General features: G+C 44.0%; 1 non-coding gene across 1 annotated transcript; it reads right to left on the bottom strand.

The window, feature by feature from the left end:
• Nucleotides 1-55,325: 55,325 nt before the first annotated feature.
• On the bottom strand, nucleotides 55,326-55,515 carry LOC144480073 (U2 spliceosomal RNA). Its single transcript, XR_013495611.1, has one exon. It is a non-coding gene; the product is annotated as a U2 spliceosomal RNA (small nuclear RNA).
• Between the last annotated feature and the right edge of the window lie 16,574 nt (nucleotides 55,516-72,089).

The following is a 72,089-nucleotide window of genomic DNA, read 5'->3' as shown; positions in this document are numbered from 1 at the left end:
CACCGGAATTTTCCCATCCCGTCCGCCATGGGAATCATAGTGGGCCGGACACAGACCATGCAAAAGTCCATTGACCTTGGGCGGGATTTTCCGTCATTGGGCCGAGCACAGCCGGAAAATCCCACCCCTGTTTCTGCCGCGCCATGGGACTTAGTCCCGGAATTGAAGTTTCCAGCCAATATTTCCTATTAAAGAGCAAATATTTGAAGGTTCAAGATTGTTTGGGGAAAGAATACTTACGTGCCTTCTCATGCCAATATCTATTGTGTTGCAACATGGAGGTGATGTTTCTCTCTGAATGATTTTGGAATCCCCCAAGGGGATATATCTCGACTCGTAATCTGAAGTAAGAATGCATGAGATAATAGGAAGCTATTGGTTTTGGTAAATTAAAGCAGGATCTGCACTCTCTATCACAAACAATTAACAGGTCTTTAATTTAGAACTGGTGGCAACCTTATTAAAACAATTAACAAACTGAATAAACTCCCCAATAGGAGGCTGTTCCAATTACAAGACACATTCAGGAATAATGAAATAAATCATTACAGAATATAGTCACTCTCAAATAATATAATACTTGTGACTAATGAGTAAAAAACTTTAAAATGAACTTTACTTTAAACTTCCCAAAGAATCTTTTGTGTAAATAAAATACCATTAGCTGTATCAAAGTAACAAATTCCTAGCTGAAACGAGTAATTATCCTGCTTTTACAACATCTGAGCTAATTTTTTACCAGACACACCAACTGCCTGCAGAATAAGGCTGAATTCTAAACATTCCCCTTAAACATAAAAAAAACTATTTATATCAATTGGACTACTATCATCACAATAGAAAATGTATCAAAACAGGCAGTAGGGATACACACTCAGATATTTTATGGACAAACATCCATTTTAAGTGTCTGCCAGGACTGGGTACAAAAATGGCCTACCTAATATTGGCTCAGATCGGTACCCTTGCCCTGCATCACATTGGTTACCCACCCTTGGGCCTTGGGTCTGTTTTATGAACAAAAAAAGAGTCTACATTGCACCCCATCGTCTGATACGCGAAAACTTTAACACCCGTGTGAATTTTCTGTCACGTCTTCACATTATAAAATTTTTAAGTTCAAATGTGTAAGTAAAACTGTCTGTGGAAAAGAAATGAGATAATTTGCATTTATATAGCATCGTTCATTACTTCAGGATGTCCCAAAACCTGTCCCAGCCAACAAATGACTTATGAAGTGCAGTCACTGTTGTATTGTAGGGAATTGCAGCAGCCAAATTGTACACAACATAACCCTCATACCACAGAGAGATAAATGGCCAAATCGAGTTTGTGTGTGCAGTGTATAAGGGTGTCCGGTAATGTAATTGAAAATTGCAGCAGTTATTAGTTTCTGATTTCCACAACAGGAGATGATGCAAAGGGGATGTCTGAGATCTATAGGGCAAAGGGAAGCACCATTCCCTTTGTAACCTTTTCATCTTATTGACTATACAACAAGACAAGAGGAATTTGTCCTTTTGATATGCTGAGTGGTCACACACAGATCATTGTTCCGTCTGCATATGAATAAATGTTTGCGGAAGATAATGATTTTATGTTTTAAAATAAGCAGCATCTTGCCTAGATAGACTAAAGTACCACAATGTATTCCTCTCTTCCCTGTTACATTAAATATTTTTGCCCATTTATCATCCCATGCCCTCTGCACTCCCAGTTCAATTATGCCTGCACACTGAAATGCATTTTATATTGCTTCCAAGTATTTGCCCGGTCTTATTCATTCTTGAGTGGCTGGCGTGATGAAAAGAAAATTAAACAAAATGAGTTAATTATGTTTTGTAATTATTAAAATTACAATTAGGACTTGTTTTTTTTCTCGCAGGCAATTCACCATCATTATGTGAGCTGGAAAAGCCAGAAGGCTTTTTTAAGGTATCACCATAAATCTTGAAGAGCCTTCGCATTTTTCAAAACTGCAAGAGTAAATCCCCAAAAAGTCATCAATATGTTCTAGTCTTAGGACATAACATTTTAATTAATACAAATTAAATTATTAATGGCATATTTATCAGTCCTTTTGGACAAATATATCAAAATATCTCTGGCGTTTTGCATTAAATAAGTACCGAATGACTGTTTGATCAATGAGATCACGTCTTGCCCAGAGGTATGTTTTATTTACCGACGTGAAACCTTCACATATAAATGAAAAGAATGAAATATTTACAAACTTTAAATTATGCATTTAAGCTCCTGGTATTGTACCACAGCTAATTTATACACAGGATTTCAACAGCTTTTTAAAAAAAACTGCGACATATATGCACTTTGTTCTTTTACTTTTTTTCTGTTCAGTTAAGTGAAAGATTATAGCTTCCCGAACAGAGCACAAGAACTCAAAAGATTGTACCACGCGGGCTTTTGAACCTGTTCCACTATTCGACATGATCTTGGCTGAATTTGGGCTTCCCTATCCATTTCCCATATCCCTTTATTCCCCAAGAGACCGAGAGGAATTGCTAAAGCCGTGGTTAGCACTCATTCTTTTTGCCTGTGCGATGGGCAGCACGGTGGCACAGTGGTTAGCACTGCTGCCTCACAGCGCCAGGGACCTGGGTTCGATTTGCGGCTTGGGTCACTGTCTGTGTGGAGTTTGTATATTCTCCCCGTGTCTGCGTGGGTTTCCTCCGGGAAATCCGGTTTCCTCCCACACTCTAAAGACGTGCGGTTTAGGTTCATTTGCCATGCTAATTTGCCCCTTAGTGTCAGGGGGATTAACAGGGTACATGTGAGGGGATAGGGCGGGTGGGATTGTTGTTAGTGCACACTCGATGGGCCGAATGGATTCCTTCTGCACTGTAGGGATTCTATGTGCTGAAAATCACATGGACTATGGGAAATCATTGTGTCTTGGTGTTAATTGGTCCTTTAATGGTCAGCAGGCTTGCATTTGATTCACGCGCGTCCGCTAACCTTGAATTTGCGCGCATGCACGATAATATCGGGAAGCATGCCTGTTATTCAAAGAAATATTATGTTTCGTTGGGTCGATCGCACGCCCGACTGTAATCGTAAAATCCTGGCCTGTTTCACAAGTACTTTCTCCCATTTCTCTTCATCTAACCCCATCAGAATAACTTTCAACTCTTAACTCCATCAAGTACTTAGATTTCCCTTAAAAGCATCCATGTAGACCCAGGGGGGTGGCACGGTGGCACAGTGGTTAGCACTGCTGCCTCACATCACCAGGAGTGAAAAGAAGCCATGGAGGCTCCCCCAGGAGGCCTGGGGTAAGGTGGGGAGGTGCCCCCAGGGCATTGTCAGCTTGGCAGTGCCAGCCTGACCCCCTGGCACTGCCCAAGGGGCAAAGCGGCAAGGCCCATGGGGCACCTTGCAACTGCCCACTGGGCATCGGGCAGTGCCAAGGGGATGAGGCCAGAGGGGATGGGGACTAAGATCTGTGGGGGGGGGGAGGGGGAGGGGTGGTCACTCTGCACTTGGGCTTGGTGACAGAGGGAGGAGGCCAGACATCGGGTGGGGGGGGCGGGGTCAGCCTGCTGGAGTGGGATTCGGGAGAACGGGACTCCCGGGGCGGGGAGATTGAAGCGGCCTGGAGACTGGGAAGGGGTTGGGTTGGGGCTGGCTAGGCCATGTCCGGGAGGCCAGCGGTTGGGTGGTGGTGGGTGTTCGCACGGCCAGCGATGCGGGGTCACAGGGCTGGCCAGTGATCTTACTCTGGAAAGTAAAATAACATAAATATCAAGATACCATTGCGCTAGACTGATTTGCGTACAATGCATGATTGTGAAAACCAGATTTGTGAAAAACAAGTAATATCGCAAAAGAAATTACCAATTATTTTCCAATAAGGGGCATAATCTGACTTCAATAGTTGAGAGTGAGAACATAAAACCCAAATTAATGCGAAAGTCAAGCATAACCCAAACGCACAATCAAATAGTAATGTTCTGAAGGAGAATAACGTTCAGCATTCATAACATCGCTGATTTACATTTATTTTTCACATTGTCCTTTGCGTTTTTCTTTAGAAATGCAGAAGCCTTTAAGTGCATGATAAGATCAATTGATACAAGATAACATTGAAATTACTTTCACCTCAAGTAAAGAATCGCATTGTAATAATTTCTCTGCTAGTATATCAAGGCTATTTTAAAAAATCTATTTTCATAATCTGCACATTAGAAAGCAATAGCATGTCACACAGCTCTGTAACGTAAATTCCAACATTTTCAGCAAACAAAACCTTTTTTTTGCCAGAGGAAATGGGCGAGGTATTAAATGAGTACTTTGCGTCAGTATTCACCAAAGAGAAGGACTCGGTGGATGATGAGTCTGGGAAAGGTTGTGTAGATAGTTTGAGTCATGTTGAGATCAAAAAGGAGGGGGTATTGGGTTCTTGAGAAACATTAAGATAGACAAGTCTCCAGGGCCTGATGGGATATACCCCAGAATACTGAGAGACAAGGGAGGAAATTACTGGGGCCTTGAGAGAAATCTTTGTATCCTCACTGGCTACAGGGGAGGTCCCAGAGGATTGGAGAATAGCCAATGTTGTTCCTTTGTTTAAGAAGGATAGCAAGAATAATCCAGGTAATTACAGGCCGATGAGCCTTACATCAGTGGTAGGGAAATTATTGGAGAGGATTCTTCGAGACAGGATTTATTTCCACTTGGAAATAAGTGGGCGTATTAGTGAGAGGCAACATGGTTTTGTGAAGGGGAGGTCGTGTCTCATGAACTTGATTGGATTTATCGAGGAAGTGACGAAGATGATTGATGGATGTTGTCTACATGGACTTCAGTCAGGCCTTTGACAAGGTGCCTGATGGCAGACTGGTGCAGAAGGTGAAGTCGCATGGGATCAGAGGTGAGCTGGAAAAGTGGATACAAAACTGGCTCGGTCAAAGAAGACAGAGGGTAGCAGTGGAAGGATGCGTTTCTGAATGGAGGGCTGTGACAAGTGGTGTTTCTCAGGGATCAGTGCTGGGACCTTTGCTGTTTGTAATATATATAAATGATTTGGAGGCAAATGTAACTGGTTTGATTTGTTTGCGGACGACACAAAGGTTGGTGGATTTGCGAATAGCGATGAGGACCATCAAAAGATACAGCAGGATATAGATCAGTTGGAGACTTGGGCGGAGAAATGGCAAATGGAGTTTAATCCGGACAAATGTGAGGTAATGCATTTTGGAAGGTCTAATACAGATAGAAAATATACAGTAAATGGCAGAACCCTTAAGAGTCCATAGAACATAGAACAGTACAGCACAGAACAGGCCCTTCGGCCCACGATGTTGTGCCGAGCTTTATCTGAAACCAAGATCAAGCTATCCCACTCCCTATCATCCTGGTGTGCTCCATGTGTCTATCCAATAACCGCTTAAATGTTCCTAAAGTGTCTGACTCCACTATCACTGCAGGCAGTCCATTCCACACCACAACCACTCTCTGCGTAAAGAACCTACCTCTGATATCCTTCCTATATCTCCCACCATGAACCCTATAGTTATGCCCCCTTGTAATAGCTCCCTCCACCCGAGGAAATAGTCTTTGAACATTCATAGTATTGATAGGCAAAGGGATCTGGTGTACAGGTACACAGGTCACTGAAAGTGGCAATGCAGGTGGAGAAGGTAGTCAAGAAGGCATACGGCATGCTTGCCTTCATCGGCCGGGGCTTTGAGTTTAAAAATTGGCAAGTCATGTTGCAGCTTTTTAGAACTTTAGTTAGGCTGCACTTGGAATATAGTGTTCAATTCTGGTCGCCACACTACCAGAAGGATGTGGAAGCTTTGGAGAGGGTACAGAAAAGATTTACCAGGATGTTGCCTGGTATGGAGGGCATTAGCTATGAGGAGAGGTTGGAGAAACTTGGTTTGTTCTCACTGGAACGACGGAGGTTGAGGGGGGACCTAATAGAAGTCTACAAGATTATGGGAGGCATGGACAGAGTGGATAGTCAGAAGCTTTTTCCCAGGGTGGAAGAGTCAACTACTAGGGGGCACAGGTTTAAGGTGCGAGGGACAAGGTTTAAAGGAGATGTACGAGGCAGATTTTTTACACAGAGAGTAGTGGGTGCCTGGAACTCGTTGCCGGGGGATACGGTAGTGACTTTTAAGGGGCATCTTGACAAATACATGAATAGGATGGGAATAGAGGGATATGGTCCCCGGAAGGGTAGGGGGTTTTAGTTCAGTCGGTGCAGGCTTGGACGGCCGAAGGGCCTGTTCCCGTGCTGTAATTTTCTTTGTTCTTTGATTGGCAGTATTGCAAAACAGTGTTGCAAGTTACTCCATCAATGGTGTCATGTCATGTGACTTGATGGGCTGAACGATGTTCTTCTGCACTGTAGGGATTCTATGATTCTTGTGAAAAATAATCTTAAATCTTTGTTGTGACCAACTGAGGAGATTGGTTCGAGGGGAACTCGTTCCCTCCTTCTCACCTGGTCCTGACAATGTATAATGGCTGGCTGAACTGTACAAGAACCATAAAGGGAGCATGACTAAAAAAATAGTTGAAGAAGGGAGACAGAAAGAAAAGGAAAATGGAGACAATCACTGAGCCATTGGGACTAATACATCTTTTAAAAAAATCTTTTATCTGTGAACAATACCGTTGGAAATTAATTCATAGAGATATCGCAATATCATATATATATATTTCTATATTTGTATTGTAAAATCAGTTATATACCTGTGGAGATGCAGATCCAAAACTCTCTTATCATTTCTCAAAATTTGAAATAATATATGATTGATCACTTAGTCAATCAATCTTTCTTTGAATTCATCTGTTTCAAAATTGCTTCATTGATGTAGTTTCAAACCAATAATAAATCTAATGGTGAAATAAAATTCTCTGGTTATTACCCTTAATTAAAAATATTTTTATTCAGCTAAAGGCACAAGATTCAGTCAAAGTCAATGTTAATGAAATTGAAAATTAAATTGCATCACCGCAGCTTTCTTTATCAGGAATTCATATAAACATATTGATTCCTCCAGTTCAAATTTCTAAATAATCTTTTTTTGCACTATTCCTGAAATCCTACTGAAATAGCGTCACCTTTTTATAAAAAGAATACAGGGGTTAAATATTGATTTGTCCTGTCATATTTTTATTGATGATTAAAGTTTTGGATGTTTGGCATTCCTGAAAAATAAAGGTCGCGATTTTCCAGGCCTGTTTGCCATGGGAACAAATCCCATTATGGCTGCTAACTCTTACGAGAGGGCCATCATGGGGTTTGCACCAGGGAATCTCAGAATGAGGTATTCCCTGTTCCCCCACTGACAATGTAATCAGGCAGTCACTGGGCGTGAACCTGATTACCATCAATTTTCATTGATTTAAATATTCCTAAATGGCCTAACACTGTCGCTTCCGGGGACATCAGATGTTGCCCCCCCTGCTGGCGTGAAGCCACACAGTCGGGAGTCACGACTGCCCTCCAGCAGTCGAGATGATCACGTCAGGGGCGTGGAGGCCAGTGTAGCCTCCAGGTGGTCAGGGACATGCCAGGGCACTGTTGGGGGCACTGCCAAGGAGCAGGGCAATGATAGCGGGGGGAGGGGGGGTGAGGGGAGGAATTGCTGGTGATGATGGATGCGAGGAAGAGGAGGTTGCCAGCCATGATGGATGAGTGGCAGTGGGGAGAGATTGCCAATGATAATGGATGGGGGGGCAAGGGGCGGTGGGTGGGTTGCCAGCATGGCATGATGCGGGAGGGGGTGGTGGGGGGGGGGGCGGGGGGGGGGGGGCGGCTGACTGATGTCTAATGGGGGGAGGTCTTTCTCTTAACTTTGAGATCGGGGTGCCATTTTTAAAGGGCCAGGCCTGTGGAACCAAGCTTGCCAGCAGTTTTAGGTCCTACCCCTCAGGAATTACTGGGCATAAAATCCCCGTCCCTCTGTTTTCTTTTGACAAAGTGTTAGGAAATCTGGAGAGAAAACTTGATTGCTTCTTTGGGGTATCGGAACCTGACATTTTGCCATGTTTTGGGAAAATTCCGCCCAAAGTCTTTAATCATTGGGCTGAAATTCCAATTAATTTTGAATTTGTGATCCATTCATTTTCTACCTACTACCAGTGTTGTCAGATCAACTGCAGTTTGGTTCAATTGAATCAATTAAAAAATACACGATTTTGGGAATGTGCTGTGCCTAAAGTAATTAATAACTAGAACCTCGATAGTCCATGCGGCTTTTGGTAAAGCAATTAAGTATACTTTCTTAAATCATAACATCTTAACCAAAAATATTAATGGCTTCACTCTTGCACAACTTTCAAATTTGCCAATTTCAGTCTCTAGTGACAGTGATTTACTTCTTTTTCCTCACGTTTCCTTCCTTTTATCACCTCCGTTCTTGAGTGCTGAATTATGTAAGGTATAGTGCCATTGGTACCAGTTTCTCACAAGTATTTCCTCCAACTGAACATGCACCAAGTGTGATCCTAGATCTTGGTGCAAGCCCATATATGTGGAATTTTCAGCCTCAGTCTTTGGGTCACGAAGCCAGACACACCCACCAAACTGACCACACTCACCACTCCCCGGATCAACTTAATCACCATGGTGATTTTTGCGATTGCACCCATTTGCAGTTTTTAGAGTTGGCCCTTAACATTAGGTCGCCCTTTTTAGGGATGGCACAGTGGCACAGCACTGCTGCCTCACAGCACCAGGCACCTGGTTCGATTCTTGGTTCGTGTCACTGTCTGTGCGGAGTCTGCACGTTCTCCCCATGTTTGCATGGGTTTCCTCCGGGTGCTCTGGGATTCTCCCACGGTCCGAAAGACGTGCTAGTTAGGTGTCTTGGCCATGCTAAATTCTCCCTCAGTGTACCTGAACAGGTGCCAGAGTGCGGCGACTCGGGGATTTTCACAGTGGCTTCATTGCCGTGTTAATGCAATCCCACTTGTGACCAATAAATTTAAAAAAATAAGAGTGTTGATGCCAGTTTTGGGAACCTTACTGTTATTGCTGAGATCAGTTAATTTAACAACGATTAGAGATGGATCTTTGACTCTTCCTGGCCTGAGTATTTTTAAGGCCTACTATAAGGGCAGGATTAATCTGGCTGTAATATCACACTTTGGGTATTATATATAACCATGAAGAAATGATAGATCTCTTCTACAGTCATACCTCTCAAACATTCAATAGCTTGGTGAGTAATGAAAAATATTGAACGTGGATTGAGGTAATCCTGCTTTTTCACTCAAAGTTAGAACTAAAGATTTCTACAAATAAAACACCACAAAGGAGAGCCTTAAAATATAAGAGCTGGGATGACCCTGAGAAGTAGATATTGATATGAATGATACATTACTGGAGACCTCTGACCAACTGCAAGTTGATATAGCAGAAACCCTTCCTTTACATGTATGCAATGGCATTGTGTTTAGGGCTGGGCTGGGGGAAAGTGAGGAGACCAAAAATTCCCATCTAAAGGCCACGGACCTTTTGCTGGTTCGTCAAAATTTTCATCCATCCGCAATGATTCCTACAGAATGTGAGATAGGAAAATTCTGGTCTAGGTGTCCAGGTGGTGACTTGTGTGCAACCAATGGCCCCTTATGTTTTAAAAGATTGTATATTTCTCAATAACACAGAATCATTGAATTCCTACAGTGCAGAAGGAGGTCATTTGGCCCATCAAGTCTGCACTGACTCTCTGACAAAGATTCTTACCAAGGCCCTCTTCCCCTAACCCCATACATTTGCCATGGCTAATCCACCCAAGCTACACATCTTGGGGCACTAAGGGTCAATTTTGCATGGCCAATCCACCTAACCTGCACATCTTTGGACTGTGGGAGGAAACTGAAGCACTCGGAGGAAACCCACGCAGATACGGGGAGAACATGCAAACTCCGCACAGACAATGACCCAAGGCTGGAACTGCTGGGAGGCAGCAGTGCTGACTACTGTGTCACCGTGCCGCCCTTATGTGATTATGTTGATCCACTAAATTGTGATCTGAAGAGATAATGAGATTACTGAGGCAATGGAGCTGGACAGGAAAGTTGTAGCCATGATGCAGAGCATCCCTATTTGCTCAGGAAGTTAGAATCATAGTGTCATACAGTGCAGAAGGAAGCCATTCGACCTATTGAGTCCGCACCCACCACAATCCTACCCAGTCCCTATCCCCATAACCCCATGCATTTACCCTAAATCGTTCCCCTGACACAAAGGGGCAATTTAGCATGACTAATTCACCTAACCTGCACATCTTTGGACTGTGGGAGGAAACCGGAACACCCGGAAGAAACCCACGCAGACATGGGGAGAATGTGCAGACTGCACACAGGCAGTGACCCCAAGCTGGGAATCGAACGCGGGTCCCTGGTGCTGTGAGGCAGCAGTGCTAACTAACCACTGTGTTACCGTGTCACCCAAGTTCTTTTATAGCCTGCTGCATTGTCACTGATGACAGGTTTCAAAACTATTTTCCTTTGCATTCAATGTCGGCAAGTCCACCAGGATCAACAACCAGAACAGGAGCACAAACATTTCTAAAATGGTCTTTTTTTTTTCCCCCTCTGCCTCTCAAATTCCAATTGTAATTCTAATGCATGTCTTCAAAAACCTCCAACTGAGAACGAGATCAGCCAGTGAATGACCGAGCTATCATATTTAAAAGTCTATTTTGCAGTGTTTATTTATCTTTAGAGCTGTCACTCAACCAAGAAATATACCAACAGCCCTGGCTGCATAACCCTGACAGCAGCCTACACAATGATGTACAATCAGAGCACCCGAACACCGAGTGATAAAGCTGAATAAATGACAATCAAGGCAGTGCAGTGTTTGCAACGAACAGCATCTCCATTACCATGGCAACAACTTGGCTGCTGGGATTCCAATGCAGAGCTCCAAACACCAGGGGAATGTTGGGATGAAATGAAGGCTGGCAAGATGAATTTTCTCCATTAAAGTGAGTTTATTCTACTGATGTAATGGGGTGACCTTTCACACCAAGGGGGGTGGCAATCTAAAGTTCAAAATAAAGTTTTGAACAGGATTAAAACTTCAATAGATTGCGGCCTGAATTTCATGCTCCCCTGCTGGTGGGGACCCCTGGCGTGAACTAGCACGAACCCGCTGGGTTCCCTTCCGGCCCTGACCTCTCAGCTATTTTACATCGAGTTGGACAAGGCCTCAGATGGGGGGCTACCCGCTCTTGTCCCATTGAGGCTCTTAAGCGCCAAGTATTGACAACTTAAGAGCCATTTCCCTCCCAGCCTCCATTTTGAGGCTGGCGGAAGAAGTCCCTCGTATGGGGGAATCCTGAAAATAATTGGGTTTAGGCCTTCAGACGGAAAGAGGGATGCTGCCATCAGAAGCCCCCTTGTAACTTCAGGCACCTCGCCCTCCTTAAGATTTGGTGGTTGCTGGACCTACCTCAAACCCCCCCTCCTCCCCCAACTCCCGGCCTCTCCCCTGGCACCCCACTGTCCACACTTCCAACCCTCCCTCCCTGAGATCCTGAAAACAAACCTTTTCCTCCACTCCTGGGACATAAGTTCCAAGAACTGCCTAAAGTTCTACTTCTGTTCGCTGGAGCTTCTGTCACTGCAGGGACTAGCGAACTGCTGGCCAATCTGATTGACAGGCAGCTCTCGATGCACAGAATATCTACAGTACAGAAGGAGGCCATCCAGCCCATTGAGTCTACACCTACTGTCTGAAAGAGAATCCAGGCTCACCCTCCTGCCCTATCCCCGTAACCCCGTGCATTTACCATGGCCAATCCACCTAACCTATACATCTTTAGACACTAAGGGGCAATTTAGCATGGCCAATCCACCTAACCTACACATTTTTCGACACTAAGGAGCAATTTAGCATGGAAAATACACTTAACCTGCACATTTTTGGACTGTGGGTGGAAACCCACACAGACACAGGGAGAACGTGCAAACACCACACAGACAGACTCCCAAGGCTAAAATCGAACCTGGGTCCCTGGTCTAACCACTGTGGTTCCGTGCCGCCATAGAGTGACCGACCTGAGTACTTTCTGGGCCTACCTGCTGAAGAGATAATCCCTGAATCCCCAATAACTGAAGGCAGGGCATGTCATTACTTTGCCTTCAATCCTTTCTAGAAGGTGAGATGAGGGTTTGATGGGATGGGAAAATTTAGGACCCTCCCCAAGCTGCCAATACAAGCTTGGTGGAGAGGAAGACCTGCTTTATAGAGCTGCTGCCAATCTGATTGGTTCCTGAATGTGGGTGAAATCCTGGCTGAGACCAATTAAGACTCATTGGAGTGTGAAATGGCTGTGGAACAGGATTGTCAGCAGGGTTGGGTTCCCTGTGACTCTTTGGATGGTTGGATGGGAAACTCCACCATCTGAATTTTCCTGGCCTGCATCTTTCTCAACAACATGATTATGTCTATCCACCAAACGGTCTTTTAGTGCCTTAATTCTAGAAAGTAGCAGTCAGCTTGATCAGAACCTCATCCAGATCATAAACACCACTTTCTCCACCATTCCCTTTAGCGGTAGCAGTATGTAATATCTACAAGATCCACTGAAGAAACAGAAACCTCTAAATTTAGCTGTTAGAAAGGGAATGGCAACAGAAATATGAGAAAACAACCACTTGCAGGTTTCCCTCCCAAATGCACACCATCCTCACTTTTTTTAAAAATTCGTTCATGGGACATGGGAGTTGCTGGCTGGCCAGCATTTAGTGCCCATCCCTAGTTGCAGGGCAACCGCTGTGGCTCTGGAGTCACATGTAGACCAGACCAAGTAAGGATGGCAGATTTCCTTCCCTAAAGGACATTAGTGAACCAGATGGGTTTTTCCAACAATCGCCAATGGTTTCATGGTCATCTTTAGACTTTTAATTCCAGATATTCCTTTTATAATTCAAATTCCACCACCTGCCGTGATGGGATTCGAACCAGGGTCCCCAGAACATTAGCTGAGTTTCTGGATTAATAGTCTAGCGATAATACCACTAGGCCATTGTCTCCGCCTTGGAATGATGCTGCTGCTCCTGCACCGTCGCCAGGTCTAATTGCTGGAACTCCCTCCCTAACAGCACTGTGGGAATGCATACACCACATGGACTGAAGTGGTTCAAGAAGCTGGCTCACCACCACCTTCTCAAGTGCAATAAGGAGTGGGGAGAAAATGCTGCTGTTTTTCGCAACATTCACATCCTGTGAATGAATTTTTTTTTTAAAGTAATTGGAGAATTCTAAGTAAAGGAGACATTCATGTTATCTTATGTTTTCGGGAACGGTTTTAGGATGTGTGGGTATATCGGTGTGTGTGCATGCATATGTTTGTCGGTGTGCGTGTCCATGTGTGTGTGTATCTCAAGATGGTGAATGACAATACTATGATTAATGGAAAGCCTTTCAGGGGAACAAGGATAATGATGGTTCTAACATACATCAATCTGCAGTTGAAACTTAGATGTTCAAAAGTTCTCAGAACAAAACTGGACATGGTCAGAGCAAGACAATTTCGGGTCTGGTCATTTCAGAACCTTGTGGTGCCAGTCAGGTTGCATATTCATCACTCATTGTTTGATGATGGAATGAGCATAAACGTTGCATATTTTGGGCAGAATTTTCCCATCCCACCCATCACGGGAATCGTAACGGGCAAGGGTGGATCATACAAAGGTCTGTTGACCTCAGGTAGGAATTTCCAACCTTGGGGCGAGCGCGGCCGGAAAATCTCACCCTTTAACTTCTTTGTGCTGTGCTGTAGTTTCCTTAATCAGTTAATAAAACGATATAGTTTGGAACAGGAACCTTTAGCCTCTCGAGTATCCCGAACCAAATCTAATCTAAATATCTTTCTGTAAGCACATATTAAATTTATATCTATGGCAGAGATATCAGTGGACCCATTCATTGCAGAGTAGACTTGCTTTGGGGACAGTGTTCTTCTCTCCTGCTCCCTCTGATAACTGGTGTGGTGTTTGTCCTTTTAATTAAAAAACAAAAAAGACAGTCACCAAACCATTCCACCTCAGCATTTCTTGTGGCTATGTAAGCCCAGTTCGCCAACTGTGTTTCATGCAATGATTATTATTCCAATCAGACTTTGTTGAAAGGGGGCTATGAAATGTCTAGCACAAATTTCTAAGCCTATCACTGAATCATCGAATGTCACAGCTTATTCTGGTCTGCACTGGTGTATATCTACAGGAACTTGTGCCCAGTCTGTCTTACTCATGCTTATTCTGCTTTTTTTTAAGCAATTATCTAGTTTACTTTGAAAATAATTCACAGCCTCTACCTCAACAATGATTTGTTGCAATGAATTTCATATTCTACACCCAATAAATCACCTTCTCATATCATGACCATTCTCTTTTTCCTATCTGCTTGGCTATGAGAAACAATTTTATTTGCCTAATCATCAACCATCAGAATCTTGAAGCCCTTGGTCAGATCATATCCAATTTCTTAGCTTTAGTGAAAAAAACAATCGGTAACTTTTCAACTCGATGCTTAAGACTAATTCCTGTTAAAATCTCAGTGAATCTACCTTACACCTTTCCCATTTTTTTATATCGTTATTACCATTGGGTGCCCAAGACTGCAAGTTCTGCTCCAACTATGGCTAATTAAGGTCCAGAACAAGCTCAACATGACCTACCTGTTTTTGTATTCTGTGCATGTATTTTGTGCAAGCATAAGGATATTGTTTATTTTTATATCTAATTACACTGCCATATATAATAGCCTGTGTCGCTGCATATTGTTAGGACCAGGTTAGGTGGCTGAGCTGACTCCTCCCTTTGTTCCATTCCTTAGTTGGTTATAACAGAGCTTGATTTGAAAAAAAGATGTAATATTGACAATTCAACATGCACTTAACTGTGTACAGCTCGGTGCAAGCCAGCCAGATTCCTGAAGTTTTATTGCTAAAACTTACTCATGTAAAGGTACAAAATGTATTAACAAAGAGTTTAAAATGCACAAGTATGTCCAAGATGGGGAGGCGATGGCCTAGTGGTATTATCGCTAGGCTATTAATCCAGAAACTCCGCTCATGCTCTGGGGACCCGGGTTTGAATCCTGCCACGACAAATGGTGGAATTTAAATTCAATAAAAAATACCTGGAACTAAGGGCTCTCTGGTGGGGGGGGGGGGGGGGGGGGGAGGTGGGTCAGATGGCTCTCTGGTTGGGGGGGAGGGAGGTGGGTCAGATGGCTCTCTGGTGGGGGGAAGGAAACGGCTGAGATGGCTCACTGGTGGGGGGGAGGGAGGCTGGTCAGATGGCTCTCTGGTGGGGGGGGGAGAGAGGCAGGTCAGATGGCTCTCTTGTGGGGGTGCGGGGGGCTAAGGAGGTCCACTGCCACTCTGCATGTGATCGATGGGGGGGAAGGGGCATCCGCTGCCACTCGGCACATGGTTGGTGGGGGTAGAACGGGGGGGGTCCGCTGCCATTCCATGTATGATCGTTGAGGGAGGAAGGGGACAGGGGGCTGCGATCGGTCTGGGTAGTGGGGGTGGGAGGGGTGGGGAGATAAGGGGGTCGGTTATGTTGTGGGGATGGGGCAATGTCTGTGGGGGCCGGGGGGGGGGGGGGGGTTAGGTATTATCCGGCCCGGGAGCGATGTGGTAGGGGAGCGTTTTTCTGGGGTTTTTACTGCGCATGCACAGTTGAAGGCTCCGATCGGAGCTGCAGGGTTTTGGGTGCGTTAAACGCCACCCACAGGCTTCTGAAGCGCGATTCAGAATCACTGCTATTTTTTCAGGCAGTGTGTGCATCGGGGCGCCTGAGAATGGGTCTAAAAGTAGGATCTAAAACATTCCCTGTTTCAAGTCCACCCAGCACTCTGAACTAAAATGGTAAAATAGGATGCTAAGAATCCACTGATAACCATGAAACCATTGTCAATTGTTGGAAAAAATTCACTATGTTGGGATCATGGTAAACTGTCCTGAAGTGGCCATTAGTTGGCTATTTAAGGGCCTCAATTGGGGCAAGGGTGAACTGCCCAGCCAAGGCCTTGTCCGCCCCATTTAAAATCACAGCATCATTGGGTCAATAAATGCTGCCCAGCCAGCGACACCCACGAGTGAATTAAAAAATGTCCTTTAGGGAAGGAAATCTGCTATCCTTACCTGGTCTGGCCTAAATGTGACTCCAGAGCCACAGCAATGTGATTGATTCTCAATTGCCATCTGAAATGGCCAAGCAAGCCACTCAGTTGCATTAATCAAGGGCAACTGTGGTAGCGATTTTACAACAGGCAATAATTGCTGGCCTGCCGGCAACACCCATGCCCTACAAATGAATGAAAAAAAAACTACCCACTCTTGCAAAGACAATGCACACACAAGAGAGAATGATTAAGATTGTTGCCCTTTCTATCCCTGACAGTTAGTTCAAATCTAGTATATTATACTCCCAGGAACTGGGTCACGTGACCGCTCTGTGGTTTCAATTTGGGTTTAACCTCGCCACTGTCTCCGAGAGATCCATAAATACTGTGGCCGAAATTATCCGGTCTCGCACGCCCCATTACCGCTGCCAGCGAGAACGGAAAATTGGGTGCTCAGCCAAACCTCCGCTCACTGCAACGGGACTGGAAAATTCCAGCTGAAGTTGAAGAATTCTGGCCTGTGTCTCCAAAGATGGTTCCATAAGTAATTTTTAAAAAGGAATTTGGCATATGTTTAGAAACATTCAGGGTTACAACAAAAGGGATCCAAGACTAAGCACATAATTCTTTCAAAGAGCCAGCACAGGTCCAAAGGACTGAAGGGTCTCCAGCTGTGCTGTAAATTTCTATGATTCTATGACAAATCACAAGTGTCTTTCAAAAATGCAACTGAGTAGCTGCTGCAGGCTGGTGTGCCTTGCTTAGTAAAAATCTTCTTTTCAAAAAGTTCAATAAATACATTTATACATATCCAGCTGATGGTATTGTAAAGTAATGTGTTCTAAATAAAAATATCACACTTTTCTACTTAGAATTCTCATATTTCATTATCTTGCAAACCTAATCACAGCTTCTTTTGTTGAAACCATCTCATGTGGTTACCATAGCTTCCAAGTCCAAATAATAAATAAGAATGATCCCAACATAGATCTCTGTGAAATATCAGTCAACATGGCCTTAGGTTTCCACTTCCAACCAATGGGTTATTAGGTGGATGGAGCAGGAGATTGCAGAGACAGGATTCCCTCAGCGGCCCCACCTGACCCAATGACGCAGAGATTTTAAATGGGGCGGACAAGGCCTTGGCTGGGCAGTTCACCCTTGCCCCAATTGAGGCCCTTAAATAGCCAACTAATGGCTACTTCAGGACAGTTTACCACCCAGCCTCAATTTTTAGGCTGATGGAAACATTGAACCTCCAGGGGGAAGGCCAGAATGAATCAAAGTTAGATATCGAGCGGGAAATGGGGAGAGGCACCTCTATCCAAAGCACCCTTCCGACTGGATGCGACTTCCCCTTAAGGGCCGGTGACCTCTGGACCTCCCTTTCCTCGATCCGGTCTCTCCCCTGACACCGCAATTGACTCCACTTGCAACCTCCCAGGCCTTCCCTACCCTCCCCACTCTTAGACTCCTTACACTTAACTTGTCCTCCAATTCCCTCACTCCGGCTCAGGTAGGTTGGTGTAGTTCCTTTTGTAGCTCATCTTCCGTCCACTGCAGCAGTGTTGCGGCAGGGGGTCAGAGAGCAGTCAGTGGGCAGAATTTTATGAGATTTTTTCGAAGTGTCCAGCTAGTGAGAAAATGGGAAAGTGCCTGATTCATTTTTCAGCTGAGTTTTCACACCCAATCTTATGCAGTCAGTCTTTGAAAATATGGGCGAGACCGTTTCTAGCTGCTGAAGGCAGTGGGTGGGGCCTAATTCACCATCCAGCCAGCAGTTCAGATCAGAGCCACTAACTGCGCATATGCAGGGAAAGCGGGAAAAAAACAACTCTGCTGACAGAATACAGCCTCCCCGTCCTCCCCACGGACATTGGAGACCCCCCCCAACATTATTGACCCCTTTACCTCCCCAGTTCCCCATTTCTCAGATGCTGATCTGGTCAGGTTGCTGGAGGCAGTGGAGGCAAGGCGGGACACACTCTTCCCCCCAGCAGGACGTTGTCCCAGAGGAAGGGATGGAAATGCAGCCTGGGAGATGCTGCCTCCTGTGTTAGTCCCATTGGAATTCTGGCTGTGGGCTAAATTCTCCATTTTGCTGGCAGCAGTGGTGGGCCAACAAGATTGGAATATCCCGGGCCTTTTCTTTTATCATTCCGTGCAAATGTAGAGGGAAAGTGCTGTTCCTATACAGAAGAGAAAGGACCAACCTACAAAAGAACAATGATCTATTTGCAAATAGAGACTTAGAGTACAAAAACACACTTGTTAGCATTTCTAAACCACTGGTTAGGTCTCAGCTGGAGTATCGGGTCCAATTCTGGACACAAAACAGGAAGGATATCAAGGTCTTGGCGAGACTGCAGGGGAGATTTACTAAAGTTGTACTAAAACCAAGCAAGTGTAAAAGTGTCTTGGCAACCCACAGATCCATATGAGCTGAGTGCCTGCAGCAGAGTTCCCTTTTAAATAATGCCTTAAGCAGGAGGCACAAGATTTTACACAATGGCTTGGCCTTTGGACAAGCTTTTGACCAACCCAGCTCAAGTGACTTTGGGGTCTTAATTACATGCAACCTGGAGAGACTCACATGATTCTGACAGAAATGCGAACAAATCAGCTTTAATTGTCTCTCTCTCTCCATGCTTATTGCCAGGTAGAGTGTGCTAAAATCAAGTTTTATCACATAGATATTTATTTATATTTACATAATCTCCTGCTTTTTTTTAGGAATTTTTTCCATTAAGTAGCTTTGATTGTAGTAACCTTCTCACCCTTCTGAATGTTTTATGCGTTGATCTCTCTAGTATGAGATTGGTTCTCAAAGTTGAATGAGCAATGGTCAACTATGTTTTAAAATAAACACGATTCACATGTTTTACTTAAATAAAAATATAAATGTAAAATTGCCACAGTCCCAGATGACCATAGGCTGTTGAGTGGGGAGAGCTGACCGGTGGTGATTTAACCCAAGGGATTTAACCCCTCAGGCGAGGGGCAAGGCTGAAAAGACAGGGCCTTCATGAGCAACCTCAGCCAGTACAGGAATTGAACCTGCATTGTTGACATCTCCCTGCATCACAAACCAGCCATGCAGCCAACTGAGCTAACCGACCCCCAAATCAAAATATAGAACCATACCAATAACAACTAAATTAGCTCTCAAATCCCTGAAGTGATTGTGTATTCACAACTTAAACTTGGACACTGCCTGTGAAGTAGGTCAAGATTAAGGTTCAAGGAGTCCTTTCAAGGTTAACCACTGGAAATGTGCCATATCCACTATGGATTGGGATAAAAATAGACAAGAAAGAACTACCGAGGGATATCAAATAGTGGCGTTTCTGCCTTTGATTAGCAAAGAATACAGGCTGCTAAGATCCAAAGGCAAGAGATGGTGGCCTAGTAATTATCCAGAGGTCCAGGCTATACTCCGGGGACATGCATTCAAATCCCACCACGGTAGCTGGTGGAATTTAAATTCAATTGATAAATTTGGAATATGAAACTATTGTCAATCTTTGTAAAAATCCGTCTGGTTCATGAATCTTCCGTAAAGGGAAGGAAATCTGCCATCACACATGAGAACACCACCCACCCAGGTACGCGGCATATACTCATGCGACTCGGCCAATGTTGTCTACCTCATACGCTGCAGGAAAGGATGTTCTGAGGCATGGTACATTGGCGAGACCATGCAGTCACTACAACAATGGATGAATGGACACCGTGCAACAATCACCAAGCAGGAGTGTTCCCTTCCTGTCGGGGAACACTTCAGCAGTCAAGGGCATTCAGCCTCCGATCTTCGGGTAAGCGTTCTCCAAGGCGTCCTTCAAGACACACAACGCAGAATTGCTGAGCAGAAACTGATAGCCAAGTTCCGCATGCATGAGGACGGCCTCAACCTGGATCTTGGGTTCATGTCATACTATCTGTAACCCCACCATTTGGCCTGGGCTTGCAAAATCCTACTAACTGTCCTGGCTTGAGACAATTCACACCTCTTTAACCTGTGATTATCTCTTTCTCCACTCGCATTGTCTGTACCTGTAGAGACTTGATTACCTGTTAAGACTCGCATTCCAACCATTATATTGCAATTGAGTCTCTGTCTATATATGCCGTGTTTGTGAACCCAACTCTCCACTCACCTGATAAAGGAGCAGCACTCCGAAAGCTTGTGATTCCAAATAAACCTGTTGGACTTTAACCTGGTGTTGTGAGACTTCTTACTGTGCCCAGCCCAGTCCAACGCTGGCATCTCCACATCAAGGAAGACTATGATTTTCAATTGATGTAAAAAAAACTTGTTTCAAAATAAGTCTATGCTTGTTGATTTGAAATGACTTGATTAAAATTAATGCGCTATTTGAATTGAGCTGAAAGGGACTGCTCTTCAGCTTAATAAAACTGCTTAATTTGAATGCTCAAATGAATGCTCAAATCATGAAGACGTGCTTTATGCTAAATAATGACTTTTTTTCAAAAATCCACTGGCTGGAAACCTGCATTGAATTAAAGGAAGCATATTCGTCAAAAACACAGACTAAAATGATTTGAGCTCACAGCCCACGATAGTCACCCTTTATATGCATCACTCCATGCCACACATTCCAATTCATTGGAGTGGAGTCAGTCTGCAAAACCCAGGGAAGTGTGAAGAACTCACATCTCCGTCTCATTAGCAAGACATCTGTGGCAATCACGTGAGGTATTCACCTGTCGGTGACAGGCCATTAAGCCTAATTGCTTAAACAAAGGGACCCTGGCTAGGTTAGCTTCTACACAAGAGCTAATCACATCATTTTTGGAATACATGGACAATTCTTTCATTTTTAATCCCGCTGACAGTTGGAGAAAGAAGATTATGTGACACACCAACCCTTTGTATGATTTAAGCATGTTTTCTTGATAGAACTGAGGACAAGCAGCAAAGGGAGAAGACCAAAGTGGGGTCCCCCCGGCCTTCTTTATTCTCCAACCCACCTGGCAATCTTTGGGCTCTGTTTGCTAATGGTGATTGAAATAACTTCTCAGAGGCCACTGACCCTTCATCAGATTCCCTTTATTTACAAACTCTATCCCACTCCTAAGAGTGCTTCAGATGCAAAGTCAGAATCCGGAGTGTGACTAGACCTGATACTCCTCAATAAATATACAGATGAGACTCCCTGATAAGGCAGGGAATCATTACCTCAATCAAGAAACTCATACGCCAAGAGGCCCACCTCACGGGCCTCTCTGAGATCATTACAGTGATCATCTGAGATGTCCTGCAACAGACGCTGATTTCTTAAAGAGTCCAACCTAGCATTACCATCTCCCAAAAAAAACCAACTCAGTTGTCTACAACTTAAATCAGAAGTATTGAGACCATTGAACTCAGCCTGAAGCTGAGGTTGGATACTCTTTACTTTTTTAGTGGGCTCTAATTTGGCCAACCTATATTTTACTATTTTATTTGGGATTGGTTGTTAAACTCCAGAGAGCTTGTCCAATTTGCTCTTTACTTAATTACTCACGAAATCCCTTTCAATGAAAAAGCTTGTTGTAGACAAATGAGGGGAGGACAATGAAGGGAGTCATTTGATCCCTTTTCTTCTGTTAATTACAGCTATGATACTTTGATCTGTAACCTTTTGGTCGCAACTCAGTTACCTTTGATAATGAAAATCGAATTAAAATTTAAGAACACAACTCAGCAATGTCAGAATTATCAGATCATTTTCACAATTGCCAGAAATAAGAAAGTTATAGCATTATAGAATCCTTGCAGTGCAGAAGGGGGTCATTTGGCCTATCAAGGCTGTACTGACAACAATCCCACCGAAGCCCTATCGCCATAACCCCCATGTATTTATCCTGCTAATCCCCCTGACACTAAGGGGCAATTTAGCATGGCCAACCAATCTAACTCGCACATCTTTAGACTGTGGGAGGAAACCAGAGCACCTGGAGGAAACCCACGCAGACTCAGAGAGAATGTGTAAACTCCACACAGACAGTCACCCGAGGCTGGAATTTAACCCGGGTCCCTGGCATTGCGAGGCAGCAGTGCTAAACGCCTGTGTCATCGTACCTTTTCCAGTAGTGGTCCAGTTCATAGACAAGGAACATGACAATCTCCTCCTGACCACTATTCTAGTGGAAACAGAAAGTGAAAGATGACTCCCATCTTTCTCCAATGTGCTGCCATTTGGTGGTAGATGCAGGTCAATACCCATCAGTGCAGTACAATATGACTTCCAAAACTCAGGAATGTCACTAAGTGGGGACCAGACAGTATCCCCAGCAGAGGAAGAGAAATCTGAGCAAAAGTCACAACAGGTGCTTTTCATTTACCAATTGTGCTTTTGTTATATAACCTATCAGCATAAAGGGACTTGGAACAACTTTGTATCATTCAAGCTGTCCAACATAAAAAATAAAGACTTGCATTTATATCGTGCATTTCATGGCCTCAAGGTGCTGCAAAGTGTTTCACCAGCAATGGAAGACTTTGGAAGGATTGTTACTGCCGTAAAGTATATTTGTTAGGTGTCACACACGCATGTCCATGCATGAGGGGAGGTGCTCTAAATTTTAGTATCCAATATGACCAGGTTACCCCAACATATATGTAGATACTTCCACAATCCAGTGCTTCCAACAGCAAGCTGCACCTAACACGAGCGGCAGGTCAGATCCACAATTTCTTAGTCGTACCTGAAGTAATGCACATCTATTCAATCATTGTTCCGTGGTGGGTATACAGGGTCACAAAATTATCCCTTATATATACGCATACCTGTTAGGCATATTAACAAGAGTTGGAGTTGCACGAGATGATTCAGATTCCGTGATAAGATTGTGAACACATAGGGTGGGATTTTAAGACTTCAATCGTCCTAAAATCGCAAACAATCCACCCGAGGTCAATGGACCTTTCCATGGTCCGACCCTCACGTGCTCCGATTCCCAAGGCAGGCGGGATGGTAAAATTCCATTCGTTGGGTTGGCTTGGGGCAATCAGTCAGCTGAGCCTTTCAATTGAAAATGACACAATTGTTACTCTGCCTCCACTAACTTAAGGCACTACCAAAGATAGGTCTCAGCAGAGAGAATATGTTGAGTGAGAGGAAGCTAATCTTGGGAACCTTTCACCTATTTTGCAGTTTTGGATTTTGTACAGAATTTGTAACACTGAGGGCATAAATTGTCATTAGAGGAAGGAGCTAATGAATGGAAAAGCAACATTGGGGACAAAGTGATCTCCAGTCTGCCATACTTGCCAGAGACATTGTAAAACATTAGCATATCTAAAGGTGCACCTTAAAAAAACAGTGCATATAAAGAAGAATTGACAAAAATAAAGTCATAATCAGAGTTCAGAATGATCAAACGCAAAGAGCTAACTTAATTCTAAGGTGATGGTTTAATTTGGAGAACATTAATTATTTAATAAATCATATAGTCACATATTTATTAGAGTGTCCCTTTTGACAGGACTAGAATCATTAAACATATAAATCAGCAGCCTTTGAAACAATCCATCTGGCCCTGGTGACTTATCAACTTTCAAGGATCCCAACCCTTTGAGTACTTCTTCTCTCTTTATCCCATCCAATATCTCAGTGTGTTCCTCCTGGACTATTATATCTGTATCATCCCTTTCCTTTGTAAACATGGAGACACAATATTCATTTAAAACCTTTCCCACAGCCTCTGCAACTACACACACGTTCACTTCTTCATCTCTAAATGGGGCCACATTTTCTTTAACTAATCTTTTACCATTAATGTATTGGTAAAATGTCTTTGGGTTTTCTTTACCTTAACTTGCTAATGCTTTTTTGTGCTGTCTCTGATTTCCTTATTTCCTTTTTTACTTCATCCCTGCACTTCCTATATTCGCCTAAGCTATCTGCAGTGCTTAGCTATTTGTGCCTATCGTACGTACGCTTTCTTCTTTCTGTTTGATCTTCCCCTGCATTCCACTAGATGACTGAAGGGGACTAGATTTGGCAGCATCACTCTTATTTTTGGAGGAGCCAAATCTACTTTGTACATTTAGGATCTTGCTTTTTAGTGCTTCCCACTGGCTTTCCACTGATTTATCCTCCAGCAGTGCTGTCCAAACCATCTCAGCCAAGCCCCTTCTCATTCCTGCAAACTTTTCCTCTCCCCCACCATGTTCAAAACTTTTATTGCTGTTTTATCTCTGTTCTTTTCCATGGTAATGCTAAATCTAACTGAATTGCGATCACTATCCCTGATATGGTCACCGCGATCCCTTCACCCACTTGCCCTTCTTCATTCTCCAAGACTAGTCTAGAATTGCTTCTCCTCTCATTGAGTTTGTCACTAATTGGTTGAAAACATTTTCCTGGACACACGGCATGATTTTTTACTCCCTCAGTGCCCCTTATATTGTTTGCATCCCAGTTGAGATTGGGATAGTTAAAGTGTCCTACTATTATTGCCCTCTTGTTCTTACGGGCAGAACTTTGCCTACATATTTGTTCTTCTATCTCCCCATCACTGTGAAACAATGGTCATAACTTTGTTACAATTCAGATGACTAATCATTGTGTATACTGTGAGTCATGAATCAATTCTTCCCAACAGTGAATTTGTTAGCTAATTATAAGAAATGATTTTCAGACTAATCAACAAACATTTCCAACATCAAACTGGTTGCAGTGCTTAGCTATTTGTGCCTATCGCATGCTTTCTTGTTTCTGTTTGATCTCCCCCTTTCAACCAATTGCATTTTGTAGCCAATCTCAGTGCCATTATTATTTTGAAGCATTCCAAAGAAATGTATCCCTCAATGATCGAGATCAAAGAAAATCTGTTACCCACAGCTATCTGGAAATATTCCTCGCTGAGCTACAGAAACATTTAGGTAACTTGTATTCATCCTTGCACTGCCAGAATACAATATGGATTTGAAAAAACTGAACTCTCAATGCTATTAACCTCAACACAGGTTTCCCTGCTATTGACTTATCATAATAGCACAAAATAGCTGCTGAATCTAAATAACAGTGTTTCATCCACGTTTGAAATGGGTGAGGTGACAAACTGCATAACTTTGCCAAACAGGTTCACCCTGTTGTCATCATATTGCAAGTATAAATCTCAGATCTTCGCATGTAGAGTGTGGTACACAGTTGGTGGACCATAATTCACACAGCTGGATAACTAGCCTGAAATAAAAAACAGAAAATGCCGGAAAGAGTCAGCAGCCGCGTCTGTGGTTGCCTAACTCATTCTGCCAGTGTCAAAGAAACTGTGTAGACGTACATACATGCAGCTGCTCTGGATAATATGTTATGTTAGAAGTTAACACTGGTTGTCTTAACATTTCATCAAATTTCCAGGCTGGTGGGAATGCGACGAATGGGAACATTTTTAGCTGGGCTTCTCCCCAGCTGGAGTTATACTCTTGCACATGCCTCTATAGCCTTTACGTCAGTGCATTTCAAGTTCCAATTGCTGTTACCAGTCCTACATTATACTGTTGGCTTTATGTTGATTGACACCCATCTCACACTAACGCAAAATCAGTCAGTTGTATAACAATAAGATTAAATATCTCAACCATTTAATTTTTCTGTGTCTGGTAACAAACCATTATATACATAGCATTCTTATTTGGAACACAATAACATGTTTAGTACTTATAAAGCTGGAAGAAGGTAGAAGTTCATGTTGATTTTACAATAAATATAATTTTGAATTAACTCAACAGTGGCATCTACAAATGGAAATATTTTGAGGATTCTCTTACTGATTCAGTTCAAAGGGGTTTTATTGCAGAGCTGCAATTAGCTCAATCTGGAGGCTGATCTTTGCCTTGATTAATGATGCAGCCATATAATCAAATAGGACTTGATGTTCTATTGCATGAAAGTCATCCACACCCCTACTGTAAGAAAGCAGATCACATTTAAGTAAATACATAATGACATAAAGGCTGAAATTCTTTGGTCCCGCTGCTGTGATTGGAGATTTGGCGAAGTGGGGTAATCAAAATTGGAAAAACCGGGCCAATCAGAGCAAGAGTAGACTAAACCCCCTCTCAAGCATGCTCCTCCATTCAACATTGGGTGGCACAGTGGCACAGTGGTTAGCACTGCTGACTCAGCACCAGGGACCCTGGTTCGATTCCCAGCTTGGGTCACTATCTGTGCAGAGTCTGCATGCTCTCCCCTTGTCTGCATGGGTTTTCTCCGGGTTCTCCTGTTTTTCTCACAGTCTAAAAGACGTGCTGGTTAGGTGCATTGGCCAATGTAAATTCTTCCTCAGTGTACCGAACAGGCGCTGGAGTGTGGCGACTAGGGAATTTTCACACTAACATCATTGCAGTGTTAATGTAAGCCTACTTGTGACACTAATAAATAAACTTAAAAATATATGACTGATCTCCTTCCTCAATGCCACCTGTCCCTTGCTTCTCTGAGAGGCTGAAAATCTATGTGTCACAGCCTTAAATATACTCAATGATGGTTGATCCACAAGTCTCTGGGGTAGACAATTCCAAAGATTCACAACCTTGTCAATGAAGATATTTTTTCTCATCTCAGCCCTAAATATGACGGATTCCCCAGCCAGAGGAAACAGTCTCTCAATGACTATGCTGTTAAGCCCCTTCAGAATCTTGTATGTTTCAATGTGTTAAGAAGTCAAAGGTACTGTTGAGGGATTTATATTTTGTATTGGTAAAAAATTGAAATAAGTGGGTTTAATTTATTGTTTTGGTGTCTGGAAGAGTAAATCCTATGGTTAGATTCATGCTGGACAAAGGTATTTGTATATGTGGATTTGACTAAGTTCCAACTGTGATTCTATCATGATTAGGGTTGCAACATGAAGAGTAAATAAGCCGAGTGAAGGATAAGTTACAGGAGGCCACTTTCCAGAGGGAAGTGATATCTTTTATTCTTAGTTTTTGCTGATTTTTGTGGCCGTTGGAGACAGGACACGAAGGAGCGACCATCTCTCAACTCTGCCAGGAGAAGTTGGACAGGACAAGGGAGTTGCAAGAAGGCAGCTTTCCCAAAGAACAAATTACAATCCAGATAACTAGGGAATTGGGACAGAAGGAATGTTTCAAGATGATTGAAGTTAAGAAAACTGAGAGCAACGTTTTGTTGAGATGAATTCAAGGAAGAGTAAACAAAGTATTCTGAGTTAAAGAGACAATTGCAGTAACCAGATTTAAAGTGCGAAAGCAGACTCCAGAGGTAAATCAAAAGTTTGATGCCATTTGAACAGAGTCTGGGAATTGAGAGTTAAAGCAATTGTGAATGGCATGTGCAGCAGTCATGACAAAGAAGGGGATGGTGTGAATCCTAGATGCTAGAATAATTGTCAAAAGTGGAGTAGAAGCTTTGGTTAAAGGAGTCATTTGGAAAACCTGGACTGGACTTTGGTGCACAAACCACTAATGGAAAGCAGTGGAGTTTGGAAACTCTCATGTGACAATAATCTGAGGAGAAATCCACTGCCATTAACTTGGGTTCAGAGTGGAGTGTGTTTTTAAAGAGACTATGGGGCCGATTTTACCAAATCGGCTCTAAAGTGTCGGGTGCGGTCGTAAATCAGACCCGCGCCTGGCAGCCGCGCTCCAGCGCCCCCATACGCATTTTTTCGGCGCGGGTCTAGTGGGCGGGGCCTAGCGCTTTTGCATCTGTCGGAGCACCGAACTGCGCAATCTGACAGAACGTGCCCAGGCGCAAAACAGAAAGCAGAGAGTGGAGAGAGCCTCTCTGCCGTTCATCCTCTGGTCAGTGGGGGGGGGGGGGGGGGATGATATGTCACACCCCTCTCCACCCCCCCCCAGGGGATGATCCGTCACACCCCCTCCCCCCCCCCCAGGGGATGATAAGTCACACCCCCTCCCCTCCCACCCCCTCAGGGGATGATATGTCACACCCCATCCCCCCCAAGGGGATGATTAGTCACACCCCCTCCCCTCCCAACCCCCCCCCCCCCAAGAGAGTGATGTGGGCCCACCCCCTCTCCTCATCCCCCCCCCCCCCCCACCAGAGTTCCAACTGGGCCCGCCCCCCCTCCTCCGGCAGACGCCAGCGGACCTGTGTGAATCCCGGTCACTCCAGCCGTGGCTCGAAGTCAGTGTCCAGGAACGTGCTGCAGGCTGTCGAAGGACTGAAGGTGAGCGGGAAGGATGGTGGAGGGAGACCACGATCGAGGTACGTTAGGGGGTGTGCTCTGCCGGGGGGGCCTGCCTCCCAGAGGGGCCCAATCCCGGGGGGGAGGGGGGAGGTGGGGGTCTGCCGAGGTGGTTAGAGGGGGTGTCCGTGAAGGGTGGGCCTCGGCGATTCCCCTGCCAAATAAAAGTACAAGTTGGACTTTTATTTATCAGGTCGGTAAAGGCGCGGATGCGAATTGGGCCGAACGCTGGTAAAGGGGGAATTGATGGTCAAGTTGGGGCGCGCCTCATTATGCCGATTTAAATGCATGCAAATGCATTTAAATTGGCCCGCTGGTCGATTCGAGCGCGCACCGGATCGGCGCCCGGATCAGCTGTTGGTAAAGGCGCGATTGGCCTTGGGTCGGGTCTGGACCGCGTTTTAGGCCCGACGCCCAACTTTATCATGATTTCACGCCTTAAAATGTAGTTTGTAATCCATGTTAACCTTAAAACCTGCATGTATTTGTTAAATTAAGGGGGGAGTAAAAGAGTATTGTATCATAATCCAATTTTTCAAGTTAAATGAATGTCTATTGTTTTGAGGTTAAAACTAATTAGGGATCCTGTGACTGTTTTATGTTTTCTCCATGTTTCAAGAAAAAAGGAAAAGCCACGGTTCCATCCTGAGATCTTCCTCTCCAGTTATAACATCAATTGAGATTGTAACAAATGAGGTTAGCTATCATTCTTCTGAACTCCAGACTGTATAAGCCCAATATACTCAGCTGATCATCCTTCTCATTCCAGGAACTCTCTGGAGAATCTGTGCTGTGAGACCTTCAATGTTTTCCTTGGGTATAAATTTCAAAACTGCACACAGTCTGGTTGGTGTGACCTCACCAACGCCCTGATGAATTCTGATGAAATCCAAAGAAAACTTAGGCCCGGTCAATGCACTGATTATAATTTTCTTTATAGGGGGTTACTGAATAAGTTGCTATTCATTAACACTGTACAGCTTATTTCACCAACAACTGGCTCCTTAATCTGTGGGTCCGAATTAATAAAGTCGCAATGCGGTGACCAAGTGTAGAATTATGCTAAAAATGTTGTATGTATCAAGTATTATATAAATCAAACATATATCACCTGTGTGCACATAATAGAAAATATTAAACCCTGTAAAGTATATAAATGATGAAAACTCAAGTGATTTGTGAATCTGCATGTTTATTCTTTTACATGCAAAATAACTAGTCATTTTGAAAGCTGGTATGCAGAATGCCTGTTTCTACACTTCTCTCTGAACACAAGTGTGGTTTTATAATTGGGTCTGAAGTTTAGGCAGATCCGAGTATCAGGGCACAGTGATCCTTCACTCTCCTCTCATATGCCTTGCTCTTTTGTCTCAAGTTCCTGTTTGCTCTCATTTCAGAGGCTTCTGGTTTCCTACTTCCTACCTCTGTACAGCAACATGGATATGTAAAAAAGCGCTTGTTTAAAGTTACAGTTCTCTGGTAGACATATTAGCTGGAAAGTAAGTGGCCATCTTACTCGTGATTAATCTATGCTTCTTTGTTGCACAATCCATCCACCTAGTTCTCCAGATTTATTGTCAAGGTACCAGTATGGGAATCTAAATCCCTTGGTACTGGGGGAACGGTGGGTTTGAGTTTCTTTGTTGTCAGTCATAGGGGCGGCTCGGTGGCACGGAGGTTAGCATTGCTGCCTCACAGCGCCAGGGACCCGGGTTCAATTCAGGCCTTGGGGGTGACTGTCTTTGTGGAGTTTGCACATTCTCCTCGTGTCTGCGTGGGTTTCCTCCGGGTGCTCCGGTTTCCTCCCATAGTGCGGGTTAGGATGATTGGCCAGGCTAAATTGACCCTAGTGTCAGAGGGACTAGCAGGGTAAATATATGGGGTTACGGGAATAGGGCCTGGGTGGCCTCCTTCTGCACTGTCGGGATTCTATGAAAGTTGTGGGGGTGGTGGTTGAGTGAGAGGCTCAAAACCTGTTACCGTTGTCCCTCTTTGCATTGCTCATTTAGTTTTACACTTTAGGTTGGCACCATCAGCAATTTTTATGTTTCAAATCTGAAAATCTCTGAAGTGCATAAGAGAATTGGGCAACACAATTAAAGGAAATGTATTTTAGTTTTGCACTGGTGTTCACAGTAGAGCTTGTGTGCAAAAATATGGGTCTGAGAAAATGATCCTTGGTGCTCTTGGTATTGCTGCATACTAAATTCCTCCTCCTCATGTTATTAACATTCAGTGTTCCATGAACATGGCTTGCTGTAAGACAATTGGGAAACACCTAAGTTGCAAAGTGCTTCAACACGTCACGCACTAGCTTCATTAAGGTAAATGAAATTCCAGCATTTAGTGAACAACAGACATAGCACACGAGGCCCCTACCCTTGAGTTGGATCTTTGCTCTCACAGATGCACTGCTATTTTTGGAGACTGTTGTAGCTGCTAGAAATTATTTCATTCCTTCTTGATAATATTGCTGAGTTGTCAGAAGGGAAGTCAGTGAGAGCTCCTTGAAACTTTACCCCATCTATTATCTGTATGTGGCTCACTGGAGAACTGTCAAGTATATTGCTTACGTAGGAAATATAAGTATTCCTTTGGGCATCACTCTGCACTTCTGGAGGAAGAACAACATTTTGGGTGGCATGGTGGCACAGTGGTTAGCATTTATGCCTCACAGTGCCAGGTTCACGGATTCAATTCCAGCCTTGGGTCACTGTCTGCGCAGAGTTTGTACATTCTCCCCGTGTCTGCGTGGGTTTCCTTCAGGTACTCCAGTTTCCTCCCACAGTCCAAAGATGTGCAGATTAGGTTGATTGGCCAAGCTAAATTAATTAGTGTCAGGGGGATTAGCAGGGTAAATGTTTGGGGTGACATGGATAGGACCTGGATGGGATTGTGGTCGGTGCAGACTCGATGGGCCAAATGGCCTCCTTCTGTACTGTAGGGATTCTATGAGGTATGCCAGTGGAAAGGTTTGTACCTTAGGAGAGAAATCAGGATCTATCATTTGCGATTACTTTTACAGAAACAGGCAATTATGCTGAAGGAGGAAATTTTCCAGAAAACCATATTTGTATCATCAAACATATTTACATATTGGACTAATTGGCACCACTCATAACGGGCCAACAATGCAGAGGGGCACCCCTGGATGGATATTCGATCGGGTCCCCCCCTGTACAGCTGAGAGACTCACGAATTTCAGAAACTACGGAAGATCCCTAATCTGCCTAGCAACAGCGCGCAGCTGCATTTTAAACTGGCCAAGGACGATCAAGATCCCTATGAAACGAGACATAGAGTGGGTTATCAAAACCAAGCTATCACTGAAATATTACCAATTCGGCCAAGGCAGACATAAAAATCTGATAAACTAAGAGATAAGGATAAAAGGTTAAGAATGAAATACTCCAGACACCCAACAGGACAGGATGACATTAACACTCAATCTCACAAGCAGGAAACACAGACACGGAACAATAGGATCAATTCAAATAAGAGGACACATAGAGATGATAATGGGAAACGCATTTAGACACCGGGGCAGGACCAAGTAATCCCATTAACACGAACACACACCATACAAATGCTAATCGATGAAACTTCCTAGGGACTTTTGAAACTGACAGACCACTTTATACATTGTGTAAAAAAGCATAATCAAATGTTCCCGCGCGAATTTGGATCCCTATAAAGATCCAGAGCTGATGTGATTTAATTGAGATCAACGTGGCCAAGCCACTGTTTCTGAGCTGGCTACGGGGGTCTCCCTGGGATCCCAGTAATTGTACAATAAAGACACGCTTTGAACCTTGATTTGCGACTCAACTTCTATTCTGCACTGGTAAGGGATATTTCCCAACAACAAAATGGCGTAGTCGGCAGGATTTTATATCTGACTTCTGACTGATGGCCACAGTTTGAAAGTCGGGATCAAATTTAAACGAATCTGATACAAATCCAGAGCAGTCAAAGGCGAGTGCAGGTCTCCGTTCAAAGTGAGGTACCTTTAAGGGTTAGGGTTTGTCTGTTTTAAGTATTGTTGTCTTGTAGAACTGTATAATCTTGCCTAAGTTTTTAAATTGAAACAGAAGTCCGCACTAAAGAGGTACAGGTCAGAACGACCGCGTGGAAGAAGGTAAGTAACTTTTAACTTTAATAGGAGTAAAGGACCAGAGGTAAAGATAACAGGTTTTGGGCTATTTGATAACAGGAATTAAGACTAATATAAAGATAAGTACCGCATGCAGAACTAATTGGTGTAACTAACCCAGGATTGTAAATGAAACCGCTGTCTGTGCCAAGGCAATAGGACAAGGGAGTGCTTGACTCAAGGTGCCCTACCCTAAACTGGACGTTAAGAGGAGAAATCTCCCACGCTAAGGTTGGGTTTTGAAGCGGGCGCTAAGAGGCACAGGCACTCAGGGTGCAAGGCACGGACAGTGTAAATCGGGTAACAACACTGACTCTGAAGGGACGAACAACCTCAGAGTCGATACAGTTACTAACTATAACAGGGGCTTTGATAACAGAATACATGTGTGTAAGTGTTGAGGAAAAGGGGACCCGATCCATCCTGACCAAGAGACACGACGACGGAGGATCCATTAGGGACCCGGGCGGAGTTTGATAACCTTGTTCGTCTGTAGGGAACACCACAGCCCATAGCAGGATACCCGGTTTTGGGGTAACGGATCAACCCTGCTAGTGGGGGTGGTGGCCGAGCGGGAGGCGTTGTACTTAGAGGGGCTGGGAACAGGGGCGGACAAACCCACTAAACAACCAGCACACATCCCAATAAGACAACACAAAATAGTCCAAGCGTGAGGTGTCAGGAATAGTTGGGGGAGCCCAGGGGAAAGAGACCCACTGGAACCTCACTACGAGGCCCTACAGCAATACAGACGGTGCTGGGGCAGTATCAGTGACAGGAGATAAGGGAGAGAGTTGAGGCACTTTTACTGTAGCAGCCAGCATACGGGGGTTGCAGGACTGCTAGACAGAAAAATGGCAGACCACGTTGTTAAGGGAGAAACTGCAGTAGCTCTCATTTTGAAGTATCTGTTAGCCAGAGAAGCGATTGTTGCAAAGATGAAACGGAACGGGTGGAACGCATCACAAACTTTAGAAGATCAAAGAAAGTGGGTAGACGGAGTTAAACGGGACAAAACAAAAGTAATGGGAGTAATATTAGTGACCCAGTTAGCTGGACTAATTGAGGAAGTAAATGCCTCAATGGAGGAGAGACACAAAGAGACAGAACAAATTAAAGTATTACAGGAGAGAGTGAGGGAATTAGAACACAGAAGACACACTGCGGAGATAACGCAGAGATCAGAGGAAACGGACCCTCGGCGCCCATACGAGTCAGTGCAGAAACATACAGCCACTCCAGCATCAGAAGAAAACGTAGAAAATTATAATCTAGCGCCAGTCACGAGAGGAGGGACGTTAGCACAACCAAAGGCAACCTATAAGCCTTTTACGCCAGGGGAAAGGCAGCGGATGGATAGGAGAGATCTTAGTTTTTGTATTTCAGTGTGTTTGTGAGATCTGGTAGCTTGTCGAATGTAGGTGGTTGTTGTTGTAATTAGATTGAGAGCAGGGAGCTCTTTGTTCCTGTGGAATGTTTGCTACAGGCAGTGGGTGCAGTGTATTGCACCTTGGTTTAGCCTCAGGGGGCTGGGAGAGTGTTAAAACTGTTAAAGATTAAAGTGATAGGATTTCTTGAATTTACTTCTGCTTTGAGTTAATTACAATTTGGAAGAAAGAAGAATAAAAGCGATTGTCTTAATCAATGTTCTGTATTCTCTTTGAATGTTTTACACTCATCCCAGTCTGAAATGATAAGTTTGAATGAAAAAGGATGTACTGTGGAATGACTTTTGGAAGCTTCCATGTGTGTGTGTGTGTGTTTAAACAAAGTGGTTGCGTGGATGCTTTGTTGTTGTTTGTTTTAATGTTAAGAAAGGATTTAAACCTTGGAAGGAAGCATGTGCTCTTTCCTTTGTCTTGAAGTAGAAATTATAAGAGTTAGTTGAGGGGTTAAGAGAAGAAAATAAGTTATTTTGTGGAAAGGTAGAAAAGCAGGAACAAAAGACTGAGGTCTATGAATTAGTTTAAAGTGTATCAAGTCAGTGAAATACAGTATTAATCGCAGAATATCGCGATTTGCGAACGTCAGATAGTTTAGTATTCTGAACTAGTTAAAATTATGTACTGCCGTCGGAATTTCATGAGCCATCAAGGTTCAAGGTTTGCCAAATATAAAAGCACTGCAAAGCTTAAAACCTAGCCAGTTAAGAAACCAAAATGTTCCTAATCAAATAACTGGTATGTATTGTACCTGCTTTGATTTTGATTCGGCGCCTGTTACTTTTCCTAGAGTGCGGGGGTTTCGATCTGGAGCTCAGTTTAAAAAAAAGAAACGGCTTAAATTAAAAGGGTTTGGATATCACGGGTACGATGTGTAAAGTGGTATGATACAACTGCCGCTTGATTATTTTTATTATACAGTATAGCACTGCCATATAGACACAAGAATAACATCAAATCCTGAAAAGCCTTAACCAACTTTGTATGATATATTCATATACTATATTGGGCATTGATAAAGACATAATTATTTTGTGAAGTACTGTGGTGTAGCGCTTGCACGCAAACAAATGATCAAATTAGAGATAGTGTAAGAGTACTCATATAAAGATCGGAACTGTATGGCATGTGATTTTAATGGGGAAAGCGATGTCTTTTGATAAGACTACATACAAATGAATGGATGTATCCGACAATACATCCGAGACCTTAGCACCCAATTGAAGGGGATGCGCCAGTCCGTAATTTCTAATCAGGCACAGGTCGACGCAGAGGGGGACTCAGAAATATTACCAGAAGTCCCAAAAGCCGGGAGCCGGGTATTAACAAAAGTGCTTCCTGCAAAACCAGGATTTGCCCCAAGATGGCACGGACCTTACGAGGTCATTGTTAGCGGAGATACCTGTGCCTGTATAGATATAAGGGGACAGGGGGTCTGGAAACACTGGACCCAATTAAAACTATATGAGGACAAATGAACTAAAAAATACCGTTTTGCTCATTCAACTTCCACAGGAACCAGGACCAGATCTACTATCAAGACGTCGGAACCAACTACTTTTAATTTAATTGCCTGTTTAGTTTCTGTATATACTGTAATTGTAAAATACTGTTGAAAAAAAAAAGAGCGATATGGGAACAGGGACATATCTGATAATAACCCTGACCATTGTAAATACACTCCAACATATGGGGGTTAGGGGAGCAGAACCACCAATCATGGAAGGAAACCTATTCCTGAAAACACACATCCAGATCTATGGGAATAGGACCGCTTGTTACCCCTCAGCGCGATCAGTAAACTCCCTATTCATCGCAACACCAGGGTGGCTCCCACAAGAGTTATTCACTATTGACACATCGGGGGCACCCTGCAAAGAACATATTGGGTACTTTAAGCAAGGGATACAAGGAAGGTGTGTAGAGCTCACTGAGCCGGGAATTCTAAGGGGGACGGGACCCCAACCGGAGGAGACACTTGGGAACTACCCACAATGTTTTAAGGGAGAGGGATGGGGGTGCGTGCATGCCTTTGTCCCTAAAAATGATTCGTGCGCTGAGGCACATTGTGCTCTCCAGGAGTGCCGGGTCCGGGAAGGACACTTCACTTGTGACTGCAAGCAACAAAAATGCATTGCAGTCACCGCGGGTAGGCAGCTTATGTGTGGCAAGTGCAACGGCACCCACGTAAGCTCAGCCTCAGGGACATATCCATTTGATTCTCACCAAGAGGTACAATCAAGTGGACAGTCCAGGGGGAGGGAAGGTTCCACAAGATGGGGCCATGCGGTCAAACGACCCCGGGGTAATGCATGTTATCGGGTTAAAGACGGGTACGTGTTTTTATTTTAAAATGTATATATGACGGCCACAGACAGGCCTCCAAGGTTCTTTTCCGTAGGGACAATCAGACCTCTCACGGTTCCATGCCCAAGTGAAGGGCATGTCCAGAAACGCATAGTGACCAGGGCCATCAGCGCAGAATTTTGCTCCGACTGGCAGGCCCCTGTCACACTAGGGTCTTCTTTAGGATATGGATTTCTGGGGACACTATCCCTGGGAGGCGCCGCAGGGGTGATCAGTGCCAGTAATAGGAATTTCTTCATATGTGGACTGACCATTTTAGGAAACAACACCCTACAAGCATTAGGCGCAATTAACCAAGAACTCGCAGAACTCAGACTATACACACAACAAACGAGATATGCGGTGGACTATCAGCTAGCCAGACAAGGGGGGGTATGCACCATCATCAAGGAAAAATGCATCACATACGTACACGACGAGACACTAAACATAACAGCAGCCATGTCCGGGATACAAAAGCAATTGGATAACTTTAAACAGGGGTTAACAGGGACTGATGGGTGGTTAGGATGGCTGTTTAACACAGTTTGGGGAGCATATATTATGAAGGGATTAATCCTAGTAGTAGCCATCCTGTTCACACTCTGCCTTGGCCTAACCTGTATTAAAGTGATATGTGCAAATATTACATCAAGAATGCTACCCACTGCCAGTATCCAGATGCAAGAACTTAACAACGACACAGAAGAAGAGGAACAACGGCAAGGACAACAGCTGTACAAATCACTGTTCCTCTGAAGGTCGTCCATGGGGGGTCAGCCATGAATGGCACCCCCTGGACGAGAGGAGGGACTGAAGGAGGAAATTTTCCAGAAAACCATATTTGTATCATCAAACACATTTACATATTGGACTAATTGGCACCACTCATAACGGGCCAACAATGCAGAGGGGCACCCCCGGATGGATATTCGATCGGGTCCCCCCCCTGCACAGCTGAGAGACTCACGAATTTCAGAAACTACGGAAGATCCCTAATCTGCCTAGCAACAGCGCGCAGCTGCATTTTAAACTGGCCAAGGACGATCAAGATCCCTATGAAACGAGACATAGAGTGGGTTATCAAAACCAAGCTATCACTGAAATATTACCAATTCGGCCAAGGCAGACATAAAAATCTGATAAACTAAGAGATAAGGATAAAAGGTTAAGAATGAAATACTCCAGACACCCAACAGGACAGGATGACATTAACACTCAATCTCACAAGCAGGAAACACAGACACGGAACAATAGGATCAATTCAAATAAGAGGACACATAGAGATGATAATGGGAAACGCATTTAGACACCGGGGCAGGACCAAGTAATCCCATTAACACGAACACACACCATACAAATGCTAATCGATGAAACTTCCTAGGGACTTTTGAAACTGACAGACCACTTTATACATTGTGTAAAAAAGCATAATCAAATGTTCCCGCGCGAATTTGGATCCCTATAAAGATCCAGAGCTGATGTGATTTAATTGAGATCAACGTGGCCAAGCCACTGTTTCTGAGCTGGCTACGGGGGTCTCCCTGGGATCCCAGTAATTGTACAATAAAGACATACTTTGAACCTTGATTTGCGACTCAACTTCTATTCTGCACTGGTAAGGGATATTTCCCTACAACAATGCTCAGACATTTCAGATCAAATTTGCATTCACTGGCTGGAATTCTCCAGCCATTCATGCTGGTGGGATTCTCCAGTCCTGCTGGCAGCACAGCCCCATGAGTTTCCTGCCGGCATGGGGTGACGTCAATGGGAATTCCCATTGACAGCGACGGGACCAGAGAATCTAACAAAGTTTATTTAAGAACACAGTTAAAATATAGCAAAAAGAATTCGCATAACTTTATTCAATTACAAGATTCAAACATGACACAGTCTAATTCTTAACAGCTAGCTATCTCTGTTGTTCCAAGTTAAACATCATCCCACAGACATACACCCTTCTTCAGACTTGGCACAGGAACAAGTACCTTGCTGGATTTGCATTTTTTTTAAAACCGGCTGTGAATTGGTCTTTTGAATATTGGATCAAATCTGTAAGGCTCCCCAGTCTTGGAACTTTCAGAAAGCTTCTGAAGGGAGAGAAAGAGAGAGAGAGGCAGAGAGACATTGCCTTCTTCTACCAGCTCCTGGCAGCAACTGAGAAACAAAAGTAAAAACTTGGAATGCGCTGTAAACAAATAGCTGTACCCAGGGATATCACCTGACCTGTCAATCATCCCCAAATCAAGCTCCACTCAGCAATCCCAGGGGACACTAAAAACCACAGGACCCTGCATTAGTCCAGATTAAAATTTAACATGCCCGTCATTTATACTGCCTCAGCAGCAATGAAAGATACTGGTTACAGACAACAGGACACCAATAAAATTCTAGGGTCTGCTTGAAATATCCTGCAGAGAAACATGATTAAAATACATTTCTTAAAGACACAATATCATCACATTTTCAGCTAAGCATGAGGCAGCCACTGCATAAATCATATACACGTGTCCAAACAAAACATCATTCTGTTGCGTAAAACCATTACAGACGAACTCATAATTAAAATGGTGATGTTAATTCCACATCCCCATGAAGGAGGATTGTAAGGAAAGGGTAGAAAAACATGAGTTCTTCAGCCTTGAAAGAAGGCAAAACTGGCTGTAGAGTGGAAGAGAATAAGGAACTAACAAAGAATAGAAATAATGAGGGCAATTCTTCTGGCCCACTGCGCTGCTCGAGTGGTGCAGCAGGCCAGGAAACATCAATAGGGGGTCCATAGCATGACTCGCGATCGGCCGGATGCCAGTCGCGAGTCGCCCAAGCCCTTTTCTTTTTCATGTAATTAGCCTTGCCAGTAATCAGCGGGGCGATTGGGGGAGGGGGGGCGGCAGGGGGTGGCAGGGGTGCTCGAAAAGCCTGGAAAAATAAATCAGGAGGCCGGCGTTGCGAGGGGCCAGTGTGCTTGCCCTGATCTTTCCACTGACAGAGAACTGATGCCGGCCTCTCCAGCAGGATGAGGCCCCTGTGGAGCACAGCGTGCAGGAGATTCATTAAACTAAATAGCGCCCAAAAATCAGGCTGGAAAATCTCCCGTTTTCCTGCCCATTGGGCACTTTCTTTTTTTGGGGGGGAGAATCGCCCCCCTCTCATATGTCCAGTCCCATAAATTCAATTGCAAGACTTATTTTTAAGACTAAAATCATGGGTGAAATGTTCTCAATTTAATCTCTGACCAAAGGCCAGGACCATTTGCTAATGGGGAACTCTGTGACAGCTGGAGAGGGATTTGCCAAGGCCTTTGAACTGAGCCACAGCATTAACATCCGTTCTTCAGGTTTCACGGCCAATCAGGAAGGCTGGGTGGGATGACGCATCTCATCTGGAAATGGAAGGATTTCTAATTAAAGAGAACTCATGGTGAGTTTCAGTGGCTTACCAGCACTTGGAGTTTTGAGTTTGCATCAAGAACAAAAATGGAGAGGAGAGCTTAGTAGAGCTGCTCCACAGGTTTCTCACTCATACCTGGAAGTCCTGCTGTGGGAACCGAGGGATTGCAATGAGATGAGCTCTCCCAAGGATGGAAGAAAGAGGATATCCTCTTCAACCAAGATGATGTGGATGAAAGTTGTCAAGTAAGTCAGCAGCAGGTGTGTGGTCCCTCCAGCCTGAAGTGCAATAAGAGGATCCAGGAACTCAGAGGACTTGACAGGTGGATGGCAAAACACTTTCAGGTGGCACACCCCACGTTCTTGACTTTCCCAGCATTCTCCTGCAGAGCATTCCTTGCAACTGCACTCATTCCTCTCACAAATAGTCAACTATCAACATCCTGGAGGTTACCATTGACCTACGGTGAGTAACTCAACTCTTGACTCCCCAAAGCCATCCATCATATACAGGGCATAAGTCATGAGTGTGATGGAAGACTCTCCACTTGCCGGGATGAGTGCAGCTTCAACAATATTCAAGAAGATTGACACCATCCAGAACAAGCAAGCCCACTTGATTGGCACCGCATCCACAAATATTCAATCCCTCCACCACCAATGCACAGTGACAGCCATGGGTAACATCTACAAAATGGACTGCAGGAACTCACCAAGGCTCCTTAGACAGCTCCTTCAAAACCCACAACCTCTAACATCTAGAAGGACAAGGGAGTTCCCCTCCAAACTACTCATCATCTGGACTTGGAAATGTATTGTTCTTTCTTCACTGTCATTGGTTTAAATGGAACTCCCTTCCTAACAGCACTGTGGATGTGTCTACACCACATGGACTGCAGCGGTTCAAGGTGGCAGTTCACCACCATCTCTGCAAGGACAACTAGAGATGGGCAATAAATGCGGGCTTAGCCAGCAATGCCCACATCCCAAGAATGAATTTTTAAAAATCAGACTCACTCTCATCCTATTGTCCTCTTGTACCCATGTCTCACAATCATTCTCACAAATATTGTCTTTGCCTCCTCTCCACACAAATCATTACAAAATCTCACAAACATATCTCTTCACCCTCTCCTTATGGGATAAGAGAGCACTCAGCCTTGCAAGAGAAAGAGAACCATTATGTCAGACATCCCATCACCAAGCCCGTCGCCAATAGACCAGGAAAATTCAACCCAGTGTATCTCTGCTGGCCCTTTGAAAGAGAACTTGATCCCCGTGCCTATCCTTTGATTCCCCAAATCCAGCCCTGCTCAGGTATTGCTCCAGTTCCTTTATCACATGGTATTCTGTTGAATATGTCACGTGACTGAATTTGAGCTTATCCCTTATCTAAAGGCCTTGTGTTGGGGAACCGTTGGAGAGGAATTTCCAAGATTTTTTTCCCCCAAACTGGCCTGGGTTTTACCTGTCTTTTTTCTTGACAGGATCACATGCGGGGAGATTTTGAGGCCACATTCTCTGTGCGCCGGATTGGCGGCAGGGGCTCAAGATCCAGCGAAATTCGGAGATCGCGAATGTTGTTGGCGAGACAGTGATTTCCGATTTTCACCTGCCCTTGTCGGCGACGTAATCAGGTTCACGCCCGTAATGGGTGAGAAGCTGATTTTCATGAATTTTTTAAAATTTAAATATGTTTAACCAGTGATGATCAGTGTGGGGGGGGGGGGGGGGGGTGCTGAGTGGGAGGAGGGAGATGTCGTTGGGGTGGAATGGGGGGGGGGGGGGGGGAGGGCATGGGGGAGTGGGCTCTGATACCTCCTTGATGGGGTGGGGGAGGGATATTTTTGACTCTGATCGGGCTTTGCCAGCGTGTTTGGGCCCTGCCCCTCAAAATGGTGGCATGAAATAGACCTCCCTGCCTTTTTTTAAACAAGTCCCACAAGATCTGAAGGAAAAAAACTGTTTTTCTGGAAAGAGCCAGATCGGCTTTCTGTCAGATCCTGACCCTTTGTCATTTTCTGATTCTGCCCATGGTTTTTGAGTGGGATGAAGATTATATTGTGATACCCAAGGTATCACAATTATGTGGGATAGGCGGAATAGGCCAGAGAGTGCTTTTCTGTCAATCATTTTTCATATTGTAAATAGGGCAAAATAATTCTTTATGTTGCTTCAGACCAGTTAAGAGAGTTGACTCATTAATCAAGGTGAGTGGAAGGGTGTTTTCATTGCATTTCTCAGAGAGGAAACAACAATGATTTAAAATTGATGCTGAGAAAGTAATGACACAAGAGCATCAGTTTTGAGCAGGTTAAATCTGCCAGAAGAAGCTGATGATGGGAATTATGAATCGTGATATTGTGCGTTGCAAAGGGCAAAAAAATCATTCAAGGCAGTTCAACAACTGAGAATAGCAATCAGACCCCAAAACTTCTCCTATCTCACTGAATCTGATTTGTCAAATAGAGACATTGAAGTGTTGATGTGGCCTCAGACAAGCTATATTTATTACTTGGAAGAAAGATGCAACGCTTGATGAAAGAGCAAGATAATCTCTGCCTCCAGGCCACTGTCTCATATTCTTAACTCCTGCTCACTATACATGAGTGGAATATAAAATATGTCTCAACCCAGTTGAAAATGTGTTCAGTCTTACTTGGTAAATATTAGTTTAGATATAAGATATTCTTAGGAGTTCATATTAGTGTGTGTGTGTATTTAGTGTGAATTTGAGCATGTTAGTAATTGTTTATATATATAAAGCTAAATAGAGGGATAGAGATTGGTCCCTAATGCATTCTTTTTCCAGATGGAAAACAAGGTGGGGAAATGACCAATTGCATAGGGTCACAAGGAGATTGGAAGAAAATGTCCAACACTCTATTGGCCATCACCAATTTCTGGGCAGGACACCTATAATGGGCATTACAACCCTTTCCTCTGCTTATGAGGAGATGGATGCCTGGTTTAGGATCCCTCTATGCAATGGGCTGTCCTGAGCAAGAATAGGAACTAGGCTAGAGCTGCTCGTCACCTGATGTGATGCCCCCTAGCAAGTGTCTATTGCTAAAAGGACAAGTTCATTTTTATTTTTACCTTTGTCGTGGAGCTGGGGGGTACCCCACATAGTACTCCCAAGGGCTATTAATAAATTGTTGCTACATATCCGAGAGTTTCGTTTGTAATATTTAATGGCCTAGAATTTGCTGAAGTAGATCCATTTATTAGATTTTTCTCCTCACCTTTCATCTAAATAAAAATTGGTATTGCACATTACTGGATGTGCAAGTTGTGGCTTTTAGGGCATCAGCAAATGACAGGACCAGCTGTCTATCCTGAAATAATAGGATTTAATGAAAGAGAAAGAGGGCAGGTGGAAAAAGATTTTGAGTAAGCTGGAGTCAAATTGGATACAGAAAGAGAAATATAGAGGAAAAGAGAAATATGGAGCAAAAGAAAAAATTGACTGTGAGAGAAAAGGGATAGAACAGGTCAACAATTAAGAAGTTTAACATTCTAAATTTTGAAAACCTCCAGGAACAATTTACAACCAGCTGGAGTGAGACTTTGTTTTAATTATCCGCTTCATGAGCAGAAGGGGTTGTGTGGCATTGCAGAAATATAAATCTTGTCATTAAAAGAGTACTTGTATTGTTAAGTTCCATCTCTAACTTTCTACAAGTTTTAAATCTTTTTAACAGAGTGCAGATACTGTGTTATTGATATATATTTTATGTTTCTGCAGAGTGTTTAAAGTTGTGTTTTTTTTTTCTCAAAGCAGTCAGTATGTCTGGAGGGAATATAGCAGATGCCGGAAAGCAGGATAATTACTCATTTTAACCCTGTGGCGTTTACTTAGAATGAAGGTAATTTCTTTCTGTTTATAACTAGAGAGGCCCCATGGGTTTTCTTGATTAAAGTAATGAAAGGTGAGTTCGGTATACAGGCTCATATAGATATGTGATACTGGAAGTGGGAGGAGCTAGGATTGTAGCAGTGATAAACAGATTTCTGTGTTCAGTTGCTGGAGAGGGCTTTTAAAGATAAAAGCCTACAAGTAGTCCGCTCTCTGAAAAGTGTCTCTGGAGCCATCACAAGTACGGTACAGTAGCACAGTGGTTCGCACTGCTTCACAGCTCCAGGGACCTGGGTTCGATTCCCGGCTTGGGTCACTGTCTGTGTGGAGTTTGCACATTCTCCTTGAGTCTGTGTGGATTTCCTCCGGGTGCTCCGGTTTCCTCCCACAGTCCAAAGATGTGCAGGTTAGGTTGATTGGCCATGCTAAAATTGCCCCTTAGTGTCCTGAGATGTGTAGGTTAGAGGGATTAGTGGGTAAATATGTAGGGATATGGGGGTAGGGCCTGGGTGGGATTGTGGTCGGTGCAGACTCAATGGGCCAAATGGCCTCTTTCTGCACTGTAGGGTTTCTATGGTTCTATGGACAACTGTTACCACAAATTAAAGCAAATATGCCCAAGTTTGCTAACTATATTTAAAGTGGGGTTTAAGTCTGTGGGGGAAGATTGTTGCTTACTTGGAGCTGAAATAGTGATAAGTTAGAAATTAAGAGTTGTTTATTTTCATGTTTAAAGATTGTTCAATGGTTAACTTCTTCATTTTGTTGGAGTTATGCTTAAACTGTGTTATGAATAAAGCTTGTTTTGATTAAAGATCCCTAATTTGTCAGTAGAATTACTCTTGAGGTGAAGCATCCTTTTCTCACATTTGTGCCAAAATAGAAAAAAATGTTGGTCTAGTCTGGCATCATAATACACCTTGGGGTTCAGGTCCAACACCCTAACAAGAGCAAGTACAGTAAATTCTTGAAACTTGCGGGGAGATTGATGATGAGGCTGCATTTTTGTAAGGATAATAGTGAAGAGGAGCAAATTGTCCAGTTATTTATAGCAATTCACAATTCATGCCTCAACTCAAATTGCTGGGTTATTTACGAAATGATGGCATCCTTCTTAAGCTCACAGTTATTTTCCAGAAAATTCCACACCAATATTTCTTACATAATTTGCTCTCGATGGTTGATTCAGGTTAAAGTTAATTATGAATATTATTGAACTACTCACAAGACCGCAAATGAAGTACACATTAGGTCAGCTATTTTAGCTCATCCATCTAGAAAAACCTTCAGACCCTATCAATATCCATTTCATCTTAAATAATTTTTATGTTTTTCCTCCATTATTCTATCCAGAAGTGTGTTCTATGTGTTAAGTAGTCCTTGCATGATGAACAACCTCTTGTAATCAGTGCTAAATTTTCTTTAAACTAATTTGAGCCACTGCCTCCCTGACACCATTGCAGGACAAATTACATTTTGTATTGACTCATTCAGGGGAAAAAAACATACAATGCTTTCTTAAAGATAAGGGTATATAACATGGAGGGCTCATACACATGGAGAGGAGTTGGAACAACTGTTTTGAAGCCATTATGCATATCACTAGTTGGTCATTAAGTTAAGAAATAACAATGGAGTCATCCATAATTTTATTTCTTAGAAGAGAGCAAGTTTAATTCTAAAGTTTCTCAAATTTCTCGGTCTATCCTGATTGACTTTTAATTGCATATTGTATTTTTTTTTCAAAAATATTGCTGCAATTTATGGGCAAGTGCCTATCACATTTATAAAACATAATTTTTCACTTCCACTATTTTCGTGAGAAATTACCTTTATTTAGATAAATATTACTTGTGCTAAAATAGTGGTCAGAGCAGTGTGAAAGGAAGGTGCAAGGTGCAGCTCTGCTGTATTATTGCTGTGACAAAATGCAAAGTTCTTAGCTTAAAAATAGAACCTTTTTGAGAAACATGTTACCCTCAAACGTGCTTTGGCAGCTGCCTGTGAAGATAATTGACTTGAATACTTCAGCACTCCATGATGTCCAGAAAAGTAAAGTTAGTTATTAACAGACATATACATCTGGTGAAACAATCACTAAGTATACCAAAGTGCTGGAAACACAGTGCTATTAGTTGGTGGCATAAATGAATCAGGTTAGCTCAATGCAGCCACCACATATCAGACACAAAGGGTAACCATGTGGCCTGCTTTGTGTATATTATGGAGCTGGCTGTCCATTGTCATGTAATTTATTTACAATCACAGGAATAGTCATGTAATTTGTTTTATTATCATAGGATTTATTTCTCAAACACTTTATGGATAAAAGCAGAAATCTTGGACATTTTCATATTGAATGGCTTTTCATCCTCCTCGAATTTAATCTCCATCTCAGATGACTTTGTCATCTATTCTTTTACTTCACTGCCTCCTATCCTGCCTGTTTAAAGTTTTAAAGTGTATTTCTTAGTGTCACAAGTGGGCTTACATTGACACTGCAATGAAGTTACTGTGAAAATCTCCTAGTCGCCACACTCCAGTGCCTGTTCGGATACACTGAGGGAGAATTTAGCACAACCAATGCACCCTAACCAGCACATCTTTCGGACTGTGGGAGGAAACTGGAGCACCCGGAGAAAACCCATGCTGACACAGGGAGAACGTGCAAACTCTGCACAGACAGTGATCGAAGCCGAGAATCCGAACCTTGTTCCCTAACGCTGTGAGGCAGCAGTGCTAACCATTGTGCCGCCATGCCACCACTGTAAACTCTCCTATATTCACAGACGGAAACCCTTTTGATTTTACCATCTCCCATGGCCTCTGCAGTGCCATGGTATCAATATCTGACAAAGCCATCTCCAACACTTGCATGTATCCCTCAACAAACACATTTTCTGACCTCTTCTAACTGTACTTCCTTCTGCAACCTTTCTTGGGAAAAAAGAACTCTCCGTCAGATCATTTACAAATGCACTTTCAAACTCTGAAATGCATAGAATTGATGTTACATTCATCATATACCTGCAACTTTGGATTTGCTCACTCATTCACCAATAAGTTTGATGCCCTTATCCTCAGCCAATATTTCCTCTCTCCCACCTCAGTTGTTACTCTTGGCATGACCTTCATCTTTACTCCCTCAAGCAAAAGAGATCCAGACTTGATTGTGTCTGACGCATGATAGATTTTGTTATCAATTACTAGATGCAGCTGGAACACATCATTTACTATTGGGCCTCGTTTTTATCTATCAAAGCCATCTGCTATCTCATCATTATGTTGGAGAGCAAATATAGCTCCTTGTTACTTTTTCCCCAATACGTAATTTTCTTAAACTTTTTCCTGTCCCTCTCCAGTGTTGTCTCCAAGGAAAGGCATTTATGGACTTCTTTGTTACATAGGGCAAAACCATCCATTCAATTGGACGTGCTGCACTCTCCCCCAAACCAAATTAAGCAATATCACTGCCCTGAAATCGTAGCTCTAAACTTGCATCTCTCTCTGGTTTCTGTCCCATTTTTCCTCCTCTCCTCTCCAAGCTCATCTTGAGGCCTGGCTCCCTATCCCTTGATTCCATTCCCACTTAAGTGCTGAGGACCCAAGGTTCCTTCCTGCCCCCTGCTAGCTGATCTTCTAATTGTTTTCCTCTCCTCAGCTACTGTCTCCCTCCCTTTCAAAATTGCCACAATCTCTCTCTTACTGATCCCTCTATCTTAACAAATTACTGCCTCATCACCAGTATCCCACTCCTCTCCAAAGCACATCAACATGTAATCTCTTCTCAAACTCATAGACCCATTTTTTCAATTTTCCACTTTAAAGCTCACCAATTATGTTTCCATCCCCACCACACATTGAAATGACATTAGCCAAAGTCACAGATGTCATCCTTTGTGACTGTTATCATAATTCATCCTCTCTCATTCCCCTTTCTCTTCATTACCCTTTCTATAGTCTTTGACGTGCATGGCCACATTAACCATCTCTCCTTCATTATCAAACTTATTATGAGGGTTCGATCTTGATTGCACACTTACCTATCTGATCATGTCTAAAATATATCCAACAATGATTTCCCCTTCCATTTTCATCCAATTATCTCTGGAATTCCCCCAGGCATCTGCCCTTCTTGCCTCCCTTTTCTCGCATGCTGCTTCTTTTCAGTATAATCCTTAATTAATGTTTGCATAATGGCAATATCACTGGACTCGTAATCCAGAGGCCCAGGATAATGCTCTGGTGACATGGCAAATGATGGAATTTAAATTCATTTAATAAAAATCTGAAATTAAAAGCTACTCTAATGGTTAAAATGAAACCATTGTCAATTGTCTTAAAAACCCATTATCTGGTTCAATAATTTTCTTTATGAAAGGAAATCTGCCGTCTTTACCTGGTCTGGCCCACATCTGACTCCAAACCCACAGCAATGTGGTTGATTCTTAATCCACTCAGTTGTATCAAACTGCTATGAAGTCTAAACAAAATGAAACTGGATGGACCACATGGCATCGACCTAGGCACCGGAAGTGACACTGGCATACCCAGCCATTGACTTGTGCCAAAATTGGGTGAGCTCTTCCACAGACTAGTCAAGCAACAGCCTGACATAGTTAATCTCATGGAATCATACTTTATAGATCATGACCCAGACACCACCATTACCATTCCTGGGTATATTCAGTCCTACCAACAAGGCTGACCCACCAGATATGATGCCACCGTGGTATATAGTTGGGAGGAAGTTACCCTGGAAGTCCTCAACATCAACTTCAGACCTCCATGAAGTCTCTTAGCATCAGGACAAACATGGGCAACGAAACCTCCTGTGATTACCACCTATCATCCCCCCCCCCCCCCCCCCCCCCCTCAGCCGATGAATCAGTATTCCTCGTTGTACTCTGATTGGGGTCTTCAATGTCCATCACCAAGAGTAACTCAGTAGCATCCACTACTGATTGAGCTGTCTGAGGCCTAAAGGACATAGCTGCTAGACTGGATCTGCGGCAGGTGGTGAGGGAACCAACAAAAGGGAAAAACCTACTTGACCTCATCCTCACCAATCTACCTGTCGCAAAGCACCTGTCCATGGCAGCATTGGTAAAAGAGACCACTGCAGTCCTTGTGGAGGCAAAGTCCCATTGCATTGAGGATACCTTCCACCATGTTGTATGGCAATGCTAAATGGGATTAACTTTGAAAAGATCCAGCAACTCAAGACTGTGCATCCATGGAGCACTTTGGGAAAATCCCCTAGTCGCCACACTCCGGTGCCTGTTCAGGTACACAGAGGGAGAATTTAGCATGGCCAATGCACCTAACCGCACATCCTTTGAACTGAGAGAGGAAGCTGGAGCAGCCAGAGGAAACCCACACAGACCCAGGGAGAACGTGCAGACTGTTCACAGGCAGTGACCCAAGCTGGGAATCGAACCCAGGTCCCTGGCGCTATGAGGCAGCAGTGCTAATCACTGTGCCACCATGCTTCTGTCACATCTACTGCTGAAAACATCAGCTAATGCTGCAACACCGCCAGACGTGACTATTCCAGCTTTTTCCTGGCCAGTCTCCCATCCCTGTGCTCACTGATATACTTTGGCTTCTTACCCATTGCACTGCACCCCTGCACTCCTCCCCAACCCTCCCACCCCTGCCATGACTGAAATTTACACTGTTGTGTTTAAATCTTTTTATAACCTTGCCTCTCTCTATCTCTGTAACCTCGTTGAGCTCTGCAACTCTTCCAGAATTGTCTGTTCTCACCAGTTTGACTTCATGTGCTTCTCACTCTTCCTTTACCCCTCCATCATCTCTTAAGGCCCAATGCTCTAGTTCCAAACCCCATTGCCTCTCCACACCCCCTCTTCTCTTTAAGACCCTTCTTAAAAGCCACCTCATCAAACAAGCTTTTCAGCACCCCTCCCAATATTCTCCTTTGGTTCAGCATTCATTCTTTTCTTGCAACTCAGTGATGAACCACGGGACATTTTAATAAAAATGTTATCGAGGTGCAGGCAGCTGTATTGCAGGTTATTGCAAGTCTCTACATAATTCCAAGGTTATAACCACTGGAGATTAGGTGAAGGTTGTCCTTCTGAAGAACAGTTCTTTTCATGGAAAAGATGTGCACAGCAAGTCAACAAAATAATCTTGATTAACTGGTTTGCCTATTTAACCCTTAATTGAGTGGTTCAGAGCTGCTCTTTAATCTGATCTGACTTCCAACAATTGATTGTTATTCCCTGTTTTATCTGTGATTAAATATATTTGGTAGGTAAGTACCCACAGTGCAGCTCATATTGGCTTCTTGTGAAGTGCATGAGGGAAATTCTGCATAAATATCATACTGGCCAGATGCACTTACTCATGTTTATGCAATTCTGGCTCCTGCTATGTTCAATGCCAATCACTTTAGTTCACACTGTGGCTCAGTTGGTTAAAGCACTACACTGAGGCTTCATTTGAAGCAGTTTTTTAAAGCGGCATCTCGGCCTTTTGGCTAAGATGCAAATGAAATCAAGGCTTGGAGAGGGTGCACTGCCTGCTCCAATCAGCTTGGATCATGTAGATCAAGCCCAAGACAGGGAGTGGGAAGCCTGTCTTGTCAGCTTGGATCTGGAATGTCTCACTTGCTGAGACTTGGAATTGAACTTTGATTGGATTTATAAACAAAAAAAAACTTGTCTTGTAAACAAAAGTTCCTGAGTTCAAATCTCAGTGATGCCTCGGTCCAATTGGCCAATGCATGGGATTTAAATTGAAAGCATCTAAAAAAGAATTGGTAATCTTACATAACAGTGATCAACATGGGTGGCACAGTGGTTAGCACTGCTGCCTCACAGCGCCAGGGACTCAGGTTCAATTCCAGCCTCAGGTGACTGTGTGGAGTTTACCCCCCCCTTCACTCCAGCGGGGTCAGGCCGCTAGTTCCCTGAATTTGGGCAGCTAGTGTAATCCCCGCTGGAATGAAACACTCTGGTGGGGTGGGAGAGACATAGTGGGTCCCGCGAATTCAGTCCTGGACCTGCTAATTGCATTTAAATGATATGTTAAAATATCATTTATTAAATATGTAAAAAATGATATGTAAAATATCATTTAAATGCTAGCCCCACCTGCCCGCCAACTTCCAGTGCAGAGCAGACCACGTTGGAAATCTGATACTGGGAGACACTGCAGGGTGAGAATGCTCGCGGGAATCCCACAAATCCCGCCCCCCCACCCCCGAGCGATTCTCCCAGCCTACTTCACTCGAAAATTAGTGCAGCAGGATGGGAGAATTGCCCCCATGGAGTGTGATATATAAGGTTGGTGAGCCCGAGATACAACATAGCCAACTGGGAACATGATGTGATGAACAGGGAGAGTTGGATTGATAAAGGACAGGAGTGGGTGTTATATATTCCTGGACACAATGGTCTAGAATTTTGCAGAGTCATGAAGATTCCACAGGATGTTTAAAAGTGGCAGGCAGGACCAAGATGCGGAAGTCTCACCCCCATTTTTGACATATTGCATTTTTGCTGGTAGTGAAAAGGGTGTGTTTCTCATGGCAGGAAAGTCAAACACTGCATGGCCATTTAAACTCAGTACTGAGTCAACAGACCTCACTTTGGCACGTCCAGGAGCCTTAAACCGAAGTGTGGAAATCACAAGTTGGAGTAGAAGTAAACACTCTTGAAGGGCACTTAGAGTCTGTACATCTGTCATATCATATTATAAATCGCCTCTTTAAATTTAAAAAGATTGGCTGCAGCTGTCAGTGAGAGTTAAAACACTCCTGCTGGACTACCTTGATCGATGGGTGTAAGTTAGAAAAAAACAGTATCATCTGGTCATGTTGTTTCAATCTAGCTCTTTGCTGACATTTACTTAAGGGCTATCATTATGCCATTGTGAATGTTTGGCTGAGTTTCAAAACCTACAACAATCTTAACTTGGCCTTTTGAATTCATAATCTGATAGACATCTTAAAGAGGCTATAAAAGGAATAGTTGTTTTTGATATGGGGTCTGAATATAAATTTGTTTGTTTTTGTAAGAGATTAACCTCGGGGGAGGGGGGCTTAAAAGGGGATTGTGGAGATTTGTTACATTGTTTCTGCTATTTAAGATTTGCCTTACTGGAATTTCTCTCAAAGCAGCCTCATTACTTAATGATGAAACTCGTTATGTAATATTTGACTGTGTGAAAAAATTTACTGGATTTTAATACTTAGTCTCTTTTTATGGGTTTCTCCAAAGATAGTATCGTGGTAATGTTAGTTTGTACTTGTCAGTATTTCAGAATGAAGGGCAATAGGGGAGCTTGATCTTCAAAGAAAGGGAGAAAAATCAGAACAGTCAGGTGTGCAAGCACAAAAAGAAAGTTACATCAGCTAGAAGCAGCAGTCCTTTTTCCCTCTTCATCACCCAATGAGCTCTCAACTTCCTCCAATTGACTGTCTGGCAGGGCCTCACCTTTCTGTGTAGTCAGGTTGTGAAGAGCATAGCAAACTGTGATCATGCAACTAACCCTCTCCAGTGCATATTGAAGAACGTCACCTGAATGGTCCAGGCATCTGAACTGCATCTTCAGAAGCCCTATGGGTTTCTCCTTAAAGAAACGTGTGAAGCCGTGAGCAGCATTGTACCTCTCCTCAACATGGGTTTGAGGACACATCAGAGTCACCAAACAGTGTTTTAAGTGGGTAGCCCTTATCCTCCAGCTACCATTCCTCCAGATGTTCCAGCCCCTTGAATATCACAGGTACCTGCAAATGACAGCAGATGTAGGTCTCATGGCATGCACACACGTGCAGGATATGCTTGCGATGGTCACACACCAGTTGCATGTTGATGGAATGGTTACCGTTGTGGTTAATAAACAAGGAGGTTCTGTCAAGGAGTCCCTAAAGTAACAAGAGTGCAGTCTATTGCACTTTGTATTCTGTAAAGCTGCTGAATCTTTGAGCTTGGATTTCTTTGTCCAATGCAAACCTGATATAATGATGGGCCTTCCTGTAAAGGGCATCGGTGACCACCTTTATACAGCAATGTGTTGCAAACTGAGAGATGCTGCACAGGTCCACCCTTGATCCATGAAAAGGCCCACAAGCGAAGAAATTGAGTGCTGCCATCACCTTGAAAGCCACTGGCAGGGGGAAGTCTCCAAACCCATGTGGCATCAGGTCTTCACAAAGAATATGGCAAATGTGATGTACGAGGTCTCTGGACAATTGCAGCCATGCCTGGCACTGCATTTCACTCATTTGTAATTAGGAAACTTTTTGAGAATGAACCCATGATGTAGCGAGTCATCTCCGCTGTCTGGGTCTCTCTTCCTTACCCTCTTGTTCATATCAGGCTCCCTTAGCCATGTCCCCTGGGCTGTGCCTCCTGTTGAAGCTGCTCACACAAGTCCCACTCCCTCCTTCACCACCTCCATTGTGCCTGATGCAGCCTTACCCTGAGATGCTAACTCATGATGTGGAGATGCCTGCGTTGGACTGGGGTAAACACAGTAAGAAGTCTAACAACACCAGGTTAAAGTCCAACAGGTTTATTTGGTAGCAAAAGCCACAAGCTTTCGGAACAGGCTGTCCCTTCGTCATGAACCCAATATCCTGGATGAGGCTGTCCTCATGTGTGCGGAACTCATGTGTGTTCTCTTCCTGTTGGGGAACACTTCAGCGGTCAAGGGCATTCAGCCTCTGATATTCGGGTAAGCGTTCTCCAAGGCGGCCTTCACGACACACGACAGCGCAGAGTCGCTGAGCAGAGACTGATAGCCAGGTTCCACACACATGAGGACAGCCTCAACCGGGATATTGGGTTCATGTCACACTATCTGTAACCCCCAGAACCTGCCTGGATGTGCAAAATCTCACTAGCTGTCCAGTCTGGAGACAATACACACCTCTTTAACCTGTGCTTAATGCTCCCCCCACTCCCATTGTCTGTACCTTTAAGATTTAATTAGCTGTAAAGGCTCACATTCCAATCATTATTCATGTAAATTGAGTTTGTGTCTTTGTGCCCTGTTTGTGATCAGAACTCCCACCCACCTGACGAAGGGACAGCCTGTTCCGAAGCTCGTGGCTTTTGCTACCAAATAAACCTGTTGCGCCTCAACCTGGTGTTGTTAGACTTCTTACTATGCTAACTCATGCACAGAGGTGAGCCACATTCCATTCCAGAGATGTGACATCTGGAGCCCTCTGGAGTGGGTGGTAAGATCTGAACAAAATGATTGAACTGAAGTAGCTCTGGACTCCATTCTTTGAAGTGGCTTTCAGTTGCTTATGGTCAATGAGTGGAGTCTGTTTGGTCACTGATAAATGGCATTCATTATTAACCCATGACTGCCCTTCACTGATGGGATGGCAGATATGGTGCAGCTGCGGCCCTTTCACTCTTGCCTTCACTGTCCATGGCTGCATTCCTACCTAATACTCTGTCGACGTTGAAACTTTGATGTGAGAGTTCTGTCCATCCTTTTAACAGCACTGAATGAAATGATTGGTTTTCTGTTGCTTCCTGGGCAATGAGATCTTTCCCCATTGTCATGGACCTGGGTCCTGTCCACTGTTGCAGTATCAACAGATAAATGTGGATCTCAAGAAGGAACTCCTTTGTCCAATGTAGCAGTCCTCCCACACTGCCTCACAACCCTCCCAGATAGAATTCACCCTATTTTCATCTTTGCACAATGCCATTGTTCTGGGACCTCAAGTTGGTGCTGCTACACCTGTACTTCAGGGTCCAGTTGGGCCTTCCCTCCCACACACCTCCAGTTTAGCTGGAGCCTCCCAATGTGCAGACAGAACTACTTCTGTTATTCTCCAGCCTCCCCTACTCATATAGGATCCCAACATTGTAGTGGTGTTGTACATTCCAATGTCCCTCCTTCCAAGCCCATCAACTGCGAAGTGTCCATGCCCCATGTGGACCACTACCCTCCCCATCTGTGACTGTGTGCACCATTACATACTGAGGTGAACTCCACCATGAGAGCTCTACATATCTTCCTCATCTTCAGGCTGCAGATACTTCTAGTTAGCGTCACCATTCCCTCTACAGCCCAGTACAGAACCTGCAAAGCCCAGTGATAGCGACTGTAAGACAGCCCTGCACACTAAGCTGTGCATTTGCTATGGAGCACCAACCCCTGCCCCTCCCTGCAGCTGGGGTAAACTATGTTTCCAACGGTTACTCCTGCTGGAAGTCTGCTGCACTGTTTCCTAGCTCTAACTTCTGACTGTCCAGGTCCACATAGCCCCTGGACTGCCTGTCACCTGTGACTCCTTTCCATCTTGCAGGAAGAATCTCTGCAACACTGATGAGCAACCACAAGCCCCCCCGCCCCCCCACTCCCACCACATACCATTCTAGAGTCTCTGTGCATCGCCTTCCAATAAGCGATGACCCCTTGTTTGTCAGCGTTTCAAGTAATCTTCTTGGGGTCCAGCCTCGCACCCATTGATCTTTCCCCTGCCTTCCACTGTTCATCATTCTCCTCCACCTCTCTGCCTTCCACCGTGCCCTTTTGCCCTTGCACAGCCCCCTTTCCTCTTGCCCCTTTGTTTTCATCAATCCCACTGTCACCTCGCACCCCACTGCCCCGGTTGAACTTCAGTTGGTTGAAGTGGAAGGTGCATGAGTCACATAGCACAGTGCTCTCCTTGGAGCTGGAAGGCAGGACAGTTTTTTTTTAATTTTTATTCCAATTCAATCAAATCAAGTCCAATTCAGAGTCTCAACAAGTTGAGACATTCCCGATCCAGGCTGACAAGACAGGACGACTCTCACCTCCTGTCTTGGGCTTGATCTACATGATCCAAGCTCATTGGAGTAGGCATTGCACCTCCTCCAAGGCTTGATCTCATTTGCATCTTAGCCAAAAGGCCGAGATGCCGCTTTTAAAAATTGCTTCAAATGAAGCTAAAATGTAACCTAATGACTTCAACCAAGCACAGCATGTTGATACTACACTTGATCTTAGCCAAAAGGCCGAGAAGCAATGGAAGGCAGGAAATAATCTACCCAGTAGAACATAGGACATAGAAAAACTACAGCACAAACAGGCCCTTCGGCCCACAAGTTGTGCCGAACACATCCCCACCTTCTAGACCTACCTATAACCTTCCATCCTATTAAGCTCCATGTACCCATCCAGGAGTCTCTTAAAAGACCCTATTGAGTTCACCTCCACCACCACTGACGGCAGCTGATTCCACTCGCCCACCACCCTCTGTGTGAAAAACTTACCCCTAACATCTCCCCTGTACCTACCCCCCAGCACCTTAAACCTGTGTCCTCTTGTAGCAGACATTTCCACCCTGGGAAAAAGCATCTGAGAGTCCACCCGATCTATGCCTCTCAACATCTTATACACCTCTATTAGGTCTCCTCTCATCCTTTGTCTCTCCAAGGAGAAAAGACCGAGCTTCCCTCAGCCTATCCTCATAAGGCATGCCACTCAATCCAGGCAACATTCTTGTAAATCTCCTCTGCACCCTTTCAATCTTTTCCACATCCTTCCTATAGTGAGGCGACCAGAACTGAGCACAGTACTCCAAGTGGGGTCTGACGAGGGTCTTATATAGCTGCATCATTATCCCCGGACTCCTAAACTCAATCCCTCGATTGATAAAGACCAGCACACCATACGCCTTCTTAACCACCTCCTCCACATGCAGGGCCGGTTTTAGAGTCCTATGGACCCGGACCCCAAGGTCCTTCTGATCCTCTACAGTGCTAAGAGTCTTTCCCTTTATATTGTACTCCTTCATCCCATTTGACCTACCAAAATGGACCACTACGCATTTATCTGGGTTGAAGTCCATCTGCCACTTGTCCGCCCAGTCTTGCATCCATCTATGTCCCTCTGTAACTTCTGACATCCCTCCAGACTATCCACAACCCCACCAACCTTCGTGTCATCGGCAAACTTACCAACCCATCCCTCCGCTTCCTCATCCAGGTCATTTATGAAAATGACAAACAGTAAGGGTCCCAGAACCGATCCCTGGGGGTCAGTGTTCAGTGCAAAAGGAGCAGTGCGGCGCTATGCCAGGTAGGCTTTTTATGTTGTACTTACCTCAAAGTCTCGAGAGAACTGAGGTCCTACTTGTGCACACCAGTCCTTTTCAAATGGGTTTGAGGGCAAGATAATTTCCCACTGGTGATCAGAAGGTGTGGGGAGATTCCGACAAGCAGTTGATTTAATGAGCTTTCATGACATGCAAATGGCAGTCATGCCAACAGTCAGTGGGAAAACTAAGCTGCCATTGGTAATTGCAATGTGTTATTATGCCAGTGGGGTATAACTTTTCACCTCCCACTAGATTCTCTGCTCCCACCCACCACCAAACCTGCTGCAGACAGGGTGAGAGAATTCCGCCTATTAAATCCAAAGAAAGGAAGCAAAATATTTAACATTATTGTGAAAACTGGTGCAGGAAAGAAGAAGAAAAAATGGCAGACAGCAACAACTGGAGAAAAAGCAACAAACATGGAAACATAGAAGATAGCCCCTTCGAGCCTGCTCCGCCATTGATTATGATCATGGCTGATCATCCAACTCAATAGCCTAATCCTGCTTTCTCCCCATAACCTTTGATCCCATTCGCCCCAAGTGCTATATCTAGCTGCCTCTTGAATACATTCAACAATGTAAGATAATAAGAATGGTTGAAAATATAACTAATGTGCCCATCCAGCCTATTGCCTTTACAGACTATCAAAAGTATCCCAGCAAAATTCAAGAATCTAAATCCTATTTTCCAGCAACTTTAAAAGTCTGAATCACTGCAGACTATGAGTAACTCAATGCACATTAAAGTGTCATGAGAACATAACAAAATCCATTAAGCGTGCTCCATTCCATATCCATGCATGATTATTCCAATGTGGAGTTCCATCTGACATCCTTTACATCCTTCCTGAGGCACTGTTAAATTTCTTTAAAGGCTAATAATTCAGCTTTTATTCTGACCCCAGAACGACTACCTTTTTGGGGATTTTATTTCACATGCCCACATTCTTGAGGGAAAAAAAACTCATCTTTAACCTCGCTTCAGACTTGATGAAAGCTTACTCTATGCTCTCACCCAACATATTCCTTCCATTTTATGGCAGATCTGCATCATGCCTCTGACTGCTCCACTTCGCCCAGGAAAAATATATTGAATGATTTGAGCCATGCTTTGTGACATAATCCACCAAAGTCTGGGATAATCTTGCTCATTCGCCTCTGAACTCTTTTTAATGCATCTGTATCCTTTCTTGAGGTAGGGTGGCTAAAACTGCATGCCATATTCCAGAACAGCAACTCTATTATTCTTCTGTAAAGTAGTTACAGCCCTTAATACTTTGTTAGATCAATTGGAACAGTGGCTAAGAAGATGTTCTCACAATGCAGCAATTCCATTCTGCGCTATCTTTAACCCATTATTTTCCCATTAGATTGTGTCAAAAAATAATCTGCAACCAGATAAGATTGTTCAAATGAGTTTGCTAATTAACAGAATTCCAATTAACAAAGAACTTGTTAAGTGTCAAGCATTGTAGAAAGCATTCAAATAGGATAGATTATTCTCCATTCATGTAATAAAAATGGGCACTATTAAGTACCAGGGGTATTACCAATATTATCCAATCTGTGGGATTTTAGTATGCTTGCGACAAAAGAATCCAATAGCTCATAACCTCAAATGTAATAAGCAATTTAATGAATTCACATGCAATTTCTACATTATTGTTTTTCTTCGCTCAAGTGTTTACTTGCTGCAACTGTAATTTGGATGTGCCAATACTAAGCACATGAGAAGGAATGCATTGCTTTCCATGCCGCTGTCATCAGCTGCAAATAACCACTCTATTCTTTGTAAGAACCCTGACAAGGAAGATGCTATCTGCAAGGCATGATAAATCAAACGATCAGTGACTGACTGCCGATAGTTGAAGGTTTATGTTAAATTAATAAACTGGCAAGAGTCCTCGCAATAAAAGAAGTTTGGGTTAACTGATAAGGGATCAGGACTACTTCTGATCTTCACCATCTCCATTGACCACAAATTTGACAATGTAGTTCTATCCAGTCAAGGATTCAGTCATCCCTCCACTGGATGCCACTTGTGAAACATCAGCACGTTTTGCATGCAGCAGCTATAAAATCCTGTACTTTTAAAAATGCATTTATTGTTTTTCATAGCACCAGGCATTTATTTATTCAGACTAGAGGATTTCAAAAATGGCTAGAATTTCCCCCTGTCTGATAAACGTGTGGTGCCAACGCTGGCAAATTTTCCAGGATCAGCTTCATTTATTTATTTTTGGGGGGTGAGACGGGGGTGCTTATGGCTGTATATTGCTTGCCACTGCAGTTGCGGAACTGGTAAATGGCTAAATCAGCAGCTTAAAGTGCAAAGCAGCACGCCCAAATGAACGCAAGTTGTGTTCAGTTGTTTTCCTGGAATATCAACAGAACGAACATTGTTTGCCGCGCTATTTTCTTAATGGCAAATTAACATCGATTTCCAGATGTTGCAACTTCTAACAACGTTCTGAAGGCTTTACTTAGATTACAACAAAAAAACTGAACATGTGTCACAATTTGGCAGATGGCGGAAGCGAAGATGATCGAGGTGGCCAAATGAATGATGAAAAGTAAAGGTAAAGTTAATTTGTTAGTCATAAGTAGGCTTACATTAACACTGCAATGAAGTTACTGTGAAAATCCCCTAGTCACCACATTCCGGCGCCTGTTCGAGTACAATGAGGGAGAATTTAGCATGGTCAATGTACCTAACCAGTACATCCTTCGGACTGTGGGAGGAAACCGGAGCACCTGAAGAAAACCCACGCAGACACAGGGAGAATGTGCAGACTCCATACAGGCAGTGACCCAAGCCGGGAATCGAACCCGGGTTTCTGGCGCTGTGAGGCAGCAGTGCTAACCACTGTGCCACGATGGTCAAAGTGGCCAAATCAATGGGCAAGGATTCAGCCTCATGAGTTCCATTCCCATTTTATCACATCGACATGAAAATGAGAAATATCCTGTGAAAAGCAAAACAGAGCTTTTGCCTTAGCTGAACAATGCTCAGCGTGGTGAACCACAGAAACTTTTCTGCATATTTAAAACAAAATATTCTGGAAACACTTAACAGGTCAGGCAACATTTGTGGAGAGAGAAATAGAGCTAACAATTCAGGACGATGACTTTTAATGGGCATAGACCCCATAAAAGATGATTCACAAAAGTCCTTTAACAATTCTGAATGGATAGTAATTCTCAGAGCGCAAAGCACCAACCAATAATGTATTGCTGCTTACTCCTGATTTTCTGACATCTAATTCACAATCAACATTTTCACCAATGTTGGAAAACACACCGTTATATCTTAAAATAAATGGCACCTGTGTCCATATTAGCAATATTAGCATACAGTTAAGTTTCTGTTGCAAAAAACCTCAGCTGTATAATATTTTATAGCTGTATGCATATACTAATATGTACCTTCAGCTCCTAAGGCATCGGGGGTGATTCTCCCAGCCCACTGCGCTGTTCTAGCAGTACAGTGGGCCGGGAAACATCAGTGGAAGCCATTTAGCGGGTTCCGCACTGGGAGCCACAACCTCCGCGCAGCTCTGGGGATGGGATTTCTGGCATCGTCAACACTGCGCTACAAATCGGCAAGAAGCTGATTTACATTTGAAATGCTGATTTCCATCCAGTTAGCGGGCCCGGCGACTTCAGTCCACACACTCACAGCGTCCCCCACCACCCTCCCACCCCCCTCAGCTCGGAGTGGTTCTCTCCAGTGGGGTTTACAACACCTCCCCACTAAAAGGGAATTGGCGATTGACCCCACTAGAGTGAAGGGAGGACATGAAGGGCCCCCCAGGAGGTCGGGGGTAATGGGGGTGCACCCTGGGCATTGCCAGCCTGGCAGTGCCAGCCTACTCCCCAGGACTGCTCAAGGGGCAAAGCGGGAATGCCCAAGGGGATCGGACAGTGCCAAGGGGGCAGGTCAGTGGGTGCTGACACTCTGCACTTGGGATCAGTCATGGTGTGGAGATGCCAGTGTTGGACTGGGGTAAACACAGTAAGAGTTTTAACAACACCAGGTTAAAGTCCAACAGGTTTATTTGGTAGCAAATGCCATTAGCTTTCGGAGCGCTGCTCCTTCGTCAGATGGAGTGGAGATCTGCTCTCAAACAGGGCTCAGAGACACAAAATCGGGGGAGGGGGGGTGGGGGGAACATCAGGGCTTACCCGGAGATGTCTGGGAGTCCCGCGATTGTTGGGGTGAGGGGGTCACACATCCAGCAATGCGGGGTCATGTGGCTGGCCAGCGATCGGGAGGCTGGCAATGCAGGGCTACTGCGCATGCGCTGATCTCGGCGCTGACAGATTGGCACATGTGCAGTGGCCCTCACATGCTGCCGGCCTCTCCAGCGGGGAATAGGCCCCAACCCCCAATTTTCAGCATGAATCTGGCTAGGGCATTCTGCAGTGCTCAGAATGTTGGAGATTCATTTTGAAAATCCCGCTAAAAATACTAGCATGATTTACTCCCATTTTTAAGCGAATTTGGCGCTTACAATTTTTTGGGGAGAATCGCCCCCATCATCTTTAGCACTTTTCGCTCATATCGCACCAGCTCTATTATGTGCAGTGTGCCCACTGCATAGTGAAGAATCATAGAATCATAGAAACCCGACAGTACAGAAAGAGGCCACTCGGCCCATCGAGTCTGCACCGACCACAATCCCGCCCAGGCCCTACCCCCATATCCCCACACATTTACCCACCAATTAATCCCTCTAACCTACGCATCTCAGGACACTAAGGGGCAATTTTTAGCATGGCCAATCAACCTAACCCGCACATCTTTGGACTGTGGGAGGAAACCGGAGCACCCGGAGGAAACCCACGCAGACACGAGGAGAATGTGCAAACTCCACACAGACAGTGACCCAAGCCAGGAATCGAACCCACGTCCCTGGAGCTGTGAAGTAGCAGTGCTAACCACTGTGCTACCGTGCCGCCTTTGAAGGAAAAGTGAAAATCAAGGACCATTAAAACTATGTTCCTGTCGTGTTCCTAAACCCCTTCAGCTGTTGTGGTTCGTGCAGCCACTACAATTTGATTAAATTAAACCCAGTAGCTGTCCATGAATTCAGGTTTCTTGTTTGCTCGATTATTTGTGTATCTGATCCAAGGTGACACCGGAATTAAGTTTCTTTTTCTGTCTTTCAGCAATGATTGCCAAAGCAGGGCTTTTCAACAAATAGGTTTTTTTTCTCTTTGTTAGCCTTGGTTGGATAAGAGCTGTAGGTAATATCCATTAATAAAGCACTTTCCCTTAAATCTGAGAAGCAAAGATCGTCAAAGTGTCTGAAACACTGTGAGATATAGTCTCTTTAGATTTCATGTATTTGTCATTAAATAAACAGTGTTGAAATATTTTAGGGTTTAACAAATGCTCCCCCCAAGTGTTAAGATTGTCAGACTAGTGAGAGTCATTGTCAGCATTGAATAGCTTACTACTAATTGACACATAAGTGGCTTAGGTTGAAGAAAAACTTGCTGCCATCATTATTAATAATGTGTTTATGATCCCCGCTTTGTTTTCTTTATAAAGATAAATGCATATTTCCCTTGACTTCTGTACCTTCTTGGCCCAGAGTAGAAATAAACCTTAACTTCTTTGGTCCTAATATTATGCAAAACTAATTATGTTGTGCCCTGTGACTGCAACCTACACTAATATGTGACACCCAGGTTATTAATTCTATTGTATTCTGAGATAATTTTATCTCTATCCTGATCTATGCCATGTCTGTCATCAATCACTGCAAGAGGAAATATAAAAGCCCTATGCACAGTGAATGCAGTGATAAAAGTTGATGAGATAGTCTCTGCGCTCAATGTTACTCTCCCCTCTCAATAAAATTAAGGCCTCTGTCCATGAAATGGTAATTTAACTCATCTATGTCATATTTTCAGTGGATGACAAATTGTAAAACCTGGTGCAGCCAATTACTGCTGGTTTTTAATTCCAAATAAACAGTAATTGCTATACAAAGTCAGAACAGCATAATTGTTGACTTAATTGGGATCCCACAACACTATTCACAAGCCTTCCATAATTAGTTGCATTCAAAATACAGTTGTCATAACATAAGTGCGAAGTGCACTTAAACATATATTTCATTTTATAAATCTTCACAGAAATTTTTAAACAATTCTGTTAATTACATACTGCAAATTGTATCTTAATTATAAATAGAAAGATTATTCCTGAATTTTAATTTACTTTTTTACATTCAACTGAGGTAAACTTACAGGCATGGGAACTAAATTGGCCTTTACAGCACTTTTTTTATCAGATGCTTATGTGAGTAAGACTCGAAAATCAGGGCCATGATGTCTGCTCAAACCTCTGATGAAAAGGGTGCCATTTCGGTAAAACAATATACATGTATCGAGCAGCTGCCAGACAATGAGATAAGTGAGTATAACAACATTTCTCTGAATTTGACCGCAGCCATTTTGCAACTCCACACTTCAGCCAGCACCCTAACATTCCTAACTTGAAGTCAAACAGCTGAACACAACGTTAAATGGAATGAAATATCAACCCCCCCCCCCGCCCCCTGCCCCCCCCCCCCCCCCCCTCCGCCCCCACCCTCTCCTGCCCCAGCTCCTTTCCTCAGCATTATTGAAAGGGATCTGAAAGTATTTTCTCGTTGATTGCTGGATTATTCCTTCTGGCTGCTGATGCGATTGTACGTATTTTTGGAGGTTTCCGATAATTTGCTGAAATTTAAATACACTCCAAGAAGTGCGAGGTCATTTGCGGTACAGCTTTTAACAATATAAAATCTTGTGTTTTCAGACATGAGTAGCCTAGTGGGGCTTCAGTGCTTGAGATATCACCTCCACGGCTGAAAAAGAACTTGGAATGGGAAGGAGAGGATCCAGTTGCTGTGGTCCAAGTAGGAACCAATGACAGAGGTAGAAGAGATGGAGTTTGAGGAACTGGGTTCAAAATTAATGAGCAGACCTCAAGTGTTACTACTTGAGTCATATGCAAATTGGCATAGAGTCAAGACGTTTTAAATTAAAGGAGTGGCTCCAAGAGTTGTGTAGGAAGAAGGGATTTCAATTCATGGGACACAGACAGAAGTACTAGGGAAAGATGGAGTTGCTCTGCTGGAAGGAGATTGTCACTAACCCTGAGACCCAGGGCAAGATCTGGGAACTAGGGTTCAAATCCCACCATGGCAGATGGTGAAATTTTCATTTTAAAAATGTCTAATGACCATGAAATGATAGTTGTTAAAAAACCCATCTGGTTCACTCATCAAAAGGGGGAAATCTGCCAGCCTTATCTGGTCTCGCTAATATGTGACTCCAGATACTCAGCAAGTACGATTGACTCGTAAATGTTCTCTGAAATGGAGGGTAGTTAGGGATGGGCGATAAATGCTAGCCCAGTCAGCAAAGTCCACATCCTGTAAATGAATTTTTAAAAACATAAACTGAGGCTGGGATCAGAATCCTGACAAATTGCATAATTCAGGCTGTATTTAGAGCTTTAAACTAAAAGGGGACAGGCAGGGTGAAGGTGAAGATAAATTTAGAAATCTAGGAACGCAACAGAGCAGTTTAGTGATTTGGATAAAGATAGGCAACGTTGAACAGGAAGGGGCAGAGAGTTGAATAATAAAAGTGAATCAGTGAATAAGGTCTATGCAAAGAATAGTGATAGAAATATAATTAAAGGCTCTTTAACTGAAGGAATGAAGCATTAGTAATAAGATAGACAAATTAGTCCAAATAGAGATAAACATTTTAGATCAAAGCCCCTTTACTGGTACCTGAATATAAGCTGACCAAGGTTGCAATATTCCAGGGTGCACATTTCAAAAAGATAAGCAGAATTGGAAAGGAAGAGGAGGAGCTCTGATTGTTGAGGATGATGTAAAGACAATAGTAAGAGAAGATCTTGGCTCAGAAGGTCAGCAAGTAGGAACAACATGAGTGGAGATTAGAAATAACAAGCGCCAGAAAATGCAGGTGGGTGGTTTATAGACCTCCTAACAGTTGTTATACTGTTGGACGGAACATTAAGCAAGAAATAATTGTAGCTTGTAAATGTCATAATTGTGGGGGATTTTAATCCTCAATAGACTGTACGAATCAAATTAGCAAAGTTTGTAGAATGTTTTCACAAGAGTTTCCTGGAAGAATACATTGTGGAACCAAATAAGGATTATGCTATCTTCTATTTAGTATTGTGTTATGACGGAGATTAATTAGTAATCTCATAGTAAAATATCCAACAGGAAAAGTAACCATAATACAACTGAATTTCATATTACATTTGAGAACAACATACTCTATTTCAGAACATGAATCTTAAACTTAAACAAATCAATTACTTAGGTATGAGAGGAGAGCTAATGATGGTTGATTCGGGAAATAGACTAAAAGGTATGGTGAACCGCTTAAAGAAACAATTCAAAATGTTCAACAAGCATAAATATAATTTTTTAAATTACACTTAATGAAGGCTCTGCTAGTGAGAAAGCTACCTCTAACACAAGACTAATTTACCCGAATGATCCCAAGACTTGAGGAGGGAAATGTGGAAGCATTTTTCATTTCATTTGAGAAGATGACAAAGCAAATGAAATAGTCAGCAGAAAGCTGGACTCTGTTAAAGCAGAGGAGGTTAACAGACATCTATGCTATGCTGTCTAATGAGATTTCAGCCAATCATGAAGTAACTAAGAAGGAGCTTATGAGTTACTTCCTGGGGCTTATCATCAGAAATTCTGAACCCTCTGAAAGCAACCTGAATAAATGTACAGCGAGTTTGAAAGGATCGAGCAACTTGCCTTTGACCAGTGAACATAGTCACTTAAAATCAGACCATCTATGAAAGGGCTACGAGAGATAATTCACCTTGAGGAGTTCGAAAACTCACTTCCTGGGCGGGATTTTCCAGCCGTGCTTGCCCCAAGGCCGGAAATCCCTACTCGAGGTAAGTGCCCGCACCAGCTATGATTCCCATGGCAGGTGGGGATGGGAAAATTCCGCCCCCTGTCTCGAGAAAGACCAATGTGGCAAAACAAAAGGTGCCCAATGCGAGACAACAGCCCATGAAAATGAACCTCTTATTTGTTTAAACTCAAGAAAGCTTTTCTGTCCGAGATATTTGCAACTAGCGGTTAACTACATAACATTGAAAGACACATTCACCCTTTCAAAATTCAAAACAACAATTAGAGTCAACTGGGAAGTGAGATAAAATGGAGACTCCTTTCACCCTTTCTCACCTGGTCATAATTACAGACTGTAAGAGTTTTTACAAGTATATATTGTTGTGATCCTACAGACCACCAAAGTTTCTGGTAAAATCCAGTTAGGAACCAATAATATCTTAAAGTAAACAAAATTTGAGATTCAAGACGTTCTCTAAGGTGCCTGGAACTCGCTGCCGGGGGCAGTGGTGGAAGCAGATACGATAGTGACTTTTAACGGGCGTCTTGATAAATACATGAATAGGATTGGAATAGAGGGATACGGTCCTGGAAGAGTAGGGGGTTTTAGTTCAGTCGGGCAGCATGGTCGGTGCAGGCTTGGAGGTCCTGTTCTTGTGTTGTAATTTTCTTTGTTCTTGTTCTTTGAATAAGATTCCATGGGTTTTGAACAAACAAAAATAAAGGTAAAAAAGGTAAAACAGTTTACCATATCAACTCATACTCTTAACATACAGGGTGGAATCTTGAGCCCATGTTAGCCGTCACAGTAAACAGTGACATGGGCGCAAAATCCCACGAAAGTCAAAAAACGAGATGCTTGTTGGCAACATCTCTTTTCCCAATGTTCCACACCTCTCGTCTATGACACAATGAGATTCCTGTCCAGGAAAGTTAGGAACTTATTTTAAATATATTAGCATCTAAGTTACGAACAGTCCCACCGGGAGTTCCACCCTCTTTGAATATTCATGAGGTGCCGGCATGACATCACGCCAGCGTGGTTTACAACAACTCTACAAAATCGTGAAGGCACCCTCACCTCTGAAGGGGATATCGGAGCTGAGTGTGCAGGTCACCAATACCTACCAGGGTGCCGAATGGAGAGGGAGCACCGGAGAGGAATAACCAGCTAAGTCATTCATGGAGTTGTTGGTGGTGGGTTGGGTCTTGGCAGTGGTGCGGGGAGCATTTGCTACTTTCAGGCCTTAGTGGGCTTTCATTATTGTGGACCTCTAGGACTCCAGGTAGTCTGGCACTTGGTGTAGAGTTTGTGCTACTCGGGTCTCCCTTGCTGTTGTCTAAGCAATGTTTTCTCGGAGGGATTGTCTTTTTGGAGTGGCAGCTTCAAATGGTTGGCAGCAGGTATATTCACATGGTCGGCACAGGAGGTGACTGAGAGGTCCCAGGGTGGGGCTCAATGCCAGGCTGATGGGCAGTGTTGGGGACTCTGACTTGGGGTGGTGATATGCTCCATGAAGCCAAGAGGACTTCTGACGCAGAGGGGAAGTTGAGTGCAGTCGCATTGATCCCCCATCCTCAGGCTGCAATGAGCTGTGTAGATGTGCAACGTCACTGGTCATGGAGTCCAGGCTTTCAGGGATGTAATCATGGGAGGCTCGTTAGATTCACAACACATGAGAGCTTGGAAAATGAAGGTGAAATCTAAGAATGAAGCTGACTGCAAATTGGAGTCTTGAAATGAATCAGATGAGCCGTGCCAGCTACAGAGGAAGCCACTTCCCTAATCAGATCCCTGATGAGTCAATTATGCCCATTAAGAGAGTATTGTAATGCATGATTTTGTCACTGATTGGCACCCACTAGTTAACCCTTTGGCACCTGAGCCCTCAAGTTGCCTCATCATGCGGTGGTGAGCATCCAGTTCGCAACCGATGCCATCCACAACCTCAAAACGGTCACGCTCGGACCTGACGTCACTTGTGGTCTCAAGGAGGTGTTGCTGTGCCGTATGAGCACGCCCCTGCTTGCACAGCATTTCACATCGGCCTCACACCCCAAACCCCTCTAGGGGCTGGAGCCCCACAGTCGGAGCCACCTCACAGAAATGCCCTCTGTGCCCTTTGCCAGTGCACAGAGGGATATTCTGTAGGCTGCTGCAGTTCCTCTTTAAGAGGCTGCCCCTTTTACTTTATCCCTTAATTTGTCTAATTTAGTTTAATTGTTCACTTCAGAAGAGTTGGGACCTGAGTCCTCAAGCAATGAACTCCATGGCTCATACTCACCTCTAATGGAGAGGTCATGATGTGGAGATGCCAGCATTGGACTGGGGTGGGCACAGCAAGAAGTCTCATAACACCAGGTTAAAATCCAACAGTTTATTTGGAATCACGAGCTTTCGGAGTGCTGCTCCTTCATCAGGTGAGTGCTCGTGATTTCATGTGCCTCATGAGGGAGAAACAGTAACCCTCATATTGCTCAGATAGTTGAACAAGTTAATCTTTCCTTATTAAGCATCTTGTTTAATCGGCTGGTGTATGCGTGTTCTTTATGTTTGGAACATCACACAAGATGAACTAGAACTGAAACGGATTGTATCAAATGGTTTTTTATCATATTTGATGCTCTGTATGTTTTATCTTGTGTGGAACATAGCAGCTTATGAACTGAAACTATTAAAGCATTGATTGTTGTTAACTCAGAGAGATTAAAATATATATATCGCTCGGACCAAGAGGGTAATTTTAACCTAAACCACAGGCAGTAAAATGACAATTTTGAACTGGATTCCTGTTTAACATTGGGCCTTCACTGGCAAGTGGACTTGCCGTAATTTTCTCCAGGTGGCCTTCTGGCTCTGCACCAATCTGTCAGAAATTTTACAGGAGGCTGGTAAGGTGGCCCCACCTACCCACACTCCAATTGAGGCCATGAAATGGCCAGTTAATGGAGGAGGTGATGGCCTAGTGGTATTATCGCTCGACTATTAATCCAGAAACTCAGCTAATGTTCTGGGACCCGGGTTCGAATCCCGCCATGGCAGGTGGTGGAATTTGAATTCAATAAAAAATATTGGAATTGAGAATCTAGTGATGACTATGAAACCATTGTCGATTGTCGGAAAAACCTGTCTGGTTCATTAATGTTTGTCATTTTCATAAATGACCTGGATGAGGAAGTGGAGGGATGGGTTGGTAAGTTTGCCGACGACACGAAGGTTGGTGGGGTTGTGGATAGTCTGGAGGGATGTCAGAAGTTACAGAGGGACATAGATAGGATGCAAGACTGGGCGGAGAAGTGGCAGATGGACTTCAACCCAGATAAATGCGTAGTGGTCCATTTTGGCAGGTCAAATGGGATGAAGGAGTACAATATAAAGGGAAAGATTCTTAGTACTGTAGAGGATCAGAAGGATCTTGGGGTCCGGGCCCATAGGACTCTAAAATCGGCCCCGCAGGTGGAGGAGGTGGTTAAGAAGGCATATGGTGTGCTGGCCTTTATCAATCAAGGGATTGAGTTTAGGAGTCCGGGGATAATGATGCAGTTATATAAGACCCACGTCAGACCCCACTTGGAGTACTGTGCTCAGTTCTGGTCGCCTCATTACAGGATGGATGTGGAAAAGATTGAAAGGGTGCAGAGGAGATTTACAAAGGTGTTGCCTGGATTGAGTGGCATGCCTTATGAGGATAGGCTGAGGGAGCTCGGTCTTTTCTCCTTGGAGAGACGAAGGATGAGAGGAGACCTAATAGAGGTATATAAGATGTTGAGAGGCATAGATCGTGTGGACTCTCAGATGCTTTTTCCCAGGGTGGAAATGTCTGCTACGAGAGGACACAGGTTTAAGGTGCTGGGGGGTAGGTACAGGGGAAATGTTAGGGGGAAGTTTTTCACACAAAGGGTGGTGGGTGAGTGGAATCGGCTGCCGTTAGTGGTGGTGGAGGCAAACTCAATAGGGTCTTTTAAGAGACTCCTGGATGAGTACATGGGACTTAATAGGATGGAGGGTTAGGTAGGCCTAAAAAGTAGGGATATGTTCGGCACAACTTGTGGGGCCGAATGGACTGTTTTGTGCTGTAGTTTTTCTATGTTTCTATGTCCTTTAGTGAAGGAAATCTCCCGTCCTTTCCTGGTCTGGCCTACATGTGACTCCAGAGCCACAGCAGTGTGGTTGAGTCTTAACCACCCTCGGGCAACTCGGGATGGGCAATAAATGCTGGCTAGCCAGACACCCATGTCCCGCAAATGAATTTTTAAAAATGGTCCTGAACGGGGTGGGGGGAGGAGGGGGATCAGGCAGTAAAGGGGGAGGCATCTGCATCAAGGCCCCCAAAAGGTCTTGCCTCACCTGAGAGTCCCCTCCCACCCACTCCTTGAGTTTTCAACACAATATCAACCCCCTTGCTTCTAATTCCTGACTCCACCACATCCCCCAACTCCACCCCCACCCCCCAGACAACTCCACCACCCCTCCTTCCCCCCCACCTGACCCAAACCTTCTCCTGTCCCTGCCAAGGTTGACTTTACCCTCCCCTCCACAGGAATCCAAATTTGCAACAATAACACCCTTCAAAGGAACACAAGTCAAATAACAAGTGGAGATTATTTAACCTCAAAAGGCAATGAGAATAACAATCTTACTTAGCAACCTGTCATGACATTAAGCATGAAAAATAATGAATATGATAGAATGGGACATGGTTTTCACTTACTGAGGTATATTTTCAGTAATTTAGCAGAGATCTGTTAATGCTATATTTCATTCAGTAGAATAAATATTGTCACAATGTGGAAGATCACTAGGTGAGATGCCTTGTGATAATGGCATCTTCTTTAAGTGAGAGAGAATACACAAATTTCATGATTTTCACAAATACGTTGGCTCGCTATAAAAAGCAGGTTTTTGGAGGGTTTAAAAAGGGCGTATTACCTTGGAGGTTTCAGCCTCATTGTTCCACAGAAGCAGGCTGAGGGTAAGGGAGTGTGTTTATGCATGTGATTTATTTATTTATTTTTCAGTTAAATTTGTGTTAAAAATCGGAGGTTATTTTTCCAAAACAGGAAGTAGGCCAGGAGAAGCCTGGGAAGGTTTTTGGAGGGTTCAAAAGCAGGCCGCACTTTTGAGCGGGCAGCGTCGGGAGCGGGCAGCAGAGTGAGCAGGGAGTAGAGTGTGAGCTGTAAGGGCTTTGGCTCACATGGCTTCGGGGGAAAGGGCAAAGCGGGATACGTTTTTTTTTCTTTTTCATTCCTATAAAGGAAAAGGGTAGCTATGAGTGATAGGCCAGTTTGTTGCCTTCGGTGTGGGATGTGGGAGTTCCCGGAAACACCTAGCTGCCCGGAGATTCACATTTGCGCCAGGTGTGTGGAACTGCAGCTCCTGAGGGACCGCGTAGGGGAACTGGAGCAGCGGCTTGATGACCTCAGTCTAGTCAGGGAGAATGAGAGACAAATAGACATGAGTTATAGACAAGTAGTTACACCGGGGCCTCAGGGGGAAGACACATGGGTCACAGTTAGGAGTAAAGGTCATAAGGGTAACGTACCAGAGAGTATTCCAGTGGCTGTCTCTCATAATAGGAAGGGCTGGGCGACAGGTGTGAGAGGGGAGGGGAGTGAGCAATTAGTGGTGGGGTCACCTGTGATTGTCCCCCTCCAAAACAGGTATATTGTTTTGGATAGTGTGGAGGAGGATGACTCTCCAGGCGTAAGCCACAGTGACCAGGTCACTGGCACACAGTCAGGCTCTGTGGCCCGGAAAGGAAAGAGAGGGATTAGGAGAGCAATAGTGGTGGGGGACGTGTCGGTTAGAGGCACGGACAGGCGATTCTGGGGATGCGAACAGGACTCCAGGATGGTAGTCTGCCTACCTGGTGCTGGGGTACTGGATGTCTCCGAGCGGATAGGAGGCATTTTAAAAGGGGAGGATAAAGAAACGGATGTCATTGTACACATTGGTGCAAATGACGTAGATAGGAAGGGCAGGGGGATCCAACGAGAGCAATTCAGGGAGTTGGGAAATAGGCTAAAAAGTAGGGCCTCCAGGGTGGCAATCTCTGGGCTGCTCCCAATGCCTAGGGCCAGTGAGGCTAGGAATAGGGAGATAGTACAATTGAACGCTTGGCTAAAGCATTGGTCCAGGAGGGAGGGCTTCATATTCCTGGATCACTGCGAAGTTTTCAAGAGAGGAGGGCACCTGTACAAGAAGGACAGGTCACAACTAAATTGGAAGGGCACGAATATCCTGGCTGGGAGTTTTGCTAGTGCAGTTCGGGTGGGTTTAAACTAATATGGCAGGGGGGTGGGGATCAAAAAATTAGGTCTACAAGTGTAGAGGCTGGGGACGAGCTTGGGGCCAGGACAAGGCTGGCAAAGAAGAAGAGCATTCTGGGGGAGAATGACCTCACTGGGCCTGGAGTTCTGGAGTGCATCTACTTCAATGCAAGGAGCGTAGCAGGTAAGACAGATGAACTTAGGGCCTTAATGATTACGAGGAATTTGGATGTGATTGCGGTGACAGAGACTTGGTTGAAAGAGGGACAGGACTGGCAACTGAATATTCCGGGGTACAAGTG

This window comes from Mustelus asterias, chromosome 27, assembly GCF_964213995.1.
Source record: "Mustelus asterias chromosome 27, sMusAst1.hap1.1, whole genome shotgun sequence".
Classification (NCBI taxonomy): Eukaryota; Metazoa; Chordata; class Chondrichthyes; order Carcharhiniformes; family Triakidae; genus Mustelus; species Mustelus asterias.
This window is presented reverse-complemented; position numbering and strand designations above follow the sequence as displayed.